At 34.4% G+C, this 72,089-nt stretch overlaps 1 protein-coding gene across 1 annotated transcript; it reads left to right on the top strand.

Annotated features, from left to right (window-relative positions):
* The first annotated feature begins 18,462 nt into the window (after positions 1 to 18,462).
* Positions 18,463 to 44,707, top strand: LOC149578444 (adenylyl-sulfate kinase 3-like). Its single transcript, XM_089829156.1, has 7 exons — positions 18,463 to 19,223; positions 40,243 to 40,380; positions 40,521 to 40,670; positions 40,870 to 40,988; positions 41,190 to 41,274; positions 43,599 to 43,645; positions 44,039 to 44,707. Exons 1-7 carry the CDS (start codon positions 18,935 to 18,937, stop codon positions 44,135 to 44,137), a joined length of 927 nt encoding a protein of 308 aa, XP_089685282.1. The 5' UTR covers positions 18,463 to 18,934; the 3' UTR covers positions 44,138 to 44,707.
* The last annotated feature ends 27,382 nt before the right edge of the window (positions 44,708 to 72,089 follow it).

The following is a 72,089-nucleotide window of genomic DNA, read 5'->3' as shown; positions in this document are numbered from 1 at the left end:
AGACTTAGTTTCTATTTCATGTGTTTTCATTTTTGGATACCCATTTGGGTCAAATAAAGGTTACAACTCTCACAGTTCCACTATTAGTGTTCTGGGTTAGAGTTTTTAATCACCTTGGGATATGTGTAAATGCTGAAAAAATAGGAGTATATAATTGAGCCATCATTTTGGTGAACTAGAAGTGTAAATTGGTCAGATGATTGTAATTATAATTTAGAGCATTCTAGAAAAAGAATCAGGTCAAAAGGCCCCACGGTTTGAAAGTTATTACAGTTTTTCGATTTCTGGAGACCTCCTAAGAATGCTTCAAAGTTAGGTTAGGGGCATTAAATTACCTTGAACAGGGCCAAAAAAAAATGGAGGATGAGTGGAGCTTGTCCATAGGGCTATAGAGCGCTTTGAGAGCTTTCCGAAAATGTAAACGGTTTATCAATCGGAGCTACGGTTCAAAAGTTATGCCTCCCGAAAGTTCGGTTACCATTTTTGGATTCTTCTAGATTTGTGCCAACTTCTAACGCAGCTTTTGGAGCCTTCTACTTGGTCAGTGGATGCCAACTAGCACTTTCTAGAATGTACTCCTAATCCTTAAACCTCTGGGGTCTATTTAAGAACATTTCTGGCATTGTAGAAGGCAGTTCGAATGGAGTTTGAGAGAAGGTACTGGAAGAAGAAATTATCTCTAGTTTTATGCTATAGTAAGCCCTTAGGGCATGTTTTGAAGTCTGTTTCTCTGTACTAAATGTATTAGCATATTTATACAGTTAATAAAATTTTCCCCTTTCTTGTTGTGTCCATTCTGTGTGTGGGTTGTGTCCCCATCAGTGAGACCACAGGGGGATAATCTCTCTCTATTTTTCAATACATTTAACCAAATCTAAACAAAAATTCTCCACTTGACCCTTCCCTTTACCAATCTCTTCCTTGAGCAAGACATGATTGGCATAATCAGCATCCACACTAACTGAGAATTCCCCTTCCAGAGTTTGTAATGCAATCTATTTCGGCACTAAATAACATTCCTACATTTTAACCAAGACACGAGAGTATTGATACAACCAATTTTTATCTACACATTCCTCAAATTTAATATAAACTCCCAAACTATTCCCTATAATCTTTAAGGTTTCCTCATCCTTATACTCCTAAGGCAAGTTTTTAAAATTCACTCAAATCAGAACCTCCTTAACCTTTTCAGTTTCTGGGTTGAAATTAGGCCTCCAATCACACACATAAAAGCCCTTTCCATCTAACATATGCAGACCAAAATTTAAAATGCTCCATTTCTCCTCCAGTGTAGGAAAAATGGCCAAGAAAAATTCATTTGCTAAGGGTTTCAATATAATATTCTCACCCCAGTTAACATTCAGCCACTCCTGAATTTTCCTAACTGACAACCATGGTCCTAACCATTTTAAAAATAGAGCCCTACATTGTAAACGTTTAACAAACTCACTCCATGAAGGATTTTGTACCGACAAAGTAGATACCCTACACACATTCTGGTGGATTTGAGCATTAGAACACATACCCATTTCTGTTGAAAACTTCTGAATACCTTGTTTAGGCCGCCAAAACTTGTGCTCAATCCTTTTAAAGTTGAAGGGTTGAGGGTTTGATAAAAAAACTAGTAAACTGCTGATGAGACTCATTCCCCTTTTGCCTAGGCCTCTGAAAAAAGGATGCATCTTTCCCTCTAAGCATATTATTCCATCTTGAAGGCTCCTGATCATTTGCCTGTATATTTTGAGAACTATTGAAAGACAGTCTTCTGAAACCTTGACCCATTCTTCTAGGCCTTCCACCATTCTAGCTGGCACCCACTTGTGCAAATGTCTGTTGACTTTGCTCATCTCTATGTAGCCAAGGTGCCAAAACATCATCATTGCCACCATGTTACTTCTGTCTCGTTGGTTGCCAGTCTCACCTCCTCAATGGTCGCCATTCCCGCCTGCTCAATAGTCGCCAGTCCCTTCTACTCGCCATTTTCCCTTCGAACTAAATTTAGTTTTTTTTAGTCTTTAATATTTTGAATTAAAGTATTTTGGTAAAATCTTTCTTGATAACCTGCAAGATAAAGGTTTGTTCCTTTTCTAAAGTTGCAAAACTTCATTTACACTACAATTTCATTCACACATCAACACTAAAAAATTTCTAATATTTCTAACCATCAGATTTACTTCAAGGTGATTTTCTATATAAAAAAAATGTATGGAATGTCATATAATTGTTTACGATATGGTTGTCCCATTAGATTTACTTAAAGGTGATTTCCCATCCTAATATTCATATAGTTATGAATTCATACATACCTTTGAGTAATGATTCAAATTTGAAAAGGTGTCAGGTTCTTGATGATGATGAGACAAAGTGGAATGCGGGAGGTGGCATATGGCACATGACAGTGGAGTCCAATAAAGACATCGAGTTTTATGACATTAAAGGTATTTATGAATTTGAGCCTCACTTAGTGGAGCTTCTTTTTTTTCCAAAGTGTTACTATAGATTCAATTTGTATTTTAGGTCTATGACTAAGAAGGGTGTGAGCAGTGTTGTGAAGGATATTGCAATGGGGGATGACCTACTTCGTATTGAACCCTCAATGACAACACTCAAAATCCTCTCACCTAGTATATGTTAAAGGAAGGGGGTTTGGTCCCATTTATGGAGGCGATGAATGGCTATGATGAGAGTTGTTCACTTTAGTTTATGAATTCGTGGTATGATAGGAGAGTGACAATGAATGGTATCACCTTTTAGGTGTCTAAGGTCTGTCCTTTCATTGTTACAATCTATTTCATGTTATCTATTAAATTTCAATGTGACTTGCAGTGTAAGTCTATAATGGATTCAAGAAGTATCATTGGTTTTTGATCTATTGGTCTACTATTTCTCTGTTGAGAGACCGACTCACTTACTTGTAGATTGGTTTGAAAATATAAACCTCCTTCACCACATAGTTTGTTTATGAGTAGAGAATTTTTTTTTTTGTATTTTTCTTATTCATACAAGGGTTTTTAGATCCTTAGATAAAAATATGAGTAAACATGGAGAGATTTTTCTATGAGAGCGATTTTTTTCCTGGTTGGGTACTATCAAAGTGATTGCCATTTTGTCTAGACTTTTCATTTTTCACTTAGCATGAAGTGTTTTCTTTGAGTAGTCTATCTAGTTATCTACTAAATGGTATTTTGTTTTGCATATGTTAGTAAATTTTTATAAAAGTAGAGTAACGTGGGACTCATCCTTTTTAAGAATTTGTTTGCAGAGGTGGCCGATACAGTGAATATAATTTATTGCTTTAGTCTTTTTAAAAATTTGAATGTGTAATGTGGGTATTATTTTAAATAAATCCACATAATAGAAAACAATGAATTTTTATTCCCAATCTAGAAATGTTATTTGCATTGAAGCATGAAAGAACGTCATTTATTTTTGGATTATTCTTAGAAAACAAATTGACAAGATTCGAGTTTAGTTGTGCATCTTATGCTCAATGATTTTAAATTTCAAATTTTGTAGTTTTTAATATTTTGAATTAAAGTATTTTGGTAAAATATTTCTTGATAACCTGAAAAATAAAGGGTTTTTCCTTTTCTAAAATTGCAAAACTTCATTTACACTGCAACTTTGTTCACACATCAATGCTAAAATTTTTCTAATATTTCTAACCATCAGATTTACTTCAAGGTGATTTTCTTAAAAAACCAATAACATGTATAGAATGTCATATAATTTTTTATGATATAGTTGTCCCATTAGATTTACTTAAAGGTAATTTCCCATCCCAATATTCATATAGTTATGAATTCATACCTGCCTTTGAGTAATGATTCAAATTTGAATAGATGTCAAGTTCTTGATGATGATAAGACAGAGTGGAATGGGGGAGGTGGCATATGGCACATGACAGTAGAGTCCAATAAAGACATGGGGTTTTATGACATTAAAGTCATTTATTAATTTGAGCCTTACTTAGTGGAGCTTCTTCTTTTTTTCCAAAGTGTTACTATAGATTCAATTTGTGTTTTAGGTCCAGGACTAAGGAGGGTGTGAGAAATGTTGCGAAGGATATTGCAATGGGGGACAACCTGCTTCATATTGAACCCTCGATGATAGTGCTCAAAATCCTCTCACCTGGTACATGTTAAAGGAAGGGGGTTTGGTCCCGTTTATGGAGGCGATGAATGACTATGATGAGAGTTGTTCACTTTAGTTTATGAATTCGTGGGATGATAGGAGAGTGATGATGAATGGTATCACCTTTTAGGTGTCTGAGGAAGTCATTGCTTTGGCTACGACCTTGCTTTGATGGGTAGGAAATGGAAAAAAGTGACCAGAGTCACAGATGAAGCTAGTTTGAACCATTTCAAGTTTAGAAGGGAGAAGAACCTGTTTGCCACCATGGTTGGTTTCTAAGGGAAAAGCTTCTTGAGCCTTGGAACAATGTATGTTTAGTGCTAATGAAATATCTCACTCCTGAAGGGAGGTATGGGGTTTTTTATTATTACCATTTCCCCCTCCTTAACCATTTTAGGAACCATGATAGCATTTTTACTCCTTTTTTTTTATGTATGAGTTAGTGGACATTGTTACAGATGTGAAGGAAAAAATGAAGAAGGGTGCTAATTTCACTATCCTATACTAGGGTTTAATGTTCTACCTGTATTATTTTCATTTGGCCCTATTATGCCCTAGAATTGTGGAGGTTGGTAATATCTCTACTATTCATGACCCTCGCCCTCCTCACGTCCCTCTAAGAATTACCAACCCTAAGGCTCCCACCTCCCAACCCTCTCCTAGTGTTTCCCCTACTAAGAATAAGAGGGCTCCCCTAATGTCCATTTGAAGAGGGTGAAAATGGAGAAAGGGAAGGAGATGGACCCAACTAATTTTGAGGAGGTCAGAGGTGGTAGAAGAAGGTTTGGGAGACTCACAAAAGCAAAGGCTAAGAGGAGGTTAAGAACCACTGTCTCGCATGAGGATGAGGAGTCAAATTCTATTGATACCCCCCCTCCCCCCCACCCAAGGAAAGGATGAAACAAAAGATGACAAGATATAGAGCGGAGAAGGACGAGGATATGGAAATGAAGGTGGATATTTCAGATTCCTCAATGTTGGGCTCAGGAGAAGAGGAAAAAAAGAGCAAGGAGGTGACTCATGTTTCTACATCCCTCACAATGAATAAGGTGGATCTCATGAGGGATCAATTCCTAGAAATGGTGGATGATAGGGTCCCCTCTCCCATGATGACCTCCTCCTTGGCTCGGGTGACTTCTAAAGGGAAGATGATTTTTGACTCCCCGATTTTGTAGGTTAACAACATGGAGGTGGAGAAGTGCAAGTCATGTTGCTCTCTGGAGGAAACAATGGAGATTATGAACATAGAGGTCAAGGGGCTAAGAGAGAAAATGATGGTCATGGAGGAAAGGTTTGGCCTTTTGTACAAATTCACCATTAAAGTAACTCATGTGGTGGCTACCACTCTGCAATTGCTTCAAGGTTACTAGTATGAGGGTTTCAACCAAGAGGACTCCAAATTACTATTTGGGTTCTTGGTAGAAGACTGGGAGAATGTCCTCCTCAAGGGGAAAGGCCATGGGAAGGCTAACTAGCCTTGTCCCCTCCTATGGTTTCTTTATGTGTTCTTGGTTTTTCGGTGGATCACAGACTTGGTTAGTTTTAAGGCAATGATGCCTTTGTTTAAAATCTTGTTATGTTTGAACTGGTGCTGGTTATGGTTCTCTGATATTTTGTTGGCTCTTTTGAAGGTTTATCTTAGGTTTTTCAAGTTTTTTTTGGTATGTTAAGTTGGGTTGGGGGTTGCTTTTTGTCTGCTTGCTCGGTTGGTAATTTGCTAGTTTGTCAGTTGGACTGCTTGTAAGGACCAACCCCCTTGTTTTGGCTGCTTAATATTTCAAAAACATATATTAAAGTAAATCTTGTATTACTATTATTATTTGAAATTTTATAATTATAACATATATTAAGTTAAATATTGTATTATTATTGTTATTTTAAGTTTTAAAACAATTAAACATATTTTAAACACTCTTATGACACCCCTTGTTTTTTTAATATTACTATAATATAAATATTTTTTACTTTACAAACTAATTACTATTTAATTGTTAATTAATTGACTAAATCTATTGATTTCTTTCCTAATTATATTGAGATTGAGATTTAAACATTTCTTTCTTTTATTTTTAATATATTTAAAAGTTAGAGAGGGATGTTTTAAATTATAATTATATTGAAATTGAGATTTAGACATTACTTTCTATTTTATTTTTTATTTAAAATTAGAGAGGGATGTTTTAAATTATGTTTATTGTTTATTATTAGATATTTAAATAAATTTATTAATTAATATATAATAGTTAGGGTTTGTTGAATTAAAACTAACATACATAAAATACAACCACTCTAAAAAACTTCTCTGCCCAGCGAATATGACGAATAAAGTAGGGCACCTAGCAAGACGCGATAATAAAAAGGAATTTCATCCTTATGCACATGCAAATAATTCTAGGCACTGGAATCACCCAAAAGAAACAACAGAACACCAACAGACAACAAGGAAGAGCTCTCAACAAATCATGAAGAACAGTGAACCAGTAAAATAACGGCAAAAATTAACAATTTTGAAACCCTAATGTAGCTCCATGCAAATCGAAGTACAAACATCATCAACAATCAGAAGAACAAAGATGAAGATGGATGGCAGCAAGTCAAAATTTTGAGAAACAAAAGGCATAGAAACACAGACAATATCTAATCCAAGGGCCATTGAAGAGTCTTTTGATTAGCGATTAAAGAAACAAGAAGCCTTCTTCAAACAAACCAAATACATCAACAATGGAGGTAAATAGAATAACTCTACCTTAATCGTTAATTTTTTGAGCCTAGGTCTACCATCTCAACCCTCAAAGGTTTCAAAGGAAAATAATATACCTTAGGAATCTCTAAAAATCACCCGCTCCAGTCTAAAGCCCTAATGAAAAAGAAGAAACCTATATTGCCCTTGCCAAAAAACCCTATAGATAAAGTGACTAAGATGGAAACTAGGACACCTAATCCTTTTGTATATATCCCCCCACATAAGAAGAAGCATCTTGTAGTTAACAAGCGGATTGAACTGGTTAACCCTCTTAGAGATGCTAACAATGTTGAAAATAGTGAAACAATAATTATTAGCAACAAATATAGTGAAGCAAAGTGGCAAGAATGCTTTGATCTCAGAATTTATGTGATTTGGAATGGACCACCAAGATACAGAGCTAACTTGGAAAAGAATCTAACAAAGATTTGTGGTGCAGAGGTAAGTAACATGACCCCTTTTGATAATCACTCTTGGTATTTGCAATATAAAGATCATAAAATTAGAAATGAACTGGTAGAAATATCAAATTACTATTATAAAGGGCATCAAATTAAATTCATAGCATGACAACCTAATTCTAATGAAAATAGTAATCAGAAGATACAAACAATAAAATGGTTGGAATGTGCAAATATTCCCCCAGAACTAAATGAAATTAATATTATAAAAAGAATAGGGCAAGCCCTAGGAGATCTTATAGGTTTTGAAGTAAACCCTTATAAATCAAGTAAGATAAGATTCTTAGTTTCAATGAAAAAAGAACAGAGTGAACCTATAATGAAGAAAATCGTAATGAACATATCAATATACAAATTGACTTTCAATAATTATAAAGGAGAAATCAATGAAATAATTGGAACAAACTTTAGAAAGGAAAACATAAAGAACAATCTAAAATAAGCATTAAGAAATATCAAGAAAAGGGGAAACAAAGCATAAAAAAACAAAGAAAAAAGAAAATCAAAGGACAAAGAGAATTCAAATAGTCAAGTACTAAAGGAAAAAGAGGTAGAGCAAGAAGTGCAGAAGGAAAACATAGGAAACACAAAAGAGCGAAAGAGAAAAAACGAAAAATAGGATTACCGACTTATAATGGAGTAATACATAAATTGTAAAGAGTGCAGACAAGATAAGGAAAGCCTAGAAGAAATAGAGCTCAATATTAAAAAGATGAATATGCTCTCTCATGAGGTGTTGCTCTTGCAAAATGATCTAGAAGATCAATTTATTACAACAAATAGTAATCACATAGAACATAAAGGCTAGTCAATCATGAGGACAAAACTAGAAAATAATATAGAAAGAGAAAGCTATATTAAGAGAAAAGAAACAGAAGAGGAAATAGACAAGGATCAGAGGGCAGTGGACAATAATAGAGAGACAACAAAAAACAAAAAGAAAATAATGAGAACAAAAAAAATTGTTTATAAAAAATAGAGCCCTATAGAAAAGGAAGAAGCAACAATTGAAAATGAAATATGAGCCCTTCTATACTGGTAGCTGAATCAACTCAATGGAGTGGTGTTACTATCAGGAAAAAGTCAAAGAAAAGAAGTTATAAGTTCTAGTAGACACCCATCAGTGGGATGGATATGTTCTATCTAGAAAAGGATGAGGAATTTAGGATAGAGGACAAGGCATCTACAAAACCATTGATACTAGTGGAAATAGAAACTTTAATTAGAGAAGTAGAATAGAGTAGTAGTCAATCAAGCAAGTTTAGAGAAGATCAAGAAAATAAGCTAGGAGACAATATGACTTGGGAAGAGTTTGGAATTATAGGGGAAAAATCCTAAGAGAAGGAGTAGAAAATAGAAGAAATGAGGGGGAAGAAAAGATTGTAAAAGAAGAAGAAAATCCATTAAATAATCAAATGATTAAAGAGCTCTTATCAGAAGATGAACAAGAACAAAAGAGTCAAAAATATCTAGAAAGGTCAGAAACCAATCAAACTTGGGAAATCTAGGAATATCCATCAATTAAGAAGGTCTAAAAACATCAAACTATGGAAAACATAAACTTAAAAGAGGACATAAATCACTAAAAAAACTTAGGGAGGCAGCAAGACAACCAAAGGAACGAATCAAGATTAGTGAAATATTACAAAGTGGGAAGGGGAAGAACCTTCCCAAGGAACAATAAGAATAACAACATGGAATGCTAGGGGTCTAAATGCCCCTAGTAAGAAACACTCATTGAAGCGTAACCTCACATTGTTTGAAACATAAAGCATAACCTCACAATTACCAAAGAATATCAATCAGAAAATAGAAATGAAACTGAGAGATTTCTTTTGGAAAGGCATAGAAGACAAGAAGAAGGTAGCTTTAATAAGACGAGAAAATTTGTGTAGACCTAATGAAGTAGGAGGGCTAGGAATAAAAAGAGTAGATTGGTAGAATGAAGCACTAGGTGCTAAACAAATCTGGAGAATGTATCAAGAAAGAGACAACAAATGGGTTAGAATTTTGTATAATAAATATTTGAATGCATTAGACATCACATCATTATTAAGGACAAGGGACCCCCCTAAAGGATCTGTAGCATGGAATTTTATGCTTAAATGTCGCCCCCTAATCACAAAATATGAAACTTGGGATATAGGGAGAGGAGATAAAGCCTTATTCTGGGAAGACTCTTGGAATAGGCACCCCTCACTTGTTCAATGAAAAAAGAATAGAGTGAACCTATAATGAAGAAAATCATAACGAACAGATCAATATACAAATTAATTTTCAATAATTATAAAGGAGAAATCAATGAAATAATTAAAACAAACTTTAGAAAGGAAAACACAAAGAACAATCTAAAAGAAGCATTAAGAAATATTAAGAAAAGGGGGAAGATAGTAAGAAAAAACAAAGAAAAAAGAAAATCAGAGGACAAAGAGAATATAAACAATCAAGTATTGAAAGAAAAAGAGGTAGAGCAAGAAGTGCAGAAGGAAAACATAGGAAACACAGAAGAGCCAAAGAGAAAAAAGGAAAATATGGATTACCGACTTATAATGGAGAATTACAAAAATTGTAAAGAGTGCAGACAAGATAAGGAAACCCTAGAAGAAATAGAGCTCAATATTAAAAAGATGAATATGCTCTCTCATGAGGTGTTACTCTTGCAAAATGATCTGGAAGATCAATTTATTATAGCAGACAGTAATCACATAGAACATAAAGGCAAGTTAGTCATGAGGACAAAACTAGAAAATAATACAGAAAGAGAAAGTTATATTGAGACAAAAGAAAATAGAAGAGGAAATAGACAAGGATCAGAGGGCAGTGGCCAACAATAGAGAGACAACAAAAAACAAAAATAAAATAATGAGAATTTTTTTTTTTAATCAAGAACAGAGCCCTATAGAAAAGGAAGAAGCAACAATTGAAAAAGAAAATCAGAGCCCTTGTATACCAGCAGCTGAATCAACTCAATGGAGTAATGTTACTATCAGGAAAAAGTCAAAGAAAAGAAGTTATAAGTTCTAGCACACACCCATCAGCGGGATGGATATGTTCGATCTGGACAAGGATGAGGAATTCAGGATAGAGGACAAAACATCTACAGAACCATTGATACCAGTGGAAATAGAAACTTTAATTGGAGAAGTAGAATAGAGTAGCAATCAATCAAGCAAGTTTAGAGAAGATCAAGAAAATTAGCTAGGAGATAATACAGCCTGTAAAGAGTTTGGAATTATAGGGGAAAAATCCTAAGAGGAGTTAAAAATAATAGAAACGAGGGGGAAGGAAAGATTGTAAAAGAAGAAGAAAATCCATTAAATAATCAAATGATTAAAGAGCTCTTATTAGAAGATGAACATGAAGCAAAAGAGTCAGAAATATCTGCAAAAGGTCAGAAATCAATCAAACTTGGAAAATCTAAGAATATCCATCAATCAAGAAGGTATGAAAACACCGAATTATGGAAAATAAAAACTTAAAAGAGGATGGAAATCATTAAAAGAGCTTAGGGAGGTAGTAGGACAAGCAAACAAACAAATCAAGATAAGTGAAATATTATAAAGTGGGAAGGGAAAGAACCTTCCCAAGGAACAATGAGAATAAAAACATGGAATGTTAGGGGTCTAAATGCCCCTAGTAAGAAATGCTTGTTGAAGTGTAACCTCACGTTGTTTGAAACATAAATCTTATTTTTTTCAAGAAACAAAATTAAATAAAGAAGAAGGAACTAAGTTAGGACAAAAGTTAGGCATCTGCAAATCTAAATTTAAAGAATCGAATGAAGCTTCAGGTGGACTAGGAATACTATGGAATTATCAAAAAGTTGATCTAGAAATAATATCCACTAATCCTAATTGGATGGGATGTAGGGTTGCAAGTACTAAAAATAATCTCTAAATCATAATAATTAATGTTTATGGACCTACCCAAACAATAGACAAGTTAGCAGTATGGAATGAGATCAGCCCATTCTTAACTAATCATTAGGATAAGAACTTCATAATTAGAGGAGACTTCACTGCAATATTAAAAAGGGAGGAAAAATATGGGGGGATACAGACAATTCCTAGAGAAATAGAGGATTTCAGAGAATGGATAGAAAACAACTAATGTATAGATATACCAACTAAAAATGGAATATATACATGGAATAATAGACAAAAAGATTTTAGCTATATAGCAAAAAGGTTGGACAAATTCTTTTTTAAAGGAGATTTAAGCAACTTGAATAGAGAAATCTAGGCATAAATTTTACCACTAGTAGGCTCAGACCACTTCCCTATAAAAATAGATATCAAGGAGCCATCTAAACCTACTATAAATCTATTTAAATATGAAAAAAATGTGGTTCCTTGATAAAAACTTCATGAACAATGTAAAAAATTGGTGGAAAGAAGGACAAGTTCAGGGATTAAAAATGTTCTACTACGTATCCAAATTAAAAATGGTAAAGGAAAATATTCTAAAATGGAATAAAGCACAATTCAATAACATATTTAAAGATAAACTAAATATAGAAGAAAAGTTGAAAAAACTAAATAAAGAAGTCATTAGAAAGGGAATGAATAACAAAACATACTTGCAAGAAAAATAATACCTATTAAAACAAGAAGAAATTTTAGCCATAGAAGAGTTGTTTTGGAAACGAAAATCTAGGGAGAAATGGTTGGCAGAAGGAGATTGCAACACAAAATACTTTCATACTAGTGCATTACAACACATAGCTACTATTAATCTATCAAAAATAAAAGATATCCAAGGAAAATCAATAGATAATCCAACTGAAATCATAGGAATATTTATAGATTACTTTAGAGATATCTTGAATAATTATGAATGATCAAGCTGAGTAGCACAAGAAGAATTGTTGAAAGCAATTCCTAAGGTCATCACAATAGAAGATAATAAATATCTCAATAAACCTTTCTCTCTACAAGAGATAAAAGCTACTCTCTTTAATATCAATCTGGATAAATCACTAGGACCAAATGGATTTCAGACCTTCTTCTTCCAAAAATGCTAGGCAATTATAGGAGTAATTATGTGGAAAGCAATAGAAGCATCAAGAAATGGAGGGAAACTACTTGCAGAAATTAATCATACATTCCTAACTCTAATTCCAAATAAAAGTAAGGTTGAAGAACCAAGAGACTTCAATCCTATTGCTCTTTGCAATACCATCTATAAAATCGTTTCTAAAGCATTAGCAAACCGATTAAAATAATATCTCCCTAAGTTAATATCAAAAAAACAAATAGGGTTTGTTCCCGAGAGATTGATTCTAGATGGCATCTCAATCATACATGAAACAATCCACTTGACATCAAAGAATAAAGAAGTGTGTATGCTAATAAAACTAGGTATTCAAAAAGCATATGATAAAGTGGTCTGGAGATTCCTATGTAAAACCTTAGAAGCATTTGGATTTTCACATTAATGGATTGACATCATTTTTTAGTGTATATCTATCCCTAAAATCTCGCTCCTTGTAAATGGAACCCTTGAAGGTTTCTTTAGTAAATATAGGGGGATTAGACAAGGTGACCCTATCTCCCCCTTCCTTTTCATTATCATGGTTGAAACCTTTGAGAGATCAATCAAGATAGAACAAATTGAAAAGAAAATTAAAGGAACTAAGGTCACATATAATGTGACTAATACCACACACCAGCAATTCATTGATGATACAATATTAGCCAGAGTTAGCACTAAAAAAGAAATAAACAACATTAAGACAATTTTGAACAAAAACACAAAAGCATCAGGGCAAAAAATTAATGCAGAAAAATCAAAAATCTTTTTCCTAAATACACCATTAGAAAGAGAAGATTATATCTGCAATGAAATAGGATACAAGAAAGGTATTTTTCCTTGCAAATATTTAGGAATATACCTAGATAAAAGGGGTTAAAAAGAACCAAGGATGGGAGAAAACATTAGACAGAATAGATAATCATATAGAAGCATGGAAAGAAAAATGGTTAAGCAAAGCTACGAAAGCTACAAAAATCAAAGCAGTTCTATCAGCAATACCCATCTATCAATTAACTTGTTCACAATTACTAAAGAATATCAATCAGAAAATAGAAATGAAATTAAGAGATTTCTTTTGGAAAGGCATAGAAGACAAGAAGAAGGTAGCTTTAATAAGATGGGAAAAAAATTGTAGACCTAAGGAAGTAGGAGGGCTAGGAATAAAAAATCTAGATTGGCAGAATGAAGCATTAGGCACTAAACAAATCTGGAGAATGTATCAAGAAAGAGACAACAAATGGGCTAGAATTATGTATAATAAATATCTAAATGCATCAAACATCACATCATTATTAAGGACAAGGGACCCCCCTAAAGGATCTATAGCATGGAATTTTATGCTAAAATGTTGCCCCTTGATCACAAAATATGCAACCTGGGATATAGGGAGAGGAGATAAAGCCTTATTCTTGGAAGACTCTTGGAATGGGCACCCCCTGCTTGATCAATCTGATATTACTAATAATGCAAAAACTCTATTAATATCAATATGGGGAACTAAGGTAGAGGACTATATCCAACATGATCTCTCTAATGAAGAAACCCTACAGAAATAGAAATTCCTAGAAAATAGAGGTCTCAACCCTACTAACCAAGAGACATTAGAAGCTGTTCTTAGAGAGCATCCAATCAACTATCACAACATGGAGGATAAGATTATTTGGGCAGCTACTAAAGACAAAAATTACAAAGTAAAGGAGGGATATAATCAGTTAATAAACTCATAGAGATGGGAAGCAATAAAAGTTCTTGTAAATCTATGTTGGGACCCGACAGGACTACCCAAAGTTGGAATCTTTCTTTAGGTAGAATCTCAAAGAAAAATCCTAACAATAGATAGAATTAGGAAAATGATTTGAAGGCCCTTTGAGATGCATCCTCTGCAAAGAAAGCTCATAAACGAAAGAGCATCTCTTATACCAATGCAAATATGCTAAGAAATGTTGGGAATGACTTAAATACAAATTGAACTAGTCTGCCCCACTTCCGAGGACATGGAAAGATCACCTAATAGGATGGCCAAAAAAAACTAATAATAAAGTATATGAAAAACTCTAGAACATTACTCTAGCAATTCTAGTATGGGAGGTATGGAAGGAAAGAAATAGATGAATCTTTATTAATGAAGAACTTAATATAACATGTCTTCTTAATAAGATTGAAGCAAGTATTATAGAAGTTATAAATTGCAACCACATAAAAACTTCAAAAGAAGAAGGGTCCTTTTTAGAATGGAATGCATAACTTAAAAAGAATTGGAAACATCTAACTAATCCACCCCTCATCTATAAAAACAAGAATAGTAAAGCAAGGGAAGGATGCAAATGGGAACCCCCACCAAAAGGATGGAAGAAGCTTAATTTTGATGGAGCCTCTAGAGGTAATCTAGGAGTAGTAGGAATAGGGTGTATAATTAGGAAGGAAACTGGAAATTGGCTCATGAAACAAGCTAAGCATTTGGGAATAGTCTCAAATAATATGGTAGAATTTGAAGCAGTAAATGAAGGATCAAATCAGAGTATAAAATTAAAAATCAGGAAGATTATAATCGAAGGAGACTCACAGATCATCCTTAATGTACTGAGAAAAGGGACAACCCCTAATTGGATTTTAAATTCAAAAGTAGAAAAAACTATCAGGCTTTTGGATAAATTTGAAGAAGTAAGGTTCACACACATTTACAAAGAAGGTAATATAGAAGCAAACCGATTAGCTAACAAAGGAATAGATGGAGAAAATATTCATTTGATTAACCAAAGTTAGTTGGCCAAGGTATTCATGTTTTTTTAGTCTTCTCTAGCATCTCCCTTCGATACTTGGTTATATGATTACCCCATTAAGTGCAAAATCGGTATACATTTTTTCAACATATATGGTATCATCACTCTAATTACTTGTGATCTTTGGCACTCCTTTTTATTATCCCCTGCATTTTTTTAATAATTACCCAGTTGTATTGTGATTGTGTCATCACTGGCTCCCTTCTAGATCTTTCTCGATTTCGCTGAAGCTTCTATATAAGTTTGCTGGGTCCTTATATCTCTGCATTTATCTTAAGAGTCTAGTTTCTATCTTGAGTAGGTGTTATCATGAATACTAATATTTTCCTGTGTCATGTTGTTGAAGTCCAAACTATGGCTTTCTGAGGCAATGTGAAGCCAGAGAGATGGACTCGCTTGCTCAATCCTATAGACGATATGAGTAGGGTTTCCACTCGTAGAGTATTAGGGGAAGGTGTCTTCAATCACGACTTCACTTGGAGCACCAATAGTGACATTATAGGTTCCTGGATTGGTTGTTTAGTTAAAGCCAAATTCAGGAAATGAGACATTATCCGGCTCTGCTAAAATATATTTGACCCTATCTGGTTTGTAGGTCTAGAACATATGGTCTTTAATATTGATAAGAAGCTCAAAATACCCTTGTCAGAAGCTTATATGGTTCATCCGTTGGGGAGTTTTGAGCTAGCAATTGTTCCTAGGCACCCCACTCTAGTTATCTAGGATAATATCCCGTTCTTTCGTGAATGGCCTAGGATGGAAACCAACATTCTGTTTCTGCTATGCTGGAGGGGTATTATAGAAGATCCTACTAAGAAGTGGCTCTTGAAGTACCTGAATGCCTTTGATGCATACATACATCCAGGAGTGAATTTTGTAGACTTGGAAGCCGTGGAATTCTACCTTCCTAATTTAGACAAGTCTAGTAGAGCCATAAACACTTATGAGTTTCCTCCAGGATCTAGGGCCAAAGACATTAGGGAAGCTTCTGAAATCATCATAGTCTTTTGGAAGGAGGATGGTGGTGCGTAGATTGGTGCTGTAGTTTGCTTCCGGTGACTTTTTGGTGCTCATGTTGTCCTCGCAGCCATGGTGGTTCTGTCTCCCTCTCTTTGTGGGGATTTTGGATGGCTTTTTATGGTAGCTTCTTGTATTATATTCAGCTAGGGCCTCTCGATTGGAAAGTGGAACCCTATCTCAATATATTTTTAGTTTTTTAGGTCTCCTACATTATGTTTAGGGTTGTTTTTTGATGGCTTCAATGCTATGGGTAGATTCTATGCCCGTTGGGTTATTATATATACTTCTATTGTATATATAACATACTATGAATATATTCCTTATGTTTTACTAAACCCTATTGTTGCTTTCTTTGTTTCATTAGTGTTCTCGGGCTTGGCCCCTCTTGGTGATCTTTTTGTTTGCTTCATTTTTGGCCATGAACTCTTGCTTTATTCTGTGTTCGTTCCTTTCTGTAGGATTATAATTCAATGTGTCTTTTGTTTATGGCTAGTACATAAGCTCATTAATTCATGTTTTTCTAATTGGCAGAGACTCAACAAATTGTTTTACACTAGGTTTCTTAATCACTATAGAAGGAAACTGAAATTTGATATAACTATTAAACATTTTCAAAAAATGATTAAGCCTTAACCTTAACACATTGGTTGCATGGCTAGATTTTTCATTCAAACTTATCCTATTAGCTGTAATCTTAATTTTAGCTAAGCATAGGATCACAAATGATCTTAAGGGATATCAATCACTCAATTGTAATTATTGACAACTTAAGCACCACTATAATTTAATCCAATAATAATATCAAATTAGTCTCATAAATCGGTAGGAGAACAAAATGTTAATAGAAATAATAAACTTATTACAGACAAGAATATATTAATGTGCATAATAAATAACATATTAGACAAATTTCACCAGAACAGAGTAGGATTATTATCTTTTGGTCTCTTATACCTAATTTCAAATAACTAGAATTTAAATAATAAACTGATAATTATTCTTTGCACTAACTACTAATGTGGAGTTAGGAAAAGTGGCATAGTCAACAAAGGAAGGAAAGGGCAACATATCTAAAGGGGACTATATTACAAAGCTACCCTTGTGTGTTGATGGGGTTTGTTTACTCCTCCCTTGAATTTTATTTATGTTCCTTAACTCTGGCTATTAGTCCCCTTCGGGAAGATTGTTATGTATTGTCTTGCTTATGCAGGATAGATCTCTTCCTTTTGACTGGGTGTTTGACTCTTTTGTCTCTCATCGAGCTTGTTGTCCCTTTCTTAATATTTGTAACTATTGTAAGAAAAAAATATATTTCACTGGGGTATGCTCCTTTTAAATTTATATAATATTGGTCTGCAGTCCTGGGCTAGACTGGAGGTTTTCTTATTCCATTCTTTCCTACCAGTGCCTGTTTGAACAGAGAATTATGCAATCTTTTTTAATCTAATATAATATAAGGCTTTGGCTATTTATCAATTAAAAAAATATAGTTAGGGTTTATGAATTGTTATTTAATTGACTGAATCTATTGATTTCTTTCCTAATTATATTGAAATTGAGATTTAGACATTACTTTCGTTTTAAAAAAAAAAAAGAAGAAGTTAGAGAGGGATGTTTTAAATTATGTTTATTGTTTATTATTAGATACTTAAATAAATTTATTAAGTAATATATAATAGTTAGGGTTTATATAATGGATAATCTCATTTCGATTAAGATTATGTTTAATGTTTTGATTAGGGTTATGTTTTAGGGATTGGAATAAAGATGATAGTTAGGATATTTGTTAGGGTTGAGCTTTAGAGTTTTGAATATGGTTGGACTTAGTCTTACCATTTAAAATTAGGAAAAGAGTTAGAAAATTAGGATAAGAGTTAGGCTTATGTCATGCTTTGAATTATGATTCGGTTTTCGATTTGAGTTCAAATTATGCACTTGTTTGGAATAAAAGTTTGATGTTTAGGCTACGGTTAGGGTTAGGGCTAAAGTCGAGTTTAGAATTGTGAAGTTTGATGTTTAGGCTACGGTTAGGGTTAAAGCCAAATTTAGAATTGTGAGTAGAGTCTAGAGTTTGATAAGTCACATCAATCAAGGTGAGCTTTAACCTATCTTGCACAATTATTATCTCTATTTTATCCTATTTGATCTTCAATAAATTTTCGTCCCCATTGCACCTTTAAGGTGCCATTGCTAGTAGTTATTAACTAGTAGATGTTGCCATTAAATCAACTCTAAAGATAATAACTACCTTACTATTTATGTATATCAGGAATCAACTAAACAAGATACTCATTTCAATCAGTACAAGAAGAATTGACCTTGGAAAGAAAACTGAAAAGGGATCGTAATAGGGAATATAAGTTGATAACATTCATATGAATTTAATTGTAACATATGAAATATTTATTTAAAATCACCTGCATCATACTGGGTATACGTTGCTGCGAATGGGGGTGCAGAACGGCAGCGTAGAAAAGGGAATTGGTCCCACGATCTAGAATCTAATTTAGAGATCCATTGCCATGCTTATTATGATATAAAATGTTTAATTGGGTGAATTGATTGTATCTCGGAGCATGAAATCCCGCATTTTTATATTTGGCACAGTGAATCGCACTTTCTCTGCTATGCGATGAGATGCACAGGTCTAGGTGACAGCATTTGATACTTATCAATACTTCATCAAATAGAATCAGATCTTTACTATTGGAGCCGTGGAGGCTCCAAATTAATTTGATGTAGGATTAAGTACAATCAAGATGCTTGCATGTCACTCGCGATTACCGGTGGTTCGCTCAACTACATTTGGATGCGGAGTAATCCCCTGTTATTACTCCTCTAATCGCAAGAATTATATAAAGTTAAAGGTTGGGCGCAGAAAAAATGGAGATAGTTTGAATAGATCTTCGAAACCCATTATCCATTGCAGAATGACAGTTGAGGGGTCTTCTGAAAAGCATGGAGACGGTCATGATGGAAGAGAAGAAAAGACCCTGACCCTAAATCCAAATGCTGTTAATGCAAATACAGCTCAGTCTTCCATCTCAGGTCCTCCCCAATTTTTTCATTTTATAGCTAGTTTAGTGATTAAAGCATTGAAATTCCATTATCCAATTTAGTAAATTTTGAAGAGAAAGCTGTGTAGTAATTTTTACATAATTTTTTCTGATCACATTGTTCGGTTCCAAATGGTTTGCATGCCTTTAAAGCCTTGTTAACATGCAATGTACATACCCAAAATCCTCTTACCCACACGAGACTCAAATGGGTTTTGATGTGGGTCTAATTATCTCATTTTCTTTCAATAATCATGTAATGTTGTTAGTATATTCATTGCCTATAAATAGGTAGATTCAAATCCTTCCATTCCAATCTTGATTGTCATACTCGTACCTCTATCACTAACCCATGCCAGATAAATTTTGATAGGGCAATTCAATGCCTCTCAATATATGTAGGGAACTTGGGATATATGCCTTTTGCTAGCTTGTAACCTAGTTCCTCTAAAATCAGATTTATTCCTTCTGTTTGAATTTTATGCTATGGGTTTTTTAATCAAGATTGAAAATTCAGGCAGAGAAGAGTTTTTGAAAATGTATATTCATTCAAAGAGGTTAGAGTGTTTTTTTGAGCTCCTGAATGCAGTGTCCTGCTTGAGGGCAAGTGGTTTCCATTTAATAGAATGAGTGGCGTGGTGGTACACATGTTAGAAACAAACCACTAAATGAACCTAAGCAGAAGCAGAAATAGTATTTCAAAACCCCTTCATGCAGTGTTTTGCTTGAGGGCAAGTGGTTCCGCATTGCTACTGTAAGTGCAAGGTACTCATATTCAAAACAAATCATTAAAGGACCTTTAGCAAAAGCAGAAGGAAATTTTGTCTTACAAGGAGGGGCAATATAGTTTGGCAGGGATTTCTCCTTTACCATGAAAAATACTTTTTGAAATAAGATATAGGATATGATCATTAACCTAATGCTAACCCCTCCGTTCTTGCATGGGCACATGCATAATTGGCTTATATATGCCTATCGTTGAGGGTTGATCACTACCCTTAGAAGGGAGAAAAATGAAAAATGCAACCTTCTCATAAGTGAGGGACATTGCATCTATATGCTTGCACAGATTTCTCATGGATGCTTTGAATGTATTATCAAGATCAATTATGATGCCAATGAATTCCTTCATGTGAAATTCTTTTGATGTTTTGCATAGCCTGATCTTTTTTAGTATCAAGGTTGGAGAAAATGTACTGAACTTTATCAAATGATTTACCAACACTTTTATGAGTTAGTATTTCAATAAATGTTCAAAGGGCTATGCTTCTTCCAGTCATGAAGAAACTGTTGTGAAACGAAAAATAATTGCAATTGGCTGAAAATTGTTTGCCTTTAGTTCCCCAGTCTATGTTAGAGATATAGGCAACTTTTTCATATGGGTATTTTTTGTGGGATCGGATCTCCGTACTAAAAAATATTACATAATTTGACACATGGGAGAGTTATTTCATTTCTGAGCATTGTGACGAGTTGCCATATTTTTGACTTTCCAAGCAGTATAAATTGATTGGATAAATGAAAATCATCAAACTTTTTTCATGTAATGTCTTCAAATTTTGGCAAAATAAGTTCATTAATTTAATTATTTTAAAGTTGTCCAAATAAATTAAATATCAAAAGGATGACTTTATTTTAATTAATTTAATTACAAAGTGACTTTAATAAAATAAGTATTATTAAAAATCACTTAAATAAAATAAATAAATTATAATATCAACCTTAAGTAATAGTGTAAAGTTTCTTTTTGGAGGGAAATGAAATAAAAGTGAAATGAAGTATATCTCTCAAAATAGACAAAAGGCTATTATAAAAGAAGGGAAAAAGGAATTGTGAAGGCATTCTCTAGTTTGTTATTTTTATTTTGAGTCTTTTCTCTATGAGCTTGAAGCTTTGCTTGAACCCTAGAACAGAAACCCTAGATGGTTTGGTGGTTTGGATGAGAAGCCATGTCAGTCCCCTTGGTGGATTCACTTCAGGATCCGCAGGTGCATTACATTGTTCAGTTTTGTGGATGGCTATCCCATTAGAAATGATCTTTTGTGTTATGATGATATTGGAGTGGAATCATGTGGTATGTTGCCTGTTAGTTTTATGCTTATCCTAGCATTGTAACAGCAGTATATTTGATGTAAAAACCATGCATGTTTTACATAAGAATTATTTCAATAGATTTGTCTTTGAAAGTGTCTATTTCCTTGGAAATCTATATCATTTCCTTTGCATGTTTAGTTTGCATATTTGCATGTTGTTATTTTGCAATGAAATGAAGCAAAACATGTCATGAATCAAAATCCCAAATCAGATTTGAGGTAATATGCTAGTCTGGAATATTTCATTTGAAATATTTGTGTGAAGGGTATTTGATTGAAGGTTAACTCATTATGTCTGTTTCCCATTACTGCAAGAATGTACACAATACTTAACGCCAGATAGATTCCATTGATAAGTACAAATTTCCATGCTTATATATGCCATTAAAAACTCAGAGATATTGTGATTTTCTAATCACAATTGATTATGGAAATGCCTATAATAGACCGTGACACCAAAAAGATGCAGTCATTCCTCCAAACATACAAGAAACTTGTGCAGAATATGTAGCTTCTGTTTCAAAAATAAAAAGGATGCCACCAAGAAGAAAAGATCAACAAGAGGGAGAAAAAAGAAAATTTGTGAAAAAAAAAACAGGAGTTGGAATACCTAGGTATGCGGTCTATGCATGAACTTACCTCTAGCATCTGATGAAATCACGGTACCTCTAGGTTACGTCTAATTATGATAAAAGAGTGTAAGACTACTAATTGATTTTCTCACAAACACGTGAGGATGGAATGCGAATAGACTGCCATTTTCTAGTCCAAGGAAACCTTCCATCCGAACAAACGAAGATACAATTGTGCATTCGAAACAATATGGAAATGATATTCAAAATTTCAAACTATGAGGACTGACAAACTTGGAAGGTTGACTCACCTAATGCCCAATTTCTCAAGGCATGATTTACCCCTCAAATAAAAACATAAGTGCCAAAGGACATAAAATGCCATCAGATCAAGTTGATAGTGTTAATGTTTAGCCCAGAAATGCTGATAAATAACAATAAAGAAGACCAAAAAATAAGTATAAAAAAGGAGACATTTATCTTGGGAAAATCCTTCAGCTTGAAGGGAAAAACCCAGCCACACCAGAAAAATATCTCTTTAATTGATATAGAAAAAATGTTCAAGTACAATGCTTTCAACTTGATACAACTGATGTGTTCACACAAAGTAATAATACATATATATAAAATTAAGAGACTCTTTAGATCACAACCGAAGCTCACTTCAATTTCCAAAAGCAAGTCTTTTCATATTTTCAAATGTATGACTCTTCGCATGACCAATGTCTCTTTATATAATATTATCTCATATATTATCATAAATATCTTTTCTAGCTGTAAACATTATATATAGCTACTATCTTAATGTCAATGATAAATTCTCATCACATAGATTCTCATTGAAACATGTTATCCAAGCATAACACAATTCATCATAGTAGCATAAAATCAATGTCATGGACTTGCATACATGACTTCCACCATGCTTCATCGTAGAGGGTGGAACGAAGGCTTTCACCTCAGACTTCTCTTTGAGAAGAATGCATTTCCACCATGCCTCATTGCAGAGGGTGAAACGAGGGCTTTCACCCGAGACTTCTCCCTGAGAAGAATGCATCTCGACCATGCCTCATCACAGAGGGTGGAACGAGGAATTTCACCTTAGACTTCTCCCAGAGAATAATGCATTTCCACCATGCTTTATCACAGAGGGTGGATCCACCATACCTACTCGCAGATGGTGGAACAAGGGATTTCACCTTGAACTTCTCTTAGAGAGAACTTATTAACAAGGGATTGCACCTAGAACTTCTCCACTCTAATGCTTAGTGCATATACAACTCTCCACTCGGCTCCTTATGCAATTCTGTTTCATTCGGCTTCGATTGATTTTCCAATACTCGGTATACATTGAAGTTTCCCTTCACTCGGCTTCAACTAGCATAGTTTTACTTGGCAGCAACTAATCGCTCGGCTTCCACTGCTAACTCGGCTTTTGAAGGCAACTATCCTTGGCAACAATGTGAAAATTTTGAAGTTTTAACTTGCATCTTTATTCATGCTGATCTATCCTTTTCAGTACTGATTTAGTCTTGGAACTGATGTATGATAAAACATGTAAATATCAGTCCCACATACCTTCTTTTGCTTAGTTGGATGTAGTGTGACCACTTGACCTTTTAGATGAAGTGATCCCTCCGTTGGATGTGTTGCTTCTATCGTTTCTTTTCCATGTTCTATTCATTTCCCCTCTGATGTGTTCAACAACAACTTTTCCTTTTCCTTTGTTGAACTTTGAGTTGGGTGCCTTTGATCTTGTTGGGCAATACTTTCTGATGTGTCTAGTGTGTAGATAGCTGAAACAAGTGGTTTGACTCAGCCACCTATTGTAGTTGCCACTAAAGTGTGTTCTTATGCAGTTCTCTGGAATGTGTCCATATTCTTGACAATAGTGACAACTCTACCTAGTGTTGTAGTCCCAATTGTAGTGATGTCCATGACTATTTGACTTTGCTGGTTGATTTGGTGTCCACATAGACTTTGATCTGCATTCAAAGGCTCTATGTCCATACTTCTTGCAATTGTAGCAGTGACCTTCAATTCTTGGTGTCCTGATGGTTCTAGTCTTGCAGTCATGTGCATGATGTCCTTGCTTATTGCACTTGTGACAGTGTCCCATGTTTTTAGGTTTGTCATGCTGATTGGCATTCTTGCTCCTGCACACATTAGAGGTATGTCCCTTTTTACCTCAAAAATGACAAGTAGGTTTAGTATTCTTACCTTTGTCACTTCTTTTTCCTGTAGTTTTTGATGACTCCTTTTTCAGTGCTAGTGTATCCTAGTCTTGAAGTGTCATTACTGGATCTTGGTGATTTCAGTGGCTAAGTACTTGATGGCTTCATTAGGTTTGTTGAAGCTTTCTGCAATTTTTTCTCTCTTTTCAAGTCATTTTGCAATTGTTCATTTTGCATCTTCAATGTGGAGATCTCAACACCCATGACATTCCGCTCATGATGGGCATTCATCATTTGGCTTAGGGCGTCTAGCTGCATGTTGGAAATTCTTGCAAGCTCAATTGACTTTTCCTCTAGTCTGTTGGCAAGGTTTCTTTTGTCATCTTCTATCATAGCTTTATCTTCAATAGCTCTCTTCTTCTGTTCAATCACTTCACAAAGTATCATGGTTTGTGATTCTTGTTCAATCTTGAGAGTTCTGATCTCTTCTACTTGAGCTCTATTTTTCTCCTTTAGGTCTGTAATTGCTGCATCAAACTCTTTAGAATCTCCATTGACAAACACTTTTGAGGTGTCAATCTCCTTATATTGTGTATAATTCTCAGCTATGGCAATTTTTCTTCTTCTCTTTAGGGATTTCCTCAATTCTTCCCTAGCTTCTTCCAGAGAGTGTAGAGTGAGATGTATCTCAATCTCCTAATTCTCTATAATATTCCCAAGCTTGTAGACTTCCATTTCCAGATCTTTTCTTCAAGCTGTAAGGCTTTTCTTTGTAAGAACTTGGCTCTAATACCAATTGTTGAAATTTATAAGTGGGAAGAATACATCTGAGGGGGGGCGGGGGGTGTGGGTTAATCAGAAGTACCAAACTTTAAGCTATAAAACTTTTAACTGAAATCAATACATGCATGAAACATTTCTAAATAACATGGAAGTAAAGGCATGCATGAAAATAGACAACACAATATTTGATAACCCAGAAACCCTCCAAAATGAGAAGGTCAAACTCGGGTGGGGATGACACCCACAACTTATCACTGCAAAAATATGTAACTTGTTAAGGTTACAAAGTTTGACCATCATCAATGGTCTGCCCTGTGAAAGGCCTGTCTTGTTAAAGGCTCTAATACCCTGTTAAAAGTGACCTGTCTAAAGGATTTACAAACATTCACTTGGAATGTCACCTTGTTAAAGGATTTACAAAATGGCTGTTAAACCAACCTATCTTCATAGGATTTTCATTCTCCTAATACGATGGCTAGAAAGTATAATAGAATGTGTTGACCTGATAACTTACAATCCTTAATTGCTGATTTCAAATCCTTGTTCTGTCCAATCTGATTTGATCCTTCTTGATCTGATATGATTCTATTCGAAGTGCTGATATTTTGTTTTGATAACTGATACTGCAATTTTGTCCTTCTTCTAAGTCTTTACACCCCTTTGACTTCCTTTAAACTTCGCTAGCATTCTCTCATGAATTCCCATACAAACACACATTGAATTATGGGGTTTCGACCTCCTTAAAAAGGTTTTGTGACTTAGGGTTAGGTATGAATCTATGATTGAGATTCATCCATCTTTCCTGCTCACATCTTTCCATTTTTCTGATTAGTTGCATGTTGATTTCATAGGGAATTAAAAAGATTCGATCTTATCTTTAAATCCTTCGAGATTCATCTTGTGTCGGCTCAAAAACAGTTTACAGCTTAGTTTGTGAGGGCACAAACTCTTATGCTGATTCTGTGTTACTCAACACTTATTGATTACCTGTATTGCTCGGCACCTATAGAAATTTTGTCTTGCTCGGCACCTATAGAAATTCTGTCTTGCTCGGCACCTATAGTTCACTCGGCACATATATTGACTCGACATCTATTAGTCATTCAACAGTTGAAACTTGCTCGGCATTGTCTATCTGCTTGGCATCTGAATGACTCGACACTTGATGAATTTCTGACTCTGCATGTACTATAACTCGGCATCTATATTATACTCGACATAACTAAAAAAATTTCTTAAGTGTGTTGACACTCAATTGTCAAAACCAATCTGAGACCAACATGAACTTCTTTCATAGAGAAGAACTCATTAACAAGGGAATTGCACCTTGAGCTTCTTTTACAATGGAGACTCATTAACAAGGGATTGCACCTCAAAATTTTCTCACAGAGAAGAACTCATTACCAACATGAATAAGAATGGTTGATATTCTCTCTCAACAAAGACTCCCTCTCAGTAGATCATCACAATAAGATAGCTGATTCCAATTTGACCAAACTATGAGCTTCGATAGTTACATTGTCACATAAGCATGCAAAGAATTAGATATCTCCCTCTGTAACGTAACCTCCCTCTGAAGCTAAAAGTACTTCCTCTGAATATCATTTTCTATATCATCAATTCAGTTCGATGACTATAAGCAATTGTTCCTATGTTCATGACTTTTGCATATAATCTCTCATAATCTCATTACTTCTTGGTGCATTTTGCAACTAGGAGAAATTAGTAATAAAATCATAAAATCAAGCATAGAAATCAAATGCTAAAAGCATAAATTATTCTCAGTAATATAACAACAATTCATGATCAATATTCAAAAGATATCATCATAGAATACTTATCTCTAATATCAGCATGCACACAAATATGAATTAATGCACAATGATAATTCATATCAACCGAATCTCCAAGATCTGTGTTTGACATAGTCATGAAGCCATCTGGAATAACCTAGTTAGAAATCACAGGTTCTTGCATAATATCAAGTCAGAATATATAATAATTACTCATATATAAATCAGAAAACCAATAAAACATACTCAATAGATACCCCTCACTTCAGACTTAAATCCGTGAAAGAGAAAAGAATCCAGTCTATCAATAAGCAGTTCTGCATTTCTGAGGTTTGTTAATGTCACAAGTCGTAAAACTTACCAACCAAATCTCCAAGTTTTATCTTTGACATAGTCATGAAGCCATCTGGAATAACCTAGTTAGAAATCACAGGTTCTTGCATATCAAGTCAGAACATATAATTGTTACGTATATATAAATCAGAAAACCAATAAAACATACTCAATAGATACCCCTCTCTTCAGACTTATTCTGTGAAGAAGAAAAGATTCTAGTCTATCAATAAGGAGGTCTGTATGTTTGAAATTTGTTAACGTCTCAAGTTACCTACCAAGGAACACAAATCAATCAAATTCAATAACCAAAACCCCATTATAAAGGCAAGCTCAATTGCTGATCTTAATATTTACACCTGCAAAATCCAGATTACTGAAATTTACCTGGACCTTGATTGCTTATGAGAATAATTTCCTCTGGAACCATACAGGAAAATTGATCACGTCATGTAGACTTAATACATAGCTACAACAACAACGCTTGAAAAACAAAATCTCAAAATGATTGCTACAGAAATAATACTGAACAACCTTCACACTATCTCCAACAAAAACAACGATATGTTACTGGAAGCCAATAAAATTCAACACCATATGCTACAGCCTCAACACTTGTAACAAAACACACAAAATACATCCTCTACGAATATGTATTGCAGAGAACATCAAATTGATGCTACAGCATGATCACCCACACTTAGAGTCATCATGCACTATTACAACTGCGTCCTTTGAAAAGACAATAGTCACAGAAAAATGATCCTCTAACAGCCAAAAGGATCATATATGCTGTGAACAATAATATCAAAATTGCCATTTCATTTTCTAGACTCTTCATTGACCTTTTAATAATCGACACCAAGGATGCAATGATTCACATGGATGAAACGATAAGTAGAATACTTATATCAGCCACCTACAAATACCGTTACAATAGAAGAAGACACAACATTTGATAAGGCTGACTCAGCAGCCAACGTGACTCTTCAGTTACCAACAGTAATGGATCATAATATTCTTGGCTTACCAAAAGCAATGGAAGAAGTAGAGTCACCACGATGCCTAATAAACATGCATGCACAAGATAACAGATGATGCCAAAGATTCTTTGATCACCCAATCATACAAGGTCTCAATAAAAAACAAGACCGATATAATGAAGACTTTCAAACATTGGGCGTATGAGACATCCACCATTGATGGAGATTACAATATCAGAAAGAAACGAACATTGCAGATAACAAAATAGCTCCTACTGCTAGTAAATCTCAATGCTTAAGAATGGTCTCTCATACAGCTACCAGATCTGTAGTACTTCTTTATATGCTGTAATCTAACCTGACTCTGATACTATGTTAATATTTAGCCCAGAAATGATGATAATTAGCAATAAAGAAGACAAAAAGCTAAGTACAAAAGATAAGACATTTTGATTTATCTTGGGAAAACCCAGCCACACTAGAAAAATATCTCTTTAATTGATATAAAAAAAATGTTCAAATATAATGCTTTCAACTTGATACAACTGTTGTGTTCACAAAAAGTAATCATACATATATATAGAATTGAGAGGCTCTTCACATCACAACGGAAGGTCTCTTCAATTTTCAAAAACAAATCTTTGCATATTTCCAAATGTATGACTCTTCAAATGACATATGTCTCTTCATATAATATGATGTCAAATATTATCATAAATATCTTCTTCAGCTGTAAACATAATACATAGGGATTGTCTTAATTTCAACATATAGCAAAATCAAAGATAAAGATGTTTGTTGTAGCTACAATCTTCAATAGATAGGCCTTTGAGGCTAACAATAGGGGATAATTTTCATTTATTAAACATTTTTGGAAAGGTTGGGAAGCACTTCTTGTCTCAAGATCATTTTAATGAATAGGATTGACCCTATTATCAGTCTACAATTGTCTAGGCAATTCTGGGATCATCTGAACTATCTTGAGATTGTCCTTCCATTTGATGCAGTGAGAATCCATTTGATGCAGTGAGAATCCAAGGGTACCCCTACTAGAGGTAATCCAGATCCTTGCAAATAACCACACAGCAGAAACACAACACAAGATGCACAATCTGATACCAAATGCAACACTTTATTCATAAAATAATTGTTTACATGCAATGTGCTCGACTGTAAGGCCTTCTGGGTTACGGCCAAATACAAAAGCAATTACAATAAATAGTTTTGCAAGACCCCTCAAGATCCAATCCCAACGCTAGGTAGTCCAAATCCACACTCTGGTAGAAACCTCCAAGGAAGATCTAAACTTGTGCTCGCAAGCCCACCAAGCAATCTCTTTGTTTCCCAAGCCTCAGCTAGTAGCCCTTCTCAAAATTCGCTCTTCTGCCATATCCTCTTTTCCAAGATGGATGATAATAATCACTTAAAGATCCAAAAGACCCCCCTACTTATACCCAACTAAGCCACATGACGGCCTAGAAAATTACAAATTAAATAAACCCTTACATTAAATACACCCCCTCAAGCTGTGGTCAGCTCACAACAGAAATGAAATACATATAACTCAAATTAAATGCATAAGTTGGCTGACCATAGACAACTTGGTTAACACAAAACCAAGACCAATCCGAGCATTAGAGAAAACCATGCCGAGTGTCAGTATTCCACCAGAAATAACCGAGCTCCTTCATTGACCAAGCACAAGTATGTGCCGAGCCCTCCAAAAGCAACCAAGCCCCTTCATTGACCGAGCTACTCAGTCAACACTGCAACCAAGCATAACCAAGCCCCCAGTGTACGTCGAGTACCATAGCACATTGTAATGGTTTTCATCCCACAATCCTCTAAATGAATATTGGGATAATAATTTGACTGCTGCAACTCTCTAAAATATTTAGTTTTAACTTTTTTTGAAGAGACAAATTGGTTATGGCATAATGTTAATTAATTTATTTTGAAATAATATTTAATATTTAATAATGGAAAAGTTTCAATGTTTTTTTATTCTTGTTAATCCATCTGTCTTGACTCTTTGTTTCCGTCCTCTGTTTTTCTGCCTCTTTTTTTCTCAATCTTTATTATCTTCTCTTATCTTTCCCTATATACATGGCTTCATCTGCAATTTATTCTCACTTTCCTCCTCTTGATGATGAATCACTGTGTTTTGAAACATCAATTTTAAAAATATACATTGTTTATCTTGCATATTGATTCATTGAATGTAGAAAATTAACTCCATCTATTTAGTATATCCTATTTATAAATAGTATTATATATTTCACTTTTTAATTTTCAATTTTAGCAAATTAATATTTTTATAGATTGTATAAAAAGTATCTGGCATGTACAAAATACCCATCTCATACCCTTTTCAAAAAGAACAAAAATGTATTGATGTCGATGCTTGTCTCGTATACCAGTACCATTAGCAGTCTCTTGGCAACTATGATATAAACCAACAATAGACATATAATTGCAAACATGGCATACTCAAACATCAGACACGAATTTTCCTGCAGACACTTGTTGACCGGTTCAAAAAGATGCTTTGACCCAAGCAATACTACAGGATGAGGACATGGTAAAAGCAATTCTAGGCGGGGCCTTAGAGGTTCTGTTTCTTATATTGTGCTAGGGTAATTTTATGAAGATTTTTTACAATTTTGAAAAATTCAATGATTCTTCTTCAATATTAAATAATTAAATTAGCTTCAGTCTTAAAATTTTCTTCTATTTCTGTAGGATTTTTAAAATAAAAATGTGCAAACTATCAATGCATTTTTTTTTATAGACCTAAGGTTAATTATTATTTTTGACAATTTCAAATTGCAGTTTCTGGGGCCAAATTTGATAGAATTATGTACTTAGAGAAAGATAGCCTCATTAAATTCATATCTCTGCCCCTATTATGATTTTTACATATTTTCTTCATCCACTTATTTTCACAACACCTTATGATGGAGAAATTTCCCTTGTTTTCAAGATGATGTCTTATTTATGTGAAATATTGTACCCTATCCACTAATAGTTGTCTCTCATATTGAATTCCATTCCATCTAAACCTTATTTTTTCCCTTGCAAACGCATTTTTTATGTCAAACTTGTGGACCGATTAATCTCTCTAAGCTTTTTGTTGAGATTAAAAAGGATGACACATTGTGAGATGTTTCATCAATCATCACACCTTCATGCCATTTTTGTATTTGTAGACTTGTCCTCCTAATTCCTTGATTCTCCCTCCAACCCTCTTCATCCTTCATCTTTGCATCTTTCAAACATCATCGGGTTGTCTTTGGAGAGCAACTTTGTTTTACTTGACATGATTGATTGAGGCAATGACATTGGGTGGAAATGACAATTGGCATTTGGGCTTAGTTTCATTTTTTTCAGATCCCCCTTTTGTCATTTCTAGGAAGAGAACACATCATTTTCTTTTCTTGTGCAAATATTCACCTTATGAAGATTTAGGGCTGGTTACGCCAAGGAAGACAAGTTAATAAAAATTGTTAAAGTTTTGAAGATTTCAAAGATAGGAGTTGTATCAATAGGACTTATGAAGTATTTGGAGTCTCTAACTATGGCTCACTTAGTTCTTCTTCTATATGTCTTGACTTCACCTACAATCACCTCTCCTAAAAGTTCTAAGCCAAGGGGGAGACAATGGGCCCTAATTCTTCTCTTGTTTGTTTTGGCACACTAATTTATATTGTGAATGTGTGTTAATGTATTATATACCATTACTTACATCTTCTACATTTTTGGTACCTATAGCCCTAATTGCATGGAATTGCTACAACCCTTGCTTACTACTTAGTGGCACCCCTCTTCTTACAGGCATCGCTTGATTATAACCCCAGACAACATTGTGGACTGACATTCTTGAATCATATGATGGATCTAATTGGTCTTCTACCTTTTTCTCATTTAGGTGATCATCATATTGGAGACTCATTTTAGGGCCGATGCAGTTTTGGTGAATCTGACCCAAAGCTTATCCCACTTTATGTTGCTTTAACTTTTTACTTAGGATTTGTTTTCATTTTCAGCTTCTGAATCAAGTACTCTTCAGTTTGTCACGCATTTGTTGCTTTACAAATTTCTTTTCTTCAAATATCCATAATGGATATTCTTTGGCTCTCATAATGGAATTTCTCCGCAATACCTAAGGGGAGACCACACAATAGTTTCCCTTCTCTCAAACACAGCTCTTTCCTTACATGAAATGCAACATGACTTTCACCCTACCAAGAAAATGGTACTTCCACTTCCTAAGTTAACACTAGATCTAAAGCTGTTTTTACCTTAATCCAAAACACCAGATCTGAAGAAAATGAACAGCTGAAATTTTTTCAAGAGGAAAATATCCAAGAGAGAGAACATAATGACTATGTCTAAGTCACCCTTGAAAAGAAACAGTTGCTTCAAATCAAGACCCAAAATTTGGAAAAAGTTCTGGGAGAAATTCTATTCCTAACCAATGTTAACATGAGCACACCCACTCATAGCAGGACCAACATCTCATGGGGCAAGGTACTAGTTGTAGCACCCACCCTAGTGATAGATTTGTGGGAATTGTGGATGCTATAAGGAGTACCTTGCCTTTTCAAACCATTGGCAGAACCCAAGAAAATTGAAATGCTAGAATGGACTACACTGAAATGTTCATGTAAATTTTAAATTGCATGATGCACATGCAATCTCCAACTCATGCAAATGTCATATACCTAATCAAATCCAATGGGATCACCTAATCTATATATTTCTCATTTCCCCCTTATGGATGGTAATGGAAGGCAAACCCTGCAACCCACCATCCACAGCAAGGTACTTACTCGAATTCTTTAAATAGCCCTTAGCTCCTATTATTACAGGTATGGAGATTGGAGGAAGCAATAACAACAACAACCAACATGACATAAATTACTTAATATTTAACAAGATAGTAAATAGCCACATGCAAAAAATCAATAGTAAATTTTCACCTTAATATTTCATTTGTTTAACATGACCATTATCAAAATGGAAAACACAATCATCACAAAACATAATTGAATTTGATTTGCAACATTTCAACAATGAACTTATAACAATCTTTTTCTCTCACCTTGCATACGTGCATTACATTAAAATAACTTGTTTACAATTACGCCAATATGAGTTATAGAATCTCCCATATTTGGAATCTTGCATTTGTCTCACAAGTCTTGGCAAGTTGTCTACAAGAGGGAGAGCATTACGCAAATGTTTTTCCACCAACCATAGGTACACCTTCCATCTAGAAGTAGCTCCACCCTTCATGGAGAATATAGATAAAGGAAACCAATGAAGTTTATGCCATTTGAGTCCTAGTGTTGTGCCGTACATAACCTAATCAATCATAAAACCTTAGACAATCCTCTAAGTATATGAAATATGGGACACTGTGAACTGACTACATGCAAGCAGAGACTGTTGCAACACTTTGGCCAAAGTTTCAATATAAAAAACACTTCCATGGGCATGCATTCATTTGTTTACACTCCTCTAACTCAACTTGGAAATCATCCTATGATATATAACACAGTTGACTAATTTGACTGATCATCTTATTTTTCATATAGAATTAAAACCAAACACGTAATTCTTTCTATTGTCAGAAAATGACTTTAAGTTATTGAATTGTGATTCTGACAAGGAAATTTTGTTTTGCATGCTCGTAATTCATGGCTACTGCTCTGCATCCATATATCCTTATGGTTAATTTAAGAGTAGAACACTCTCTTAAGTTATAAATCATAAGACATTTCAACTCTTTTACATGTTATAGCACATTCAGTTAATGGCACTTTCCTGCCATTTATTCATGATTCCATTGCTATACTAAGGGTCTTGACAATTTGTAAACACAATAAGTAGAATTTTGTAATTTTTATTCTCTTTCATACTGATTAAACAAAATAGTTTCAATATATATTTTTGGCTTTCTATGTTTTCTTTCTTGGCTTTATTCAGGAAATAATTTACATGTCCCATGAAGGTAAATCATGTTATTCATTTTTTTTCTTGAGTAAGCATATTCACTGAATCATAAATAAAGGCTCTGAGTAATATCTGATTACCCACTTCTATAATAACCAGTCTAGGTATTAAGCTTTTCATAATTTTTACAAATGTATCTAAAATAGAATATCAGAATATATATATATATCTTCCACAATTTAAATTCTTGTATTCAAACTTATTTTCTCTGATGTCTAAGGCAGAAGGGTAAAAGGCTTTGAATGATTTAATCCAAATTTGTTCTCTTAGACAACATATATTTCTAAACATAAACTTTTTCTTTCTATCAATGTTACCAGGATAGTGAGGGAAAATAGACAATGAACATGCTTGGAAAATGTTATTGGTCCTCTGCAAGTCAAGTGTAATAACTCCTATCCACGGTCAGGCCCAATGGGTCACCTTAACTTCTGCTCTCTTCCTTGTGCATAGGTGCAAACTAACACGGGAAGACACTTTCTTCTGCCTGCTGAATGCTTGGCTCCTAAAACCGAAATTAAAAGACTCTCTTTAATGCCATGTGACAGCAACTTAGCATGGCTTGTTAACTCTTCATGCCCAGTTCTGCTCATGCTCAGCAGATAACACCACCAAAATAATATCCTTTTCCCTTGTGCATGCTTTGTTTCTAGAACAAGAAGATAAAAATAGAACTTTCCCCCCCTAGCTAAAATGGCTTTTTAATACGCCATAATGGGAGGTTTTCATCCATAATTCTAGCCTGTGAAATCTGCCTACTGCAAAAGCACAGTGCCTCCACGTTTTGACCTATGAGAAATCAAATAGAAAACTGAAATTTAAACTCCTTTATATGAGCTTTATGGCATGTTGAATGCCACTCTACAACAACAAAATATTAATGTAAGGCAAGCCATGTCGCATGCTTATAGGGAGGGGTTTGCTTTACGTCCACATAGATTTCTTAAATCCAAGCAGTAAGAATAACATCCCTCCCCATTACGTGACCGTTACATGAGTTTGATTTTAATCATTTAATTTTTGGCAATGATACCTTTTAAAGATATATCTATTTATTTATTTTAAATATACTTGATTAATAATAATATAAACCTTGAGAATTAATAATTTAACAAGAATGATGACCATGCCATAATGATATTGCCTCTTGACCATTGCTAGTAACCTGGCCAAAGGACAAATATAGTTTTTGAGATAGATGTACAACATGATCACACAAGTCAAGAGACAAGGTCAACTCTACAACAACATTGAGAAACTTAACAGACCGAAATTTTCAACACACGACCTATGTAAAGTGTGTGTACTTCTGTTCATTCACAATGTCTACAGACCCCTCTCTGATGATGCTTCCCCTCTCCATTTTGGAGTGCAAAATTGTTCTTGCAGTCAACTTAGAAACCCTTAACAATTATTGGTTAGTTAATAGCCATGATATGATAATGATCAATCAAAATTAATAATCATCTCAGTTCTCTGATCTTTTAATGAAAACATTCATATTGCATTTCACTTTTATGTAGACATTAGTTTGAAGTGAAATCATCCATTCCGTAATTGAACACATAATCAAACACATATTTAACACATGTTAAAAGTAATCGCATATCAAAATTTAAGGCGTGACATATCTCCCTTCTTAAGGACCATTCTCCTCCATGATTCAGTGTACACTGTAGCATAACAAGATAGTAAAACAATTTTTTTTCTTATACTATTGAAAGCAGTACAAAGTGAGGAAACTTCTGATTAAAATTTTTCTAATCTTCCCAAGTAGCATCATCCTCGATGTACTGGACCCATTGAAAGGGCATTGTGTAATCTCTTTCATGCAAGAGGAGCTTGCGCAGCTCGAGCACCTTGAGAGGCTGCATTCCTGGGTCTCGTATCTATAGTGTAATTCAGTCAATTATGTGATAAAAACCAATTATATGCTTATTTAGGTAAAAAACATGAAAAACATTGCATGTGGGCAAGAAGAGCTGGAGATATAATGATTTTGTAAGCAACTAGATTATTCACTTCAAGAAATTCAAAGGGCCTCACAAATGAAACTTTTTGAGGTTTGACCCTCAAGACTTTTCTCCAACTGAAAATTGTCTTGGTATATTCTTGGATTCAATGTAAGTTTTTGTCTATCATTTGTGTCTGCCGATCTCTTTTTGATAAGCTTGATGTGCTCGTCTATTTCTGATAATAATTTAGACCAAGGCTAATCCTATCTTCTAGGTTATTCCATCTCATAAGAGTTGACACTCTCTTCCATATAATGCTTCAGATGGAGCTATTTTTATTGTATAGTGATAGTTTTTATGTGCAAGTTCCACAAGCAAAATATATTCCTCCCACTTGTAATGCTGATTAATGCAATACATCCTCAAGAAATCTCCAAGGACCTGGTTCACTCTTTCTGTTTGACCACCTGTCTCAGGGTGATATCAAGCTTGTATTAATTGATGAGGATTGGGCTAACTGTGTTGATGAAAGAAAAAACACAATTGGAGGAGCATTCTTTCTTGGTATCAGTCTAGTATCATGGTTGGACAAGGCTTCAATTTCTTTATCAACAGTACAAGCAAATTATATTGCAGCAGCAGCAGCTTGCTGTACACAAGTTTTATGGATGAAACAGACTTTGAAGGATATTGAGTGTGTGCATACCATCTCCATATTCACTGAGAATACAGGTCCTATCAACATCTCAAATAATTTAGCTATGCACCTTAGGATCAAGCATAGTCTGATTAAATATAATTTCTAGAGGGAGAAAGCATCCGAGCAACAAGTAAAGTTACAATATGTTTCTAGAAAGAAGCAGGTTACAGATTATTTCATAAAGTCTCTTGTAGATTATTTAAGTACCCAAAGGAGAAATTGGGAGTTAAGCCTCTCCTGTTCATTTACTAACTTTTCTAAAAGAAGCATTTTCTCAATGGGAACTATTCAACGCCTTATTTAGTTAGCTTGGATACCCTTTTCTATTGATGTCAAAGGCAGAGAAGTTATGTCAGGGTGTCAGTTTAGCAGAGGGAGCATTTCAGTCAACCTGTTGTTTTCAATGGATTATTCTACAAGGGTTGCCATCAATGACAAAGGGGGAGATTGTTTGAGTGAATTGTCACTTGATTTCGGAGGTAATTATGGACGACCCCTTTGAAGCAAACAAATAAGATTAATACATATTATACTTACTGTTTGGATCAACCACCTGAGGAAAGCAAATAAACTAACAAAGAATATATATATGGCTTATTGAAGGCCAACCTCCTTATTGTTGAACGTTAATTTAAATTAAATATATGCTTTAATTATTGTACCCCTCCTATTTGGCCAATTCTCCTTTGTTCAAGCACCCACCATCGGAAGAACTAAACTCAAATTAAATAACTATTATCTGCTCCATTGGCTGGCCTTGTTGAAGGGATATGATCATTGGCTGAAAGTGCCTCTTGAATATTTCTAAACAGAGGGTTGTTTTGGATCATCAGACATCCATTCAGTGAATGCCATTCTCATTCTAAGAGCAGATTACTGTGAGCAGAATATATGGTTTTAATTTGTCTGATGCTTGTGAAGTTTCTATGGTGAAATCGTGCATCATTCATGAAGGCATGTTGTGATGATATTTCAGATTGCAGATCTGAGTGTGGCCTTGCAGAACTTCAAGACAGATTTGTGTGGAGTGGGCAAATCTTCGTCAAATTCCTTGAAAGGGATCTAGGAAAGATCCAACCACATTATAATTACTTTGTTTTTGAAGGTTGGTGCCTTCTAATTTGCACATTTAGGAGGTTGAAGCTTCTCATTGAAAGAGATTGGAGTCTCTTGCTGAGTGGTGTGAATTGATGATTTAACGAGTTGGGCTGTAAGAAGTTTTCTATAATTTGGCATGGTTTTCTCCCATAACAGTTTCCACGTAGAACCACTTGCATCTTGTGTTATAATTTGCTAGATCTTACTTCTGTGACTGTTTTGATTGTTGCTTTAGATTGCTGAAGTTGTAAATTGAAAGAGTTGTTCTTATATTGATTCGCCCCACCTCTCAGGATAAGTGCATGCTTGCTTGAAAAAGACTCGGTAATGAAAATGTATCCTTTTATAGTACACAATACTGGATGCTCTGTTTGTGGGTCTACAGATGGTTTATAGCAACATAGGGCTTTCTTATACTCTATGCAGGAGGCACCTAACTGTGCTACAAACGAGGCATATATACCCTACATCCTATAAGATGTGAACTCATGGCCTCTCATTCAAGAGTACAAGTTCTCCAACATTAGGGTAACTTAGGTGCACTATCGTGACAAAATCCCCTCTTTTTACATGTTGAGATTTTATTATCCCCATACTAATTGAATAATCTCCTCGGTGATGGCATAATCCGCTTAGTGACTGCATAATCTGTTTGGTGGTTTTGTTAGTAGAGAATTTGAAATAGATGCTTTGATTTTCTTTTTTGGGTTCCTTCTAGGAGTCATAACTCTTTCATAAAGAGTTGATATGGGCCACTATTTGTTTGAAATTGCATAATTTTCTGATAGGATTTCAAACACGCATTAACATTTTGAGTTTGATACTGTTTTTGGGCCTACAATATAACTCCTCTTTTTGCCATGAAATACAAACCTGGATACTTTGTGGATCACTATATCATCCTTATTGGTATCTTTTGAATTGAGATTGGTCCTTTCAATCAATGTTGTGATCCATTTTCATTTCCATAAAGAACCATTTTCTTTGTTTCAACTATTATATATTTTTAATAAAGCAATATCCACTCATATTTAGCAGAAATGAACTCACAAAAAAATGATTTAGAGTAAAGCACAAGGACAGACTGTACCCTAAGTTGGCTCTTCCATGTTATTTTAAAACTGAAATAAAGAAAAGTATTCAGAAATGCTTCCTAAATTAATCTCAAGGAAGAGAGTGCTGTCAAAATTTTTAGATATTCACAATTTTAGAAAGGTGAAACACATAAAACATAAGAAAAATCTTTTTGAACACAAATATGTGGGCAAATCCTTGTAGGATAGAACCTCCACACTTCAAAGCAACCGAATATATTATTTAGCAATCTAAACATAATTCTAATACACTTGTAGAGAAAGCCTTTATAAAAGTATCAAGAAGCAGAGACCTGAAGTAATCTGAACAACATAATAGTACCTTCAAACAGACTATCCATATCTCCAGCTCAAGCATCTTATAAATAGGAGATAAGTAGTTCAGGGGATCATCAAAGAGAAATAAAAACCATGAGCTAGAACTTCTCAAAACAGTGGCATCCAGATACCTAATTAGAAAACCAACTCCTGAATTTTAAGATGAGTTCATAAACATGTCATGTTTTCACAAATTTAATTTAAAGATGCCTTATGAGTTCATAGATGTGTCATATGTGCTTTTACATTTCTAATGTTGGGACCAAAATTTCAGAGGCCAATAACTATCAATATTTCCATCTCAAGCATCTTATAAATATGAGATAAGTCGTAAAGGAGACCATCAAGTAGAAATAAAAAGCCATGAGCTAGAACTAATAAATAAGTGGCATCCAAATACCTTATTAGAAAACCAACACCCGAATTTTAAGAAAAGTTCATAAACATGTCATGTTTTTACATTTTGAATTTACAGATGCCTTATGAGTTCATAGATGTGTCATATGTGTTTTTTTCATTTCCAGTGTAGGAACCAAACTTTTAGAGGCCAATAACTGTTGATTTGGAAAGCTGTTGACCCCTGCCTCCCTCGCCCTTTTTAATAAATTATAGAGAATGAATAGATCTGAACAATGGGCATTCTTGGTACCAATATCAAATATCTTAAGAGTTTTTATTTTATCCATAAACAAAATATATAGCCCAGATTGAATATCTGTCATATCTGCATTCTGCACATAATTAACATTAGGAGCATATGGGTTTGCACACCTTTCCTAACAAAAACACACATCTCAGATATGGGTTTTATTCCTCTTTTTTGAGAGGAAAATGACTTTAGGCATATACCTGATTTTGGAGAGGAGGATTTTGAGTCATATTAGTAATTCAGAACCATAAATTTGCATTAGAGCTGGTTCAGTCATTGTCTATTTCTATATTTTATCCCAACTTATGCTAGCCTTTTAATGTGATTAATCATGGACGTCCTCATCTGGTCAGGAATTAAATAAATAAAAGAATAAACATTATGCATGCGAACACTTCCAGGAGGCTGGTATGCCATGCACATCTCTAATGTTCTTCTCATCATGCAGGTGCAATTTGCCCCCCTGGAACTGTTGGAAAAGCAACAAATATTGTATGGCAAGAATGCCCAGTGAACAAAGAAGAAAGGCAAAAACTACTTGGGCAAAAGAGCTGTGTCATTTGGATTACTGGTCTTAGCGGCTCAGGTTTACCCCTACAATAGGATTTCCTTGGTTTTGTACAGATAATTCACTTTGTATAGCATGTTTTTTCCCCATTCCATTTATATTGATAGGGCAATGCTTTTTGTTTATATTTGATTCAAAATACAATGGAAACAATGTAGGAAAGAGTACACTGGCCTGTGCGGTGAGTCAAATTCTGCATTCCAGAGGAAAGCTCAGTTACCTCCTTGATGGTGATAATGTGAGACATGGACTAAACAAGAATCTTGGGTTTAGTGCTGAAGACCGTGCAGAGAACATCCGTCGTATTGGTAAGACCTTGTAAAATTTAGTTATTCTTTCCCTTCTATTTAAGGAAATCTGAATACAACAAATGTTTTTGAAGATATAGCTTAAATCAAAATGCAGATTTAGTCTCGCAAATAAGACTTTTTACGACTTGACATCTTTGATAGTGCTTAGCTATCTGATGTGTCAAAATGTCATATTACTAGTGATTTTTGTCTATAGGTGAGGTGGCAAAGCTTTTTGTCGATGCTGGTATTATATGTATTGCAAGCTTTATATCTCCTTTCCGGAAGGATCGTGACACCTGCCGCGCACTTTTGCCTGCTGGAGAATTTATTGAGGTTATACTCTATCTCTCTCTATTTAACACAGCAATATGTAAAAACTGGCTTTACAAATACAAATGCTCATACATAACTACATTCTCTTTTAAGTCTACATTGTGCAATTTATGTGTAAATTAATGTTATTCAGAAACTAATGAAAATCAAGCAGATTGAAGCATTAATTAATGTATGCATGTCTCGTTCTTTCCTTCACAGATCTTTATGAACTTTCCGTTGCATATCTGTGAGGAGAGAGATGTGAAAGGTCTATACAAGCTTGCACGTGCAGGCAAGATCAAAGGTATTTGATTAGCATCAATGATATTTACTGTCTTGTTTTAGGAAGAGTTAATAGCACACGTCTCATAAAACAAGCTATTTAGTTAATAGCGTTTTCTCTTTGGTTCTAAAATCTAACAATTTCTAGCCAAATGCTGAAAGTGTCTATTCACAATAAACTGTGGAAGTTTGTATCTAGTTGGTGATCTGAAAATCCTTCACCAAAAGATAATAATCTAGCAGAATGGACCTTATATTTGCAATGTATGCCCTTGAAAGCAAACAATTTTCTTGAACCCGATCCATTTCTATGAACTATTATTTGAAGCAAATGCTAAATAGTATTACATTTATCAGAGTTATGTGAATTCTCCAGATCATTCAGGTTTGTGTCCTGCAAAAATGGGGAGGCAGTAAAGGACATCTCTTTCAGGTCCTTTTTGTTGTTTACGAGGATGATCTTTCTGTTTCAGGATGCACCTCATGAGACTATGGAGCAATGCATATCATCATGCTGCAAATGTTCTGTAGGACTTGATCTGTCTTCATCAAGCCAAAGAGCTGCATGAAAATGATTATTTCATAGCACACATTTTGAGCCATAGACCTATTGCAGTAGATCATTTTTTAACATGTCTATTTTGTTATTCTGCTGCGAGCTGTTTGGTTTCCATTTAAGCAGACAATCTCCCTCCGATAGTGACTTTACCGCTTTTCCCCTATTTTCCCTGTTAGTCATAGCAACATATCCTATTTGTGGCATTACAACCCTGAGAAATATTAACATTCTAGCATATTTTAACCATAAAGATGTATTGTCTTTGTTTTTGTTCTTTGTAGGAATGATTTGTAATCAAAGCTAGAGTTCATGTGAAACATTGTTTCATACTAAGAAATTATTGAGAGATGTTATGCATATATATATATATATTTTACATCCATTAATCTTTTCAGTTGCATTCCTTTGCAAACCTAAGTGGTTCTAAGTCCGCTCTGTGTTTGGCCAGGGTCTAGCCTGAGCAGGACCATTGGGCTTCTGAGCATCTCAGATTTATGTAGGCCGAATGGCTAGGTCAAATTCCTCAGATATTTCCAAAAGAGATTGCATTTGAAAAAGAAAACTAACCTAACCCACCCTAAAATGCTTTTTTAAAAAGAATTTGACTCTTTGTTTAAAGCAGCAAGATTTTTTAAAAATGGCATGTACCACAAAACTAAAGCTTCAAAGGCCTTAGTTTGGTGTCTTGTTTTATAAAACAAGAAATACAATTTGTTTTTGGCTGTGCTACATGGAAAATCAGTATTTTTTCCAGAGCTTGTTTGATTAAATTATAAATAAATTAATAATTGAATTCCATTTTTACTTGTCTTTCCAAGTTAATCCCAATTCCAATAATGCTACTTTGATATAAAACATTTTGATTTATCAGCAAAACTGAGCAATGAACTGTCAGTCGTGTTCTTAATTTTGAACCTTTATGCAATTTAGATATATATGTATTATGACTGAACCCGATTGTATCAAACCTGGAATAAAAAACTATGAGCTGCTGAACCCAAACCTGAACACAAACTGGCAACATAGGTTATGGCATAGCAGCCAGCATTAGTGATCTAGAGCAGTTTCCTCTGGAATCAAAGGGTCTAACTCTATGATCAATATTAAGCTTCTTTTGGCCATGAGTTAGCAAAACCCTTCATTGAGAATCTTACATAATAGTCAACTCACGTAGTTTGCATCGTGTTGTAGTCTTATTCAGTAGCATCCATTATTTTGCCTTGGCTTCTTTTGGAAATGGAACTGGTAGCTTGTATATCTTGCAATGTAAAATAAAATTGATAGAGGCCTTGTAGTAATTCTTTCATTCATAGGCATGCTTTTTTAATATTTGCTTCCTTTCGTCTATTGAGTTCTCTTCCAACAAGGTGACACAGACCACCATATTCAGATGTGTCAGCAAGATGAGAATTGTTTTTGTATTAATTCTAGGAGTGGCATTTGAAAATATGATTGCCATAATAGAAGCTCCAATTTGTGAATAAATGGATAGACAATTCCCACACTAAAAATTGAAGGTGCATTTACATCCATGAATTAGCCATCATGAAGGGAATTTCACACTAAAGATTGACAATGTCTTATAGTATAGTCAATATCTGTCTTACTTTTTGGAGAAACACATTCCACCTTTGTATATTGATAATATCTGCTTCAATCTATTGATCAAATGATTGTACACATTCCAAAATGCCCATTTTTATCTTTTATAACTGCATTCTTTCTTTTCCTTTTCAATTCTTTGCCTGAGCTTATCATTATTAGTAAATATTTGGTTATGGTTGCAGGCTTTACTGGCATTGATGATCCTTATGAGCCACCAGAAAATTGTGAGGTATAAATCCATTTTCACAAAATGCTAAATCATTTGTCTTTTTCCCAGTTTCCCTATATGAGCACTTTTCTTTTCTGGTATGTCCAGCATGCCTGCATTGAAAGGAAAAACTGCTGTAAAATTTTAAATGGCAAAGTGTTTCACTTTCCACCCAAAGCTCTGGCATTAACAAGTTGCTTTGGTGAGATAAGAACACACTCATGCCTGTGGTTTTTGTTTTGATAGGAAAGTTGGAAGTCATGAAACCATTGGTATGACTTCAAGATGCCGAAAAATAAAATGTATAAATAGCTAATAAAATTATTTAGTATTAGTAAATAATAAAATATTGTAATACTAGTAAACTTCATCTTCAATCTGTTTGTTATAATCATTTGGATTTATGCGTTGCAGATTGTGATGGAATCACTTAATGGAGTGTGTCCTTCACCAAAAGATATGGCAGAAAAGGTTGTTGCATATTTGGAAGAAAATGGTTTCCTACAAGCCTAATAATGTACCTTGCTATTCTTACACCTAGTTGCTCTTGTGGCAATTATTTAAAAAAAACTGCAGGGAGGTGGTTGTTATGGTTATTCACTTACAGCCATAAGCCAAAATTTCCTCCCAAAGTAGAGACGAGACAGAGGTCAGGGAATAACTGAATAATATATTTGATATTTGAAGTGTTAGAAAAGTTTGTTTTGTTCTGTTTTCTTGTAATTGTGCAATTGTGTTCATTGCCAACACATCTCAAATAGCCTAGTTGTGTTGATGCCAGTATTTAATTCGTAGACTTTCCAGCTGCTATGGTTTCAATCATAATAGGTGAATAAATGATTATTCTGTCATAGGGTTATTCGTGTCCTAGGGTTTTCAAAGTATTTTAGGGAAATCAAACTATGGCAAGCATGTCATCAGAACATGCTCCCTATTTCCTTGTGGTAGAAATGAGGATACTATAAGAGGCTTTGTAATTAAAAATGTCCATTACACTGTCTCCCCTCTACAGCTATCTGAATGTCATGTATTGGATAAAAATGCCATCTTATATATATATATTTTATAGGTTGATTTTCTGTTTCTTATGTGCTTGGGATATGATCTTATGGATGATATTAATCAGCACATTTTTTTCAAGCATTGTACACAGTATGTTCATTTGTTTGATACCAAAATGATGATGACAATTATTTGATCAGCCACAAGGTTGCCACTGGATACAGACATTGGGCAGATGCTACAGTAAAATCTGCATTAAACATTGGTTCAGATAATTTGGTTATGCCATTTTAAATTAGAATACATGTTTTTTCCCTTCCATTAAACAATGAACCAAGAAAACTTAAGATGTGGATTAAAAGGAAAAGAACAACAAAACCAAGACACTAATGAACCAGACACCTCTTCTTTTTATGTGCATGTATTATGAGATTGCAACTTTTTAAGGGTCAGAATTTTTCTTGCAAGCATAATTGGGCATGGTGGTGGAGATTATTTTACGTGTAAAGTCATGCATAGATAATAGAAAAAATGATTATCTGCATAAGGTAGTCTTACCCCATGTGCTATGTAAGTAGGAAACTAGGGCTAATGATACAATTGGCGTTAAAGAGTATAATATATAACTTGATTTATAATAGGCCCCAAAGAAACTGTCATTCTTCTCAGGATTAACAACAAAATTGATTGGCCATATCAAAACAAAAATATTGAGGGCTTCTGAAATAGCCTTGAATCCATGTAGTGTCCTGCTCTCTTATTCATAGTTTCAAAGGGCTTTGCATTTTGGAATTCTGGCCAATTTGTTTAGCATTAATTGCACAAGCCCTAAAGACGTGCACTAAAGTCAGAGTTATTGCCTTTATGCAATTAAGACACCCCGATGCAAAGGTAGGAGTGTTACCATTGAATATAGACATGGTGCATAAGAAAGCACACAAGTTTATTAGTCCCTGCCATAAGGCAGCGAACTAATGTTTTCATTAGACCCCCTCAATTAATTTGTATGCTCAATTTTTTTACAACTCTAATGTGACAGTGAAAATATTTATAAAATCAAATTTTGAAGTCAAATTTCTTTTTTTTCATTGGCCAGTTGCCATTTTGCTAGGGTTAATTTTTATTTTTTAATTTAGAAAATAATTAATAAAGAACTATGAAGATAACAATGAAATAAATATCTACTCGGAGGTTTTGGAAGGAAGGGATAGTAGAATTAATTTGGAGGAAGTCATTGACTCGGCTTTGGTGATTCTAAGTGATAACACGAGGGAAATGGGGATGAACCTCCTAAACAATGCCTGCAACAGTATGGTGAACAATTTTTGGTCTATTAAATGGATTTTCCATGAAATATAAGAGATTAAGTTCAGGATGCAGGGGTAGGAAAGGACGAAAGGGGGGGATGGGAATGTCAGAATTAGCAAGCTGGATGCGAGGGTTACTGAGATTGGAAAAATAGTGGAAAGGATGGAGAGCTCTCTCTACAGCTTGGCTAACCAGAGCCTCAACATTATCAAAGGATTAAATGACAATATCATTCAACTGCACTCGATGATGGAGGAAAGCAATAAGGGGAAGGAGGAAAAGGACAAAGAGGAATCCAGGGTTGCAGATGAAGATGACTTCTTGTAGGTAGAGAGCCCGAGTAAAAGGAGATCGAACAAGAGGAAGAAGGAAGAGGAGGTATATCCGAATGATAGTCATTTGAAGACCGAAGCGAAAAAGACCATGGGAGAACTGGAGCTCAAGAATGCGGAGCTGGTCAAAGAGGGAAGAGGAGGTATATTTGATGATAGTCATTTGAAGAGTGAAGCGATAGAGACCATGGGAGAACTGGAGTTCAAGAATGCGGAGCTGGTCAAAGAAATGGTGCCTTGATTGGTGCTCCTTGTTTTTTGTCTGTGCCTTGACTTTTGGCTGTTTTTATTGTGTTTTTTTTTTCTGGTGGCCTAGTATGGCCTGTTGTGTTTTATTGCTTTGTTGCTAGTTCTGGACTTTTAGTAGTTTGTTGCTATTAACTAGTGGGTTTCAGGAACCACTATAAAAAACTTGTTTTACTTAATAAAAAACAATGAAATAAATATACTCTCATAATAGTTATAGCTTTGTACTCATTCTGACAAATTTGTCTATTGTCAGTTTGTCAGCTAGCCTTAAAATAAATGATCTAGAGTTGGATGGAATGTTTGAGATTTTACTCTATTTATGTGTCATTAATTAATTTTTTTAAATTTTTTTTGTGGATAACAATATTTTTCAATTATTCACGAATCTCTTATTGGGAATTGAAATGGCTCTTGCTCCTGTTCTTGCTCGAAAACTTGGATCTCCTGTTCGAAAATCTGGTTCTCCCGCTCATGGTGCTTCTGCTTCTTCAACGTTTGGTTACGTTGAGGTCTCTGCTCCCACCGGTCGTTTGGGTGGTGGAGCTGATTCATGGATTCACATGGATTTTGATCCACTCTCGGAATCCTTTAATAAGTTCCCTATTTGGGTTTGGCTTCCTAATCTTTCGATTCATCTTTGGCAGGATTCAGTTTTTGAAACTATTAGTAATGTTATTGGTGATTTCTTATATGTGGATGCTGACACTTCGGATATTCTCCATTCGACCTATGCATGCTTTCTTGTAGACTTGGATACTTCTAAGGGCCTTCCTGAGGCGATTTGCTTGGACTCCCCGAGGGGTTCTTGGACACAAATGTTGGATTTCGAGGGTATCCCTTTTCGTTGCAGGAACTGCCACTTGACGGGGCACATTGTTGCCCGTTGTGCTGTTGGGAAATCCAAGTCTAGACGACCACCTTCTTGGTGGTTTGGGGCCTCCTCTGAGCACTACACGGTGAAACAATCTTGGGTTGCTTCTGTGGATTCTAAGGTTGAGGCTAGCGTCCATTCTGAGTTGGTGGTTGAGGTGGATGCTTTGGTGAATTCCCTGGATGCTCCTGCGAATGCTGTGGCTGTGGATTGCGTTCTTTTGGTGCCGGTGGTTGAAGAGGATGCTTTGGTCTCTTCCCCTGCTTCAGATGATCCGCCTAGGGACCATTTGTCGTCTGATTATCATAGGGAGTTTGATGCGGCTTTTGTGTCCCCTGGATTCCTCGGGTCATCTTTTGAGGATTGGGTTGCTGAGGCAGCAAAGTTTGAGGATGGTTGGATTGCGGTTAAAAGGAAGAAGACTAAGTCTTCTGCTCCCCCTTTAGATATGATCCTTCGGTCGCGTAAGGACAATTTCAAATCAAAAGGAAAATCTTATGCTCCCTTATGCTGACTGGTTTTTTAGTGATGGTGAACTGGCCAAGTTTTTGGTTTGCTGGTAACTAGTTTGGGAGGTTTGTTAGGTTGCTTTGTTCCAGTCTGTCGACTTTCCAGGTTCTAGTGTTTTTATGGTTGATTTTTCTGGTCACATCTGTTGGTCTCAAGTCCCTGTAGAACCTGGTTTAGTTGTTTTGTTGGTTTCAGGTCTTCTTAAAACCTGAGTGTGCTTAATGGTTTATCTTTCTTTTTGTTGTAAAAGGTTTCGGGACCCCTTCAAAACCTGCTTTTACCTTAATCTAAAACAATATTTTTCAATTTCAGCGAATGGACGAGTTCTCCATTTTAGCGTGTGCAATCTGCTATAGCATTGACAGGTTCCATGTTCCAATATTGACAATATTTATCGATTTTACAATTTTAAAATATATGAATAATCGAGAAGGAATTTTTTTTTTATAATTCTTAAATTAAATGCTAGAAACAAAAAGCCGTCAAGAGATTTCACCTGAAACAATTATTTGATAAAATGATTAAGCAAAAACCATTGTTTGTCATTAAGGTAGTGGGAAAAATTAATTTCAGTTGTCTTTTAAGTGTTGAATATATTCCTACAAAATTAATGACTTTAGTACTGGTGAACAACAATGCTGTCTTCCTTTTTTATCTCTACTATTTGCAACATAAGAGTGCAAAAATATACTCATGATCTATATCATTATGCTAAAAGGCACAATTTTGTTTTGGGGAATATTATTAAATGCAATTTTAATCAATAAAAAAAATAGACAAGTATATATTTGTATATTCTATCATAAATTTAAAGTTTTTTAAATTTATATTTATCATTTCTTAAGCTCTTCTACTATATTTTATATAATGATTAATATATTTAACCTAAAATCTAATATGAATAAACATTAGTAGCTTAAAACTTCTATAAAAAATGTTATGTAAATAAAATTATAAATAAGATTTATAGCTCCTAAATAGTTGAAATTTTATATAACAAGTCTTATCAAATATTATAGGTCTTGTGATAATCATATTTAAAAAAATTAAAATGTAATTATTTATTCATATTATGTCAAATTACTTTAAATGTATTAATAAATTTTTAAAATATAATTCAATAACTATTGTTTCATCATTAAATGTTTTTTTTAAAAAATAAAACATTTTTATATTCTAAATCACAAAGGCAGTGACTCTAGCTCTCCAAGAGCTCTTGTTTGGAAGATACCTCACAAGGTGAGACAAGTGTTTGTTCTTCATTTGATATTGTTTTATGAACAAACAACATTGATTTGATGTCATTACATCGTTCCTTAATTTTTAAAAAATGCTCCTAATTTTGATATTTTCTTGGTCAAATATACTCAATCAAATCCAAGCATGGGTTGAATATAAAAGAGGAAACCATCTAAGCACTTTGCAATGCAAAAGTAATGTTGATGTAGGATGAGTAAGATTGGTGTATCACAAAACTAGTAATGGTAGAAGTAATGCTACCGAGAGGGAGAGGTTGTAGAGTGGAAATATAGAGTTTATCAAATTTTTGTGCATCAACGATGAAGGACCTTGGTTAGACAAGGAGGCAAGATGGAGATGGGGGGGAGCTAGGCCAAGGAGAAGTTTTAAATGGGGGAAGTTTATAATGATGATTGTAATGTAGTCGATAAAATGAACGCAAGGTTGATGATGATGTTAATGAAGGGCTTGATGAGGCTAGGAGGAGGAATGAATAAAACACTAATTCTTTGCAAATATTGTTTCCTCATGCATGGTTTCCTCTGAAGAGGAAAGAGCTTTAATTTAGTAGAGGATGGATAATTTGATGGTATGGACTCATAAGAGGAATAAGAGGGACACTTGATATGATTGGATAGACAAAACAATTGCAAGTAGTCTTATGAGAAAGATAAGGCAAACCTTGATTTGTAATTTACCACCACCACAACATTAACACTGACTCAACATGGTTACATCTGTCCATGAATTAAGATAAGGTCAACAATCTATTATATTACAAATACAACATTAATGGTAACATGCTAGGCACATCTAAGTACACATCCAACAATATTTGGACCAATGGGAATTGAATCCACCCAAATCATCACCAAAGCTTGAAGTGGTCAAATAAATAGACCATAGATTGTGTAGCAACATTTGGGATTATTAAGGTTTCTTTATCTTGATGTCATAACTTATTTTTCAATAAATTATTATGCATGCCACCAAAATTATCTCAAGATATAAAGCTCAATCTAATAGAGTAAGATATAACAAAACACACAACAAAGAAAGCTTATATATACGAAATAGTCCTACATCTACAAGTAATAATTATATACTATTTTCCCTTCTATCAATTAAACAATTCTTGAATTATTTAGTCATTTTTTAAAGTTTTCAAATAGTTCTTCATTAAATATATCATTGCATCATTGAATCATTTTCCTAATATTAATTAAACTAGCAATTGCATGTTTTTGTGTGTGTAACAAAGAGCCAATATGAGTGATTTGTTTTCTACAATGAGGAATACTAGTGACAAATAATAAAGTTATTATAGCATTATGGTTCAAGTTCCAAGTAGAGCATCATTTAAGGTGTTAAATAATAAATAGATTGATACAATTATGTAGATATACATGGCCAAGACAAAGTAGCAATAGTCCATGATTTTTGTGAAGAAAAATAAAATCTATAACAAGTAGTTTGACTTTCATGTATTATGAAGTACATAATACAAAACATGAGAAAATCATGTCACACTAACATGCTTTTTCAAAGAGAAACCATCAAGTTACAATGCAAAGAGGATCCAATTTAATTGAAGCCTTTGGTTGTTGATCAAACAATGGTTTGTTTTGGTTATGTGATTGTAGAAGTTATGTGTCAAAGATATAAATAGAGCAATAAAATGTCAATGTTGCAAATAAAGAGGAAAATTTAAAAATATTATACTTTATTTGTCATAGGTAAGATTGATATCATCAAAGACAAGCCAATAATGTTTGAATATACAAGCATTGTAAACTGTATTCTTTTATAAGTAAATGATTTATTTGTTACCAAATAGTAAGTAGGATATATAGATAATAAAATTCGTACATTGAAAAATGTAGAGAAGGGCTAATAATTATGTGGTTCAACAAAATCAACTACAAAATGTAACAAATATTTTGAAATTCTCACATTAGACATAAATTTTGAATAAAACATAATGTTCGGTTTCAGACAATCAAAATAAAAAATTAATTGTAATGAGAGGATGACATGGAATGGAATTGTGTACTATGATTCAAGTTTTGTGGTAGTCCAAAATGTTCTCGCAAGCACGACTTGTGCTAGAAATTATAGTGTGAAGGAGGGGATGCCATTGAGCACCTTCTAGGTCCAAGGTACATGTAGGAACATAGATTCCCATAAAATATATACTCCCAATAGTTTATAATCTTCTAATAAATATATAAAGACATAGAGGAATGATCTCAGATACCATAATAGAGATATCAATAGCAATCATGGTGTTGAAAGCATGTGCCAACAATGACAAGTTGACCAAGTGTAAATTTTTTTTCTTGGGCATTTTTATATATTTTTAAAAAATATTAGTAGTCTTAAAGTGAGTAGCTATAGTTATAATGGTACTAAGCTAGTGAGATTAGTGGAAGATGAAAAGATACAATTTAGCATTCCAACTTTTGATAGTTATTTTGTGTTCATATTTAGAGTCTGTCTCATGTAAAGATATTTTTGTTAGGTTGGAAAACATTAATGTTAATGTCATCACACTTATCAATCAAATTCCATTCCTTGTGACCATGTCATTGCAATCAAGTTTATGAAATCAAACTTGTTTTGAACTATTTTAGTGTGATTTGTAATCCTGAAATTATGAAAAGCAATGTATTCCATTACAACAATAATGGTCAATCAATTGTCCATAGATAAGAGCAAAATACTTGTTGGTTTAATTTGCCACATTATTTTGAGAAGTTCTCTCCAGATCGTTAAGGTCTGCAAGTTGAAGAGGAAATCATGGAGGAATACTTGCATGCTCCTTATTTTTCAATGGAAGGTGAAGCCATAACTGAATAATGAGTTAGGATATATTATGTACCTGCAGTGTGGTTAGAGAATTAATGAAAAAACATGTAAGGAGAATGTAATAATTGAATTTTGGAAATATCGGAGCAATATACTATCATTTGAAACAAACGAAAAAAGTTTGTGTGCTTACCTTTGTGTTGGTATTTTGGCATGGTGAGGACAATGAGTTTGGTTGAAGGGTGATATTTGTTGAATTGGTGATAGGAGTTACAAGTGTGCTTCCTCTATATTCTTGGCAGTTGTGTAATTATTATTTTTTCATTTTGTAATTAGTTTTAGAAGAGAATGGTGGGTCTATTCGAAGGGTGTCAATAGACTTGACCCTTGGTATTATTGTAAAAGTCACTCCTTGCGTCTCTCTCTCTCTCTCTCTCTCTCTCTCTCTCTCTCTCTCTCTCTCTCTCTCTCTCTCTCTCTCTCTCTCTCTCTCCTTCCAATGTCTATTGTTTCTTTTTTAGTGCAAGTCCTTGAGATTTATATATTGTAATGGCCCAAGCCATAGCCAATGGTAGTTTTGTATTGTTGCCTCAAGTAATTGGAATGACCATAATATTGTTAAGGTTTTGTGTATCCCATGGTGGATCAATGTAATTCTGAAAATTAACAACATATTTAGGTAGATTTGGAGGAGATGAATTTGTATCGAAGATGATGAATGATATTTGTCTAAGTGATCCGTTCACAGGCCCTTTTTGTATTCATAGGTTTGTTGTTAACATGATTTGTTGGCCTATATATGAGAGTATCTCTTGTTTTAGTTGATCATCTTCATTTTGTTTGTTATACTTTTGTGCAAAAAATGTAGCAAAGTGATGAAGGGTGCTCCCCTTAATACCATAAACACATAACATAAACAAAGAAATAACAATTGTGGAAACAAAATATGGGCTTCTTATAATCGCCAAAAATGCAAAATTATAGAATTCACAATTACAATATGCTAACCCACATGGGTGCCTTCATTACAGTAATCTACAAGAAAAACCTGTGAACTATTACCTAGAGTTGCCCTAGAACATGTTCAAGCATTTCTTTAATAGGAAATTTTATGAAGCTCAGGAAGGTTCTAGATAGTCAAACTTAATACCTAGGGCCGAAAAACCCTAACAATACATATAAAGTCGGCCAAATACATTTTTGACATTTATTTTGGATGTTTTGGTTGGACCAAATTTAGAAGACCATTACTCTCAAACTATTGCTCTGATTGGCTATTATATCCACTTTTCAAAAATCTCAGCTCATGATCTATAGGAATAGATTTGTAGAAGTGCCCATTTGTTGAGTTTTCGGGTCTCATCTGGGCACTTTTAGGCCTCCAACAGTGAGCCTAAAGTTTACATACCAAAATTGCAAACCAAAAATCCATAATAAATCCATGAATATGCATGATATGGCACTGAGCCTCAACTGGTAGGTTGATATATCTAAGATTAATATCCACCTCTAAAATTAGGACATTTTGAGCTTGTATGACTGACTTACTAAGTAGCAAGCCTCCATAGACAACAACTCTACATTAAGACAACCCTTAATTGAAACAACTGAAATGAAATATTTTTGGTTGATGCAAGATTGCTCTTATACCTAGGATGCTCCTGCATCAAACACCTTGGGTAATTTGAGAAGTTACCCCATCACATCTCAAGTATTAAGAGGAAAACCAAGACGGTTAACCTCCTTTGCTAGCCATGATGAATCTTCTACTGACCTTCCTTTCCATTTGATCTAGTATTCTTCATAAGTTTTGTTCCTTGTACTCTTGCCAACACGACTATCCAATATCTTCTCAATCTCCTTTGTTTCCGAACTAGCTGCTAGAATACTCCACTGCACTTCTACAACTTCATTTTCATAACCCCCTTCATAATACTTTGTCAAATCTAAAATGTTAAATATTGGTGAAATATTCAATTCAACAAGCAACTCCACTTCATAGACATTTCCGAAATCATGCCTTTTCACTATCTTGCATGGTCCAAATTTCTTCATTTTCAACTTACTATATGTACCCACTGGAAAATGCTCCTTTTTCAAATGAACCATGACTTCATCTCCAATTTGAAATTATTTATACCTCCTTTGCACATTTGCCTCAACCTTGTATTGTGTATTCATCTTTATAATGTGCTTCCTCACCTCCTCATAGATGTTCTTCAAATGTTCAACAAATTCTTCTGCTTCAACACTACTTATCTCTCCTTTATCCAACTACCTCAATTCAGAAGCATTTTTGGCATTACTTCCATATACAATCTGAAATGGTGATTTACCAATACTCCTATTGACAGAATTATTATATGCAAATTCTGCTTGTGGTAAAATTATATCCCATCCTTTTGGCTTGTCTCCAACCAAACACCAAAACAAATTTCCCAAACTACAATTTGCAACTTCTATTTGTCCATTAGTCTATGGATGATGTGATGAACTAAACTTCAGCTCTATCTTCAATTTCTTCCATAATGTATGCCATAAATATCCAACAAATTTGATATCTTGATCTGAAACTATACTCTTTGGCAAACCATGTTGTCTCACCACTTCTCTGAAAAATAATTCTGCCACATGAGCAACATCACTCGTCTTCTTGCAAGGAATGAAATGTGCCATCTTTGAAAACCTATCAACCACCAAAAAAATAGAATCATGCCCTAGCTGAGTTCTTGGTAATCCAAGAACAAAATCCATGTTGACATCCTCCCAAGACTTCTCTGGTACATGCAATTATTGATAACCCTATATTTTGCTTCACTCCTTTCGCCATCTGACATACTATGCAACTTTGTACAAACTTGTTCACATCATGTTGTAATTGTGGCCAATAATAGTTCTCAACAACCAAAGTAATGGTTTTGTCTCTACCAAAGTGTCCAACCAATCCTCCACTATGCTTCTCCTTGATGAGATTCTCTCTCATCGAACTTCTTGGAATGCACAACTAACTTCCTTAAAACAACATACCATTTTGGATTATGAAATCCAACCACTTCATCCTGTCAAGAGTAATAGGTTTTGTACAAGCCTTCCATGTTTCACCAAGATAAGGATCCTTTGGATACAAATTACTGAGTTCCTTGAATCCAACCATCTCAATCTGCATTTCTATCAGCAAAAGATGTCTTCTACTAAGAGCATCTTCAACTCTATTAGACTTCTCACTCCTGTGTTTCAAAATAAATGTAAAACTCTGCAAAAACTCAACCCTCTTCAAATTCTTTTGGTTAGATTTTCCTTGACTATTTAGATATTGCAAAGCTTGATGATCAATATACAAAAAAAAATCCTTAGGAAGAAAATAGTGTCTCCACTTCTTCAATGTCTGAACTATAGCATCAAATTCCTAATCATAAACAAAATATTTTCTTTTGGCATCATTCAACTTCTCACTAGAATAAGCAACAATTCTACCTTTTTGGCTCAAAACAACTCCTATTGTAGTACCACTATCATCACAATCTACCTGAAACACCTTGTTAGAATATGGAAGTGCTAAAATAGATTAATTTGTAACTTTCTGCTTCAATAGATTAAAACTCTTATCTGCTCCTACATTCCACTTAAATTCTTTCCTATCCCCTCTCATTGTTTTTGTCAAGGGTCCACAAATATTGCGAAAACCTCTTATGAACTTTCTATAAAAACTAGCCTATCCATGAAAATATCTTACCTCTATAGAACTCTTTGGAGTAGGCCATTCAAGAATAGCCTTCACTTTCTCCGAGCCCATTTTCAAACCTTCTACTAAGACTACAAATCTCAGGTACACCAACTCCTTCACAAAATTGTACTTCTTTAAGTTTATCAACAACTTTTCTTCCCTCAACTTATCAAACACATTTTGGTTATGCATCAAGTGCTCCTCCAATATTTTACTGAAGACCAAAATATCATCTAGGTAAAAAATGCCAAACTTACTTAGAAACTCTTTCAGTACTTCATTTATGAGCCTCATGAAAGTTCTTGGTGCACTGGTTAGCCCAAAAGGCATGACTAACCAATCATATAGTCCTTCCCTTATTTTGAAAGTAGTCTTCCACTCATCACCTTCTCTGATATGAATATGATAGTACCCACTCTTCAGAACTATCTTTGTGAAATACTCTGCCCCAATCAAATAGTCCATAATATCATCCATCCTTGGCAATGGAAATTTTTACTTGATTGTGATCTTGTTGATAACGTGAGAATTTGTACACATCCTCTATTCTCCAGTTTTCTTTGGTGCTAATATTGCTAGTTTAACACATGGACTCAAACTCTCTCAAATCAACCCCTTCTGCAACAACTCATGAACTTGTTTGTTCAACTCTTCACTTTCTACTAGTGTCATTTTGTGTGCTACTTTGTTTAGAAAACTAGCTCCTGGAATCAAATCCATATGGTAACTGATCTTCCTCACTAGGGGTAATCCATCAAGTACATTATCTAACATAATATCAAAAAACTCTACCAACATATCTTCAACTTTTGTAGGTACCTCCTCAACTTCTTCTTTACTTTTGGAATTACAAAAAAACACATATGCTCACGCTTTATACCTTGGAGAAACTCCTTTCCTTCAAAACATATTCTGGCAACACTACATACCTTTTCTTTTTTCTCCTTCAATGACTTCAACTTATGTTTCACTCCAAGGTTAGAGTGTACGTATTTTCTCTCCCATCATGTACATCATGCCTATCAAACTGCCATGACCTACCCATCAACATATGACATATCCATAGGTATGATATCACAAAGTACCTCATCTTGGTGTGAGTGTTAGATATAAGCCTCTAGATCCACACATTTCAACATGATCATAATTCACGAGTAGAAAATTAGAACAAACATGAGGTTATTTGTCCAATATGTAGACACAAGATAGTATGTTGCCTTCTAACTAAATGGGGAAACTGTATGCTCTCAAAATCGAGAGTCCAATAACAAGAGAATGAACTATTATGAAGGATTTGGATGAAAGATAGAGAGCATGCATTAATCTAGATGATATGCACATTGATCTAAGAATGAGCTAACCAAAGTAAGCTACAATGGATACAAGTAGTCTAGATGGTGAGCATATGGATGCAATGCAAATTTGAATGTGAATGATTTAGTGATTTCAACAACACTTCAATACCTATTCACCTTCCTTTCTTCCCAAGAGAACCTTGCATTTATAATTTTTAGCAATATCCTAGGGTGGAGTTTGAATGAACCATGGTAAGGCTGAGTTTGAATAAACAATTTGTAGTGGAGATCCCACTAGAATAAACAATGCAAAGTGGAGATCCTACTTTGGAATAAACAACTAAAAATGGAGATCCCACTTTGGTTTTAAAAATAATATCCTCAAACCCCATAATGAATAAAGTAGTCATTTATGGATAGGGGGTCCCTTATCAATATAAAATTGATTTCAAGGATAATTACCTGTTTCCTTTTATTCTAAAATTGATATTCATGTGTCTATTTTTAAATGGGTTCAAATTAATTGATTTGTTTTATTTGTTGGATCCAATTAATTTATTTTGAACCTCCACCCTAAGATGCAATTTTGCCTTTAGGGGAATGACCAACTTTATGTTTTAGATTAAGGGAAAAATAGGTTTTGAAGGGACCCAAAACCCTTTACAAAAGATAAAGATAAACAAGAAGCATGACTAGGTTTTAGAAGGACCTGAAACCTAAAGCTCACCACAAAACAATAAAAAAAAGGTTTTACAGGGACTTAAAACCACTAGAGTAAATAAACAAAAGAAAACCCAAGTTTTACAAGGACTTGGAACCTAGAGTTTAAAACAAAAAGCTAGAAATAACAAGAAAAAAAAGAACCGACAAATCAACATGGACCAAAAACCAACTCTCCAACAATCCTGACCAATAGCTAAATAAGCTCTTTGATGATCTTCGCTAACTCCTTACCTACCTCAGTAGTGCTCTGGATGATGTCTTCCATAGCAGATCTAGGAGCCTTAGGAACCTCAACAACTTTTTTCTTCATACTTTTCCTTGTTCTCTTACTTGGACCACCTAGACTCTTAGCCCCAACTATATCTAGAGACATAATCTTCTTGTTACTTTTCTTTCCTAAATTGGCCGTTGCAACACATAAGCTAGAAGTAACAAGCTCCATCTTTTGCCCACTATCCTTGATCAATTATTGGAGTTCTAGTTGATAATCCTTAAGTTTCTTAGGAATATATTATCAATTTGGATTTCTAGATGGGCTCTCAATGTTCTTTCATGATCCAACTCTTTTTGCATGTCACTAGCTATTTTTCTTTAGCACCATAATCTCATTATAGAGCCATGAGTCTCCTTGAAGAAATACATCTTCTTTAAGCTCTGCTCTATGAAGGCAAGACAAGTTCACCTGATGAGAATCATCCCTAAGCCCTTCAATAGATTTATTCCTAGAGTCAATGGTCGTTTCTTGATTTTCCTTGATGTTGACTTGGCTCTCAGTGTTTAAGCCTTGCTGTCCAAATGCTCCTCTTTATTCTCCTTACTCAAGTTGAGTTCTTTCATGATAAGGGCTTTTCCATCATCATTCTTTTCAATTTCCATGTCCACTTAAACCTCAATAGAATCCCTTTTTATGGGTATAGGGTTAGTACTTTGGTTCCCCTCATTATGCCCCGAAGCTTCAAAAACATTATTTGACTATGTTTTCCTTTCTTTACTACTATCCAAATTATCCTTACTAGCTGAAATACCTCTGCTTCTAGAGTAGTCATTCGGATTAGAGATGAAGTCCCCCATTTTTGTTTTATCATCATCTTCAATAGTATTATTAGACTATGTAACTTCCTCCATATTTTTTTCTCCCTTTTGTTTCTCTTCTTGGCACCCTTACTATCGCTAAATCCCTCTTCATTTTTAACCTTAATTTTCTTAGCATGAGGGTCACTACCAAGTGATTTATGCTTCTTTTCTATAATGGGAGAGGGTTTAACAACTTTATTTTTATAGTAATTTTTAATTATTAAGATTAATCCCTCATGGAGTATTGGTCTAGAATCCTTTTTCCTATGGGCTTTGATGTAGGACCATCCTAGGTTGCCTTGTAATCCTGCACTTTTGTTCATTCTGCTAGTTGCTGCTGAGTTCTAGTTATTGGAAAGCACCAATTTTTAGTTGTTACCTAGTTATTAGTAGGTGTTGAGCATTTAGTTGTTTCCGAGTTCTTAGTTGCTGTCAAGTGATTCCTTTGGTTGCCAAGTGATTCTTTTGGTTGCTAAGTGATCCTTTGGTTGCCAAGTTCTCCATGGTTACCAAGAGTTGGAGGCTGCCAAATTTGTAGTTAATACTAAGTGACACTTTGGATGCCAAGCTTGTGAGATTTCCAAGTGCTAGTGTTTTGTGAAGTCTTCATTTTTTGAGTAGTCTATGTCTAGTTCTAGTTTGGACTGACCTTTCTCGCATTTAATTTTGGTATAGGTAGTTACTATTTGATGTGAGCTGATTTGTGGTTGTGCATGAATTTAACGTGAGGTTTAGTTTTTGTGATAGGCTGACCTGTGGCCACACAAGTATTTAAGGAGGTCTAGGATTGAGTTTTAGAGATAGAACTGAGAATAATAAGGAGTAGAATGCAAAGTAAGATCATCGAAGATTGTAATTGAATTGTTATATGGTTGTAACCCAGAAGACCCTACAATTGGGCATGTATGCTAATTATCTGATGAACAATAAACATTTTTTTCTCTCCTTCCTTGGTGTTGTTCTTATTTTGTGGTTTCCAATATGTTAACTCTTGTAGGGTGGTTTGGATAGCTAGGTGTACCTTTGGCCCTAGTTATTTCTATCTCTCCCTATATCAGGTGGTATCAAAGCTTGAGGTTCATCCTTATGGTGATTGGATCATGTAGAACCCTAAGTGAATTTGGTTGTGGGGTAGCAGATCTATGGATTTGACCTATAACTTGTAGAGGTTTACGATCTTGTAGGAACCTAATTTGTAAAGATGGTTTGAGGTAGAGGAAATGCTAATAATGCAATATTGGACACATTAAGACAAATTGTAGCTATATTAGATGCTATGGAGATAGCCCATATAAGAGGAACACATTTAAATGATGTAAGTAATAATGAAGAAATAACACCAAACCCTAATCTAGAACCTAAAGAAGACCAAGATAAAGTAAGGTTGTTGAGAGCATTCTCTAGAGAAAATTCAAAGCCTACTATAGAAGTTGTTCCTTATGATAGAAAATTGGACACAAATGAATGTGTTAGATTGGATCTCTGAAATGGAAAAGTACTTTGAGTATAAAAACACTCTTGATAATAGGAAGGTGAAGATTTCCATTACTATTTTGAAAGGACATGCCTCTCTATGGTAGAGACATTTGCAAACTGATAGACAAAGGAGATAAAATGACAAGATCAAAACTTGGGTGAAGATGGTGAACAAAGTGAAGACCAAATTTCTTCCTGCTGATTACTAGGTTAGCTTGTTGAGAAAGATGCAAAACTTGAGACAAAGAGACATGGTTGTGAGGGAATATATTGAAGAATTCTATAGATTGGACATTAGTTCTAGACATGTGGATGATGATGTTGAGAAAATTGCAAGGTACATAAATGGGTTGAGATCTAGAATTCAAGATGAGATAAGTTTTGTGAAATTAGAAAGTGTGGAGGAAGCATACCAATATGCCTTGAAGGCTGAGGAGATCTTGACAGAGAAGCATGAACAAAGACAAAGAGGCAAGGGTGGTAGATTTTAGAGAGACAAAGGTAGATCTTATGGTGAAGGTGGTAGATATGACAATTTTATGCAAGATAAAGGAAAATTTGAATGGAAGAATGATGACAAAGGCAAGACTGAGTGGAAAGGTGGTGATTCTTACCAAGGTGGTATTGGTTCTTATTGAGGAAGAGGTAATTCTTATTCTAGAGGTGGATTTCATTGTAATTGTTTTCGATGTGGTAAAGAAGGGCATAGATCTTTTGAATGTAGATCTTTTGAAAGTAGGCAAGGTAACATAAATGCTATGATTCAAGGAGATAATGAGGGTTCACCAAGTGAACCTGAGGTTGGATAAAATTTGATGGTGAGAAGAACCTTATGTAATAAGGGAAGTGATGAGGCACCTATTTTAAGAAGAAGTCTTTTGAAAACCAAATGTAAGATGGCTAGAAAATGTTGCAAAGTGATCATTAACAGTGGAAGTTCTAAAAATTTGGCATCAAAAGAGCTAGTTACAAAGTTACAATTGTAGAGGCTGAAGCATCTTAAACCCTATCATGTTTCATGGATCAAAGATGAGCATAAAATATTAGTAAATGAGCAATGACTTATGAAGTTCAAGATTGGACATTACTTTGATGAAGTTTTGTGTGATATTATGCCTATGGTTTGTTGTCACATTTTGTTGGGTAGACTATGAAAATATGATAGATATGCTATATATGATGGAAAATTGAATCAATATACTCTTTGGGTAAATGGGAAGAAGCAAATATTGCTACCTTTGATTGAAAGTCTAAATGAGGTTAATTGTACTACTATAAGAATTTTCATGGTTAATGGGAAACAATTTGAAAAAGAAACAAAAAGGAACCAAGCCTGTTTTACTATAGTTCCTAGAGGACCAAGTTTTGGTAGTAATGACCGAGTGACAACAAAAACTAGTACTAACTGAGTGACAGATAATAGAAGTCAAGTACTAGAAGAAATTTTAGAGTTGCTAAATGAGTATAAAGAGATTGTTGTTGAGGATATACCTGATGGTTTACCTCCAGTAAGAAGCATAAATCATTGTATGGATCTGATTTCTGAACAAAGCACCATATAGATTGACACCTACAAAGAATGAAGAACTTAATAGAAAAGTGTATGAGTTGTTGAAGAAAGGTTTGATTAGAGAAAGCTTGAGTCCATGTGTTGTACCTATTGTATTAACACCTAAAAAGAATGGAGAATGGAGAATATGTACTTATTCTAGAGCTATTAACAAGATAATAGTGAAATATAGGTTTCCTATGTTGAGGATGGATGACATCATGGATTGTTTGAGTGGAGCAAAGTATTTTACCAAGAGTGATTTAAAGAGTGGCTATCATTAGATTAGAATCAGAGAAGGTGATGAATGGAAAACTACTTTCAAGACAAAAGATGGTTTGTATGAATGGTTGGTTCTGTCTTTTGGTTTGACTAATGCACCTAGTACTTTCATGAGGTTGATGAATCAAGTTTTGAAAAGATTCTTGGGTAAGTTTGTGATTGTTTATTTGGATGACATTTTGATATTCAGTAAGACTAAGGAAGAACATCTTGAGGATATTAGACAAGTATTACTGAGATTGAAAGAGGAGAAGTTGATGATTAACTTGAGAAAGTGTTCTTTTATGCAAGAGGATATTGTATATTTAGGATTTGTGATTTTAGTTGATGGTTTGAAGATGGATCCTGAGAAGATTAAAACAATTTTGGAATGGTCTACACCTAAGAATGTGGGTGAGGTAAGATCGTTTCATGGTTTGGCTAGTTTTTACAGGAAGTTCATAAGAAATTTCAGTCCTATTTGTAATGCCATGACCGAGACAATGAGAGAAGATAAAAAGGAAATTAAGTGGGCACATGGAGCTGATAAGAGTTTTGAGACTTTGAAACAAAAGGTTGCTGAATTGCCTATATTAGCTTTGCCTAATTTTAATAAGGAATTTCAAGTTGAATGTGATGCTAGTGGTAGTGCAATAGGAGCTGTATTGAGTCAAGAAGGTAACCCTATTGTTTTCTTTAGTAAAAAGTTGAATGATACTAAAGGAAGTATTCTGTGTATGATCAAGAGTTTTATGCTATTGTTCAAGCATTGAAGAAGTGGAGACATTATTTGATTCCTAAGGAGTTTGTGTTGTATACTAATCATAAAGCTTTACAATACTTGGGAATTCAACATAAATTTAATCAGAGACATATGAAGTGGGTTGAGTACTTGCAGAGTTTTACATTTTTCATTAAGAATAAGAGTGGAGTTACTAACAGAGTTGCTGATGCATTGAACAAAAGAGGTTCTTTATTGACTAAGATGAAGGTTGAAGTTCTTGGTTTTGATGAAATGAAAGAGTTTTATGACATTGACCCTAATTTTTCTAAGGCGTGGAGAGAGTGCAAAGCACCAAATTTAACAGATCACATTAGTAAGTATGATGAGTATTTCATTCAAGAAGGTATGTTGTTCAAAGATATTCAGTTGTGTATTCCTAGAAGTTCTATGAGGTTGAATTTGACTAAGGAAAAGCATAGTGGTGGATTGGTTGGACATTTTGGAATTGATAAGATATTGAGTTTGCTGAAAGAGAAATATTATTGGCCAAAAATGTATAAGGATGTTCAAAAATTTGTGAAGAGTTGTGGAGTTTGTCAAGTTCCAAAAGGAGTAAGTTAGAATATTGGTTTGTATACACCTATTTCTATTCCTAAGAAACCTTGGAGTGACATCAGTATGGATTTTATTCTTGGATTGCCTAAGACAGTGAAGGGGTATGATTCTATATTTGTTGTTGTGGATAGATTTTCTAAGATGACTCATTTCATACCATGTGAGGGGACATCAGATGTTGAGCATGTTGCTGAACTTTAAAAAAAAAGGAGATTGTGAGATTGCATAGATTACCAAGAAGTATTATTTCTGATAGAGATAGTAAGTTTTTGGTTATTTTTGGAAGACTTTGTGGAAGAAGATGTGTATTGAGTTGAAGTTTAGTTCTACATTCCATCCATAGACAGATGGATAGATAGAGGTTGTGAATAGAAGCTTGTGTAATTTTTTGAGATGTTTAGTGGGAGATAAACCAAATAATTGGGAAGTAGTGTTAGCACAAGCTGAGTTTGCATATAATAATTTTATGAATAGGAGTATAGGGAAGACACCTTTTGAGATTGTTACTAGAATGTAGCCTAGAGGCTTATTAGATTTGAAAGATGTTGCTGGTGAAGAAAAGAGAAGTGTTGCAAGGGAAGAATTTTTTAATTTTATGGAGTCTTTGCATAAGGAAGTGAAGTTGAGGTTGGAACAAAGTAATCAGAAGTCAAAGGAGAATGCTGATAAGTCTAGAAGACATCATGATTTTCAAGTTGGTGATAAGGTGATGGTTCATTTGAAGAAAGGAAGATTTCCTGTTGGAACATACAATAAACTAAAGATGAAATTTGGACCTTGTAAGATCTTGAAGAAGTTTGACAGTGGTAATGCTTATGAAGTTGAGTTTCCTGATGACATGGATATATCTCCTATATTCAATGTTGCTGATCTATATAAGTATCATGAGTTAGATGATGAAGCTTTTGTATCATAAGATTATCCTAAGAAGAAGATTGAAGAAGTTGAAAAGATATTGGATCAAAGAGTTAGTAAGAGCACAAGAGGAAAAAATTACTATGAATATTTTGTGAAGTGGGAAAACAAACCTATTGAAGATGTTTCATGGATTTCTCAATCTAAGTTGGATTTGGCTCAAGTTGTGACATCTCAATGATTTAAGAGAATCATTTTTTCCAACCTTGGTTGTTTGATGTAGGAGCATCCCTGGTTGCCTTGTAATCCTACACTTTTGTTCATTCGGCCAATTATTGCTGAGTTCCAATTATTGCCAAGTGCCAGTTTTTAGTTGTTGCTGAGTTCTTAGTAGGTGCCAAGCATTTAGTTGTTGCCCAGTTCTTAGTTTCTATTGAGTGATTCCTTTGGTTGCTAAGTGATTCCTTTGGTTGCCAAGTTCTCTATGGTTGTCAAGTGTTGGAGGATGCTGAATTCATAGTTAATGCCGAGTGACTCTTTGGATGCCAAGCTCATGTGATTGTTGAGTGCTAGTATTTTGTGAAGTCTTAGTTTGTTGAGTAGTCTATGTCTAGTTCTAGTTTGGGCCAACCTCTCTTGCATTTAATTTTAGTATAGGTAGTTAACATTTGATGTGAGCCAACTTGTGGTTTCTGATGAATTTAATGTATGCATGAATTTTTGTGAGAAGCTAACTTGTGGCTGCACAAGTATTTAAGGAGATCTAGGATTGAGTTTTAGATATAGAACTAAGAATAGTAAGGAGTAGAATAAGAAGTAGGACCATCGAGGATTGTAATTGAATTGTTATATGGTTGTAAACCAAAAGGCCTTATAGTTGGGCATGTATTCTAATTATCTGATGAATTATAAAAATATTTTTTCTCTCCTTCTTTGGTGTTGTTCTTGTTTTGTGTTTTTTTCTGTGTTAACTCTTACAGGGTGGTTTGGATAGTTGAATGTTCCTTTGGCCCTAGTTATATCTATCTCTCCCTGTGTCAGGCTTGGAGACTTTGAAGAAAAGAAAACTTTAAATAAAATTGGAATGAAAGCCTATCTTTGTATCGAAAGTGATTTAAAACACAAAGTGAAATTTGTATACCCTCTTAGATGTTCCATCCACAATGAAATACTCATGAATGTAGGATGAAAAATGCCTCCATATAACTTTAATCTGGCTCAAGTCATGGAGGTCATCACTCTTCTCAAGCTGTTTCTCCTCTTCATCACTTTTTGAGAATTTTATGAAGGCAACATTCAAAATCTTGGACTCCTTACTAAATTTTAGGTCCTCCATAGAAAGTCCTATAATCTTGACTAAAAATTCCTCAGAAAATTTGACAATAATCCCATACATTATAACCCTATCTTCAATCTAGTTCTTGAAGAAATACTCCGTTATGTTGGATTTGAAGCCATGAAGCCTCTCAATATAAGCTGTTACTTTCCTTTTGAGGAGAATGTCCCACATTGGGAAATTTTCCTTCCATTCCTTGTAGGTCATCGTCTCTTGGTTCTTTGCTTCTCCACCCATCTCAAAGTTAGCTATGCACCTACAACTAATGTAAGAAATGGTAACAAAAAAGAGAATAGAATATATTTCATCTCCAAAGAACTTTTAACTTTGAAAATGTGCTAAGTACTTTCCATAATGGAACCATAGTACCTCCTTGGGATACACAAATAATCTTCCATAAAACTATCACTTCTCATCATAAATTTCTCAATCTTTTGTAATCTTTCCTTTGTTAGCATTTCTCATATCATAATTAGCAATTGCCATCAACTCACACTCCTTGTTGAGGTAATCCTGCCATGTCATCTTAGCTTCCCTGTAAATTGTCCTATTTATATCCAGTTAGTGACTCTGTTACCTTCACGTAAAATATGAGTAATAAATACATTATCAATTTTAAAAATAAGATCCTTAATTTCCATGGTGCTTCCCTCAATACTCCAAGTTATCATACTCTTATTATTCAACATGTTGACAATATTAAGAGAGTCCCCTTCTAGCCATAAGTTTTGGAACCTAGATTCCACTGCCATCCTCACCATGAATAGAGCTACCATGGCCTCAACTTTATGACTAGTAGAATAACCTATAGGTCTAGCTATATCATCCACAACTCTATTGTAATGGTCCCTTAGAACTCCACCACACCCTGCTTTTCTAGGATGCACTTTAGCTGAGCCATCAAAATTAGCTTTAACCCATCTCAATAGAGGAGATCTCCATTTCACATACTGTCTTTGGTCATCTTGTTTAGTTTTGGTACCTTTACCATTAATAGGATTTCTTATTTTGGTTTCATCAAAAATTTTGTTCTAAGATTTGAAATTCTCTTTAATAGCTCTGATAATATTTTGACCTAAAACCCAATCTGGAGTTTTCTTGTTTATGAAAATTCTATTATTCCTCTCTTTCTAGATACCCCACTAGAGATGGGGAAATGATATCTTCTAGAGAAAACCAATTTTTGGATCCTTTATGGGGCATATCCAACTCTGAAAGCAGTGATCAATGTTATTATGCTGAACCCAAGAGATGTTCCAATATTGAAGAAGATAACCCCAAACATTCTGGCTAAATCTGCAATTTAATAAAAGGTAATTCCTATCTTCTGAATCCATCTTGCAAAGACAACATCTGTTAACCAAACAAATGCCTCTTTTTTGCAAATTATCCAGGGTTAGAATTTTATTTTGAAGCAAAGTCCAATAAAAGATATTGATTTTAGGAATAAGTCCTTTGATCCAAGCTTTAGCCCAGATCAGAGAATTACCCTTGTCCTCATATCTAAACATAGAAGAAACCTTGAAATAGCCTCCAGGATCAATCCCCCACACCATAAGATCCTCTTGATGTGGATAAAGGCTTCAAGCATTTAGGGCAATCTGGATATTGGAAAATTTTGAATCAATCTATACAATATTAACCCACTCATTATTAGTCCAATATTTCTCCACAAATTCACCATGTTTACAAATTTCTATAGAATTCATATCCTCAAAGTCCTAAACTAAAGGGTGGTCCAAAAGCCACTCATCATCCCACAATTTGATTTTACATCCATTACCAACTTTCCATTTACAACCTTTATTCAAGATATGTTTAGCAACTTGGACTGCACTCCAAATAGTAGAAGTAGGTATAATAGGGTAAGATAAAAAGTTAGAAATAGTTGGCACCTCATAAAGATACTTGTGTTTTCAAATAGAACTCCATTTCTTATCATCATGATACACTCTCCACCTTTCTTTGGACAATAAGGCTTTATTCATACTTCTTATAGATCTAATACCTAGGCCACCATCCATCTTAAGTTTGCAAATCATTTCCCAAGCAATCAAAGCCATTCTCTTCTTTATCTCAGTTCTAGTGTTAGAAATGATTTAGAATAATTGGGGAGGGGGGGGGGTGAATCAATTATTCAAGGTCCAAATGGCCAATTAAAACTTTTTCACCAAGTAAAGTGAGCATATTAGACTATTCATTCATCCAAGATTAAACTTTACTACTTAGCAAGTTACTTTAAATCATTATGCAAGCATAACACATGAAAATATCAACTCATAATACAATGATTTACATGGAAACCTAATTTAGAAAAAACCACCAATAACATGCTACTCAATTCTCACTCTTCTGAAGTGATGCCTTATGAAAGCCCTACCCTATTAAAGGCTACAACACACTATTAAATGTGACCTAGTTAAAGGATTTAACCACCCTATTAGAAGTGGGCCTAGTTAGAGGACTTTAGAACATTCACTTGGAATGCCACCCTATTAAAAATGATTTACAAATGGCTGTTAAACCAACCTAAGTCCATATGATTTTACTCTAACTGATACAATTGCTAGAGAGTAACAATAAGGGGTTTTGACTTGATTACAATTCACAACTTATCTTGCAAATTTCAGATCACAATTTAGCTCTTCACAATTTTCCTGGCTTTCAGTCTCTATAGCTCTTGACATCTTGCCCTCCTTTAAAGCTTTGTCTCCTTAAGCTTGATGTACTAGTGCAATCTTCCTTTTGACTACTTATCAAAGCAGAGTCTCTGTGCTCTATTCTTCCTTCTCCTCTTGATGTCTTCACCTTGATACCCTTCAACGACTTTGCAATTTGGCACTCCAATAGCTCTTGCTTCTTGGCCTGTGACTCCTTAAATAGAAGTCTAGAATTGCTTTTCCCACTTGATTCTTCCCTCTAATTTTATTTCAAATGGATTAGGTAGGATTGATTGAATCTAACCCACATTTTGTTCCTTCTAGAAACATCATGAAGAATCCTATTGAATTCACTCAAAAATAGTTTACATAGAATTTTGTGCCACCAGCTCATCATCCTTATCCTCTAAATGGTTCACAAAATTCAAGGTAACAAACTTGTTGGCTAAGATCTGGAAAATCTTTGACTTTTCCAATAATGCAATAGCTTGACACTATTGAAATTCTGGTACTCGACACATACTATGTTACTCGAAATCAACTACATTTTACTGGTGCTCGGTACCTATTGTGGATTCACTCGACATCCACTAAGTTTTTTTGATGCTTGACACTTGTTACTTTTCTTGGCACCTAGACATGCTCGACTTCTTCTATATCACTCATCACACAGTAGATTTTTCATTTGCTTGGCACTAACTACAATTTTTCTTAGCTTGAAGTAGCTTACTCGACACTCACTAATGAACTTAGTTTAAGCTTTGTAGTCAACCTTGTTCCAACTTATTCCTCCAATGTTTCTAAGTATGACCAACCTCTGCATCTTCAAGTATGTTATTAATACACCATTTAACTATTGTCTTAACTGATCCTTGCACTTCATTACAAAATCATAACTCAACCTTTCCCTTAGGTACTCTTGTTGATTAAATCCTCTTCATCAATCAACTAAGTGATAGTACTTAGATTTTATAATATTCCAAAAAATAGCAGGTTTGACATCAATAATAAAAAAATGATTGAAAACATTCTTTAACAACAATCTCCCTCTTTGATAGTATTTTTTTTCAATCAAATTTCCAACAATCTCCCTTTTTGGCATTGGTGGCAAACCAAACTGATCAACCAAGTTAACAAAATGCTAACTAGGTTAAAATAATAAGTCAAATGCCAAAAAGGAAACTTTACAAAACTATTCATTTTATTAGCAACATAAGTTAACTTATGACTCCCTTTGATTGATTCCTGTTTGTACTAATTTCTCCCTTTGAGCTGCTATTTTCCTTTTGCATATTTGAAAATTCTTTTTTCTTTCTACTACTCCTGATTCCTTCTTACATTATTTCTCTCTCTATCCATTTGATCCTATAGATTTGATCAGTTCTTGCTACTTCTCCCTCTATCTGATTGAATGCTTTTTGGTCAAATGCTATTGATTAGAACTATTCATTCTTCTCCCTCAACTGTTGATCACTTTCTTCATTCTTCTCCCTCTTTAACAACAATGCCAAAGACTTATTTTTTCAACATCTTAACATGCAAGTGTAGAATTTGTAGGTACTCTAATTTTTCCCTCTATTACCTTGCGTGTGATTGATTTGGAATTTCAGCACTGTGATTACTTTAGGCATGATCCTAAAGTAAACATCCTCTTCATCAATGTGTAATATTTCAACAATCAACTCTTTTGATGCAATGCAGTTTTGCTTTATCTTAAGTAGCCTTGGCTAGGGGTATCACCCCTAACTTATCTATAAGATACTCAAAAGCATCTTTAGGTAGTGCTTTTGTAAAGATATCAGCAATCTATTCTTTTGAATTGACATATTCCATCCTTACTTGCTTGTCTTCCACCAATCCTCTTACATAGTGATACTTGATTGCAATATGCTTTGTTTTGGCATGCATGATAGGGTTATTTGATATATTGATGGCACTTATATTATCACAATAGAGTATTATAGGTTCAATTACCTCTTCCTTCATACCTTGCAAAAAATGTTTGATCCATACAATATTGGTGCAGTTGATAGAAATTGCAACATATTCAGCTTCTGCTGTTGATTGTGAGGTACAACTTTGCTTTTTTCTGGTCCAAGTAATTAATCTTTTTCCTAAGAAAAGTGCTTCTCCACTGGTGCTTTTTCTATTGTCAATATTACCTCCCCAATCTACATCAGTGTAGGCTCTCAACTCAAACTTTTCACTCTTCTTGTAGTACAGACCAAAGTCATCAGTTCCTTTTAGGTACCTCAGTATTCTCTTTACTGCCATTAGATGATTTTCTCTTGGATTTGTAAAAAATCTTGCCACTATTCCAATAGCTAATGCAATGTCTAGTCTACTATGTACAACATACTACAACTTTCCAATCATTGATCTATACATTGGCTGATTCACTTTAGCTGATTCATCATTCTTAAATAACTTATGTCCTGTTACCATTGTTGTATTGACTAGTTTTGAGTCTTCTAATCCAAATGTCTTGAGTATCTCCTTGATGTATTTTGATTGGGTCAAAAATATGCCATGTTTTAGTTGATGTACTTGCAATCCAACAAAGAATTTGATTTCTCTGAACATTGACATCTCAAACTCATGTTTCATTTGATTAGCAAAATCTTTGCATAGAACATCTTTTTCTCCAAATATTATATCACCAACAAAGATTTTAGATATCAAAATGTCTTTACCTTTTTCTGCCTTGATATACAAGTTGTTGTCATATATTCTTTTAAATCCTATCTTCACAAGGTATTTATGCAGTCTCTCATACCATGCTCTAGGTGCTTGTTTCAAGCCATAGAGTGCTTTATGCAATTTTCAACCCATATCCTTGTTGCTTTCATCAACAAATCACTTTGGTTGTTCTATGTGGACTTCCTCTTCTAGTATACCATTTAGAAAAGTAGACTTCACATCCATTTGATAGACTTTGAAACTTTTATATGCATCATATGTAAGTAGTGTTTTTACTCCTTCCATTCTTGCAACAAGGGAAAATGTTTCCCCATAGGCTACTCCTTCTTGTTCATAGCCTTTGCAAATTACTCTAGCCTTGTTTCTTGTTATCTCATCATTCTCATCAAGCTTGTTCCTAAAGACCCATTTGGTACCAATTACATTTTTATCAGCTAGTTTGGAAACTAAGGTCCAAGTGTTGTTCTTCTCAATTTGATCTATCTCCTCTTCCATAGCTTTATACCAATTACCATCTTGTAGTGCATCTTTCACTGTTTTGGGTTCAATCTTTCTCAATAGACATGATTCATTCCTTAGTCTATTCCTTGTCATTGGTCTTGCATCCTTGTCACCAATGATTTGATCTACAGGGTGATGTCTTCTCACATACTTGGCTAGACTTGGTTCTATCCTTCTTTCCATGTTTGATCCTTCAGCTTCATAGTCACTTTGCACATTACTTTCAAGTATTTCATCATCTCTTCCATGTGTACTATTTTTATAATCAGAATGTGCATTTTCTTCATTCTACAACTTAGCTTCTAAATGCACCTTGGCATTCACTGGCTGTGACTTGATTGATATTGAAATTTATTGTTGATTCCCAACTTGATTGGCAACATCATCTTTAGTTGGTATTCCTTCATAGAAGTATAAAAAAGATCTATAATCTTCTAGTTTCTTGGATTCATCAACTTGGACTTCTGCATGCTCATCAAAATTTACATTTGCACTCTCCACAATCTTGTTAGTGTTAGTATTCAAACACTTATATGCCTTACTTCTAGTGGAGTATCCAAGGAATATGCCTTCATCACTTTTTGCATCAAACTTGCCATTTCTAGTATCTTTAAGAATATAGCATTTACAACCAAATACTTTGAAATGTTTTA

Source organism: Cupressus sempervirens, chromosome 1, assembly GCF_028749045.1.
Source record: "Cupressus sempervirens isolate cs-2001-9-10 chromosome 1, ASM2874904v1, whole genome shotgun sequence".
NCBI classification, from domain to species: domain Eukaryota; kingdom Viridiplantae; phylum Streptophyta; class Pinopsida; order Cupressales; family Cupressaceae; genus Cupressus; species Cupressus sempervirens.
This window is presented reverse-complemented; position numbering and strand designations above follow the sequence as displayed.

Bases quoted from the DNA above. Each gene is read 5' to 3' on its own strand.
- LOC149578444 (XM_089829156.1), top strand. From the start codon at position 18,935: ATGCTTGCATGTCACTCGCGATTACCGGTGGTTCGCTCAACTACATTT. The intron at 41,275-43,598 runs GTATTTGATTAG...TTATGGTTGCAG, and splicing joins ACGTGCAGGCAAGATCAAAG to GCTTTACTGGCATTGATGAT. The intron at 43,646-44,038 runs GTATAAATCCAT...TATGCGTTGCAG, and splicing joins AGCCACCAGAAAATTGTGAG to ATTGTGATGGAATCACTTAA.